This window comes from Triturus cristatus, chromosome 11 (assembly GCF_964204655.1).
Source record: "Triturus cristatus chromosome 11, aTriCri1.1, whole genome shotgun sequence".
In the NCBI taxonomy this organism is placed as follows: Eukaryota; Metazoa; Chordata; class Amphibia; order Caudata; family Salamandridae; genus Triturus; species Triturus cristatus.
The window spans coordinates 75,302,517-75,374,605 of NC_140594.1; the positions used below are offsets into that span (position 1 = coordinate 75,302,517).

General features: G+C 44.7%; 1 long non-coding RNA gene across 2 annotated transcripts; it reads right to left on the minus strand.

Moving 5' to 3' along the window:
• Positions 1-19,780: 19,780 nt before the first annotated feature.
• On the minus strand, positions 19,781-52,196 carry LOC146783259 (uncharacterized). 2 transcript variants are annotated; one of them, XR_014970889.1, is made up of 3 exons: positions 51,864-52,196; positions 35,775-35,969; positions 19,781-35,363 (listed from the first exon to the last, which is right to left on the minus strand). It is a non-coding gene; the product is annotated as an uncharacterized LOC146783259 (long non-coding RNA). The 2 variants fall into 2 exon arrangements; XR_014970888.1 differs by having other exon boundaries at positions 19,781-35,969.
• Between the last annotated feature and the right edge of the window lie 19,893 nt (positions 52,197-72,089).

Below are 72,089 nucleotides of genomic sequence, written 5' to 3' on the forward strand. Positions count from 1 at the left end.
CTAGCTGCCCTAGTGGTAGCGTAGGCTAAGCAGTCTTTGAGGCTAAACTCGTGAAGCGTGTTAAGCAGGCTGTTTTACCAAATGTAACCCCCCCTTTATACCAATGAAAGGTCACCACACAGATATATATTGAAAATATATATGTATTTATTTCTCAAAGTAACCCCTAGTCTCTTTATGAGCACAGGAGCACAAATCGTCAAACAAGATTACAGTAGAATACACAGAAGTTGCACTTTATATGGATAGGCCCTGGTGGCCGCTCAAACCATATACTAAAATAGTGGTATAAGTACCACGAACAGAAAAGGGAAAAGGCCTAGGGCCTCTAGAATCGCTGGGCCTACAAGGAGCTAACTTCAGTTAGTGACCAGGAGGTCCACGGGTTGCGTGTGCAGAGCAAATAGTCACACGCGTGCTCCCATAGGTTTTCAATGGGTGCGTAAAAGTTACAAAGTTACTGCAAAAAGGATCTTCCGGATGGACTATGAACTCAAGATTGGAAACACAGACACTAGAGATGATACTCTACACTTGGGCACCGGAGTGCCAGCTTTACCTCACCCACAGGAAGCGGGTGCATAGGCCTCGAAGTGCGTCGGGTTTCTTCTATCTGTTCAATGGAGCCTGTGGACAAAGATGCTGCAGGCGGTCGGTCCGGAAGGGATGCGGTGGATCCAAGAGTGGATCGGAGTTGTAGAAGACCTGTAAGCAGAGGGGACAGTGTTCATAGTCACTAGCCAGTGACCAGCGTGGCACCAGGTGGGTACCAGGCGATGTCGGGTGCAAACAGGAAGAAAGGTGTAGCTTGTCTCTGCAGCCACGTGGTCCCTGAAGGTCGACAACGTCCAGGAGTCGGTTCACGAGCTGTCCCACGCAGGCTCTCGCTGTCGGCGACTTGATCGAAGCAAACAAGCCTTGGCAAAAGCAATTGTTGTGGAAAACGAAATAAGCTGATGGTTCTGACCAGCAAGGTCAGAGGGACTGCTCCTTTGGAGGGGAGCAAGGGCCAGTCTGGAGCAACCAGACCAGCGATTTATTTCTTGAAGTTCGTCGCCAAGATGGCCACTAGCCAGCGGGCCAGCAACCGGTTAGGCGCGTCGAGTGGCAAAATGCAGAAGGGCCCCACGCAGATCGTGGAGATGCTGGAGGGCTCACCTTTGGTGCAGATGCTGCTCGAGGGTTGGGCTTTTCAGATCCCAAAGCACAACTTGGAGGGAGCCTCGGTTGTTGCACTTGCAGCTTGTCGTGGTCGTTTCAAGATGGCTGGCTCCACGTGTCTCGTTGCCTCCACGGGTCTCCTCTGTGGATCGGGCGGTGAGAGGTCTGGAGGTCCAGGTCTTGTCAGTCTCTGGGCTCGGGCTCCGGCGGGAGGCGGCGGCAAAGCAGACGTTGATTCGCTGGATGGTGCTTGCGTTAGCAAGGTGGTCACTCCCTGACCATAGGGGAGATTGGCTTCAGTCCTCTGTGCGGCAGAGCGTCGAAGTTCCCGTCTTCTTCTTAGTTTCAAGTTGATTCCAGGATGTCTGAAGTCTTAGGACACAGCTCCTACCTTTAAGCGGATTCTAGGGGCCGGACTACCTGCTAGGTCCCTCCCTAAGGGTGGGACCAGGAAGGGGGGTGGTTACACCCCCAATCCTTTGTCCAGCTCGCCCCAGGCCCGGGACTGGTGTGCCCCAGGACCGGATTTAACTGGCATATGCACCGAGGCTCCTTGTGAGCCACAGGCATGTCTGGTTTCTTTCAAGCCCTACCTGACCAATACACAAAATCCTGTCCTGGGTGGTGCACGCACCTCCCCTGGCAGGAAACCCTTTGTCCACACCTCCCAAGCTGGAAGGACTCCCAGCAGCAGGAGGGCAGACTTGTGTCTGTGGTGGCAGCATCCATTTTGTGGAGCTGAGGCTATGTCTGATTTTACCCGGGTTTCAGGTACTGTACATGTCGTGTCCCTCTAGAAGGGTGGAATGCTAACCCCGTCGCCAGAATTGGCGAGGGGTTAGTATTCCAATTCGTATGACACCTTACTCAACATGTTTTGATAAAGCCAAACCAAAGTTAGCATTTAACCGCGAGGTTCATAATGCACTTAAGAGTATATGGTATGACGATATCTGGAAACAGTAGAAGGAAGTGGTTCCGACCACTGCAGACAGGCTCAGCTCATGCCAGAGCACCATCTCACATGGAACCAAGCACTCTGCCTTCAGGATTGTTAAGGCCTGCCATAGGAGTGACTTATAGGTTACCAGGTGTCCCAATTAAGGTTAGGTATAGGTATACTACACCTAAGTAAGAGGTGGTTACACCAACTTACCCCAGCTGAGTGATCAGCCAGTTGTGTCAAATTTGTTAGGCCAGGCCAGGGGTGGCACAATACATGCTTCAGCCCCTGGTAGGCCTTAGATACACCCATGCCCTGGGTACCTAGTGTACACTGGTACAGGGGCTCACAGGGTGATCCACTTCCAATTGGTTATGCACCTAGGGTGCATAGTGTGAATTTAGTAGAGAGAACAGCAGGCTGGGGGTCTGATTGGCAGGCCCACAGCCTCAATATGTCAAAAACCAGTGAAGCAAAAAGCAAAAATTTGGGGTGACCATAGGATAGCAGACCCTACTCTCCTACAGTGGGCTTCCGTTATCGCCCTATGAATAATTATTACAATATTCTGAGAACTTTCTTGTACTCTCAGTTCTCCAATACTGTAGTGTTTTTTCAAGGAAGGACATGTAAAACTCCTAGGAGGTAATAAGCCAACTATCAAACTCACAAGTTTTCAACCTTGGAAGGAATGTTACAGAGTTGAGGGGAAATTAATATTTGAACCAACTCAAATTCACTAATTTTTATCAACAAGTAAACGAAGGATGAGAGGTGAAAGTGCAATGGGAATCAAATTAGAGGCAATTATTATGCCATTTGATCTCCCACGCTCCACTCCCTCACAGTTGTTGCATGTCTTTTGTGCACGTAACTCTGGTTGTAGTGCACAGAAACCCTATGTTGCTGTACATAGAGGAAGTATGTGGGTTATTTTGGTAATGTGCACTTACTTTTCACTACAGTATTGGGATTTCAAGATGATTTCATCCATTTGACACTCGTTTCTGAGACGTGATGATCTGCTCCTCATCTTTCTATCCTGGCAAGTATCTCAGACCTCTATCCTTCACAATAATTATCATTAAATTTAGTAGCAGGAAGCTCTGTTATTTATACTGCTTAGAAATTGAGTGTTGCAGGAAAATCAACTTACTTCTGTTAAGCCCCATTATATAGGTTATATGACGACACATATCTGACTCCTGATCACCGAAGATTGCACTACCGAGATATAGGAAGGGGGCGCAGGCTGCTAGGCGCTTCACTTCAGTGGCACTGCTCCTGGCCAAACGGTGATTGTCCTGTGTGTTGGTGGGTACCCATGTACCCAGTTGTGAGACTGGCTGCACGACCTGTCCTACTGGGATAGCTTTGTAATATTGTCCTAAAAATATTTGGGCACCCCTGCAACAATACTTGTTGAGCCATGACATTGAGAGAGACTAGAGAAATAGGATGGATCGTGAGGGTAGGAACGAATATACAATCGACCGTCAAATCAAGCGTGACTGGTATGGAAAGGCTGCATTGCTGATGGGGACATACTGACGTGTCTGGAGCACTTGGCCAGCTCTGTGTTCTACGGATCTTATTGCAATTGTGTGAGATGACCCAACCTGAGAGGAGGAGAGTTATTGATACAAACTACTCCACTCATTACTTACCAAAGTCCTCCACAACACAAGGCATAACTCATCCCCAGCAATTTGCTGCACTAACCCATGGTCATTCAGCAACGCTTGCCCATCCCATATCCACTTACACCACCCCAACAATGTTCTGTAATTTGCCATATACCTTGCAACATTACCGCATACACTCACCTACGGGCCTCTGCTCTACAACACTCTAGGCCCATCTGCTCTACAATACTCAACACCCCTCTTCTCGACAGCACTCAATGCCTCTTGCTTTTAGACACTCGACTTTCTGCCTCCTCCACTCTGCACTACGCCCCCTCCACCCTACTCTACGACACTTTACAAACCTCTACTCTGTGCCCCTCTATGGTACTTTTACGCCACTCCACTCTACTGCATTACATTCTACATCCCTCCACGACTCTCCACTCTCTGCCACGACACTCTACTCTCTGCCATGACGCTCCACTCTAGAACACTCTGCTCCACTCTATGCCACTGTTCGATACTCCATACAACTCCCTCCTTACCACTCCCCTCCACACAACTCTGATACACTACTCCGCTCTACATCACTCCACGCGACTCTGAAACACTATGCCACTCCACTCTACCCCACTCCACAAGACCGCATGACACTGCTCTCCACTCTATACCACTTAATGACACTCCATTCTACGACATTCTTCTCCACTCTACACTCATCAGTGCCACTAACTTTTAGCCAAGCTGAACAGCAGCCACGCTGGTGTACACCATGACTACACATCTGCAAAGTCGTTAGCTCTTACACAGGTGAGACCTATAGGCTTTGCCAATGCTTATTGTTTTTTCACTAATTCACATACATCATTCAAGATCTTCTTAGAGTGATACATCTCCATCTTGAAATCCTCATGCAGTAATACAGCCAGATCCCATCTTGGGGTACTACATCTCCATCATTAAGTGATCATCAACTTCCCGTTCTAAAGTTATTTTGTGATCATCCTTGAGTAATACAACTTCATTCTGAAGTCAGCACAAGATCTTTCTGTAATAATATAGCCTCATCCTGAAACACTCCTAGGATCATCCTGGAGTGAGAACAGCCTAATCCAGAAATCATCATGGATTTATCCTGGAGTAGTAAATAATCATCTCGTTATCCACTAAAGTAATCAGGAACTCAACCTGAAGTAATATAGCCTAATCCTGAAATCATCATGAGTTCATCCTATACGAGTAAAAAGATCATCACACGTTTTCCACTGAAGTAATCCTGGGCTACTTTCTATGATGACTTTAGAGTCATCTCATTTAAATATTTCGCACAATACACATACTTCAGGATGGCTCCCCCAAATAATTACAGGAATAGCTCAGCTGGGCTCCAAGAAACATGCAATCAAGTCTTGTAGGATTCTCTTTAACAGTTCACAAAACATTTAAGAGATGCTCAATGAGGGCATCATGGACTGCAACCAATTTATGACTGTAGACTTTGCAGTCCTAAACACTCATAAAACTGCTATGGCGTCACAAATTCAAACTTTGTGCCGGAGCTACACCACAGGGGCATTGTGGACTACTCTATTTCACCCATATCCCACTAACACTCTAAAACTTCTGATTAAGGTAGAGTAAACGATGTTCCAGCAGATAATGAGAGTAGGAAGAGACTTAGTAGCCATATAGCACTTGTAAGTCAAAGAATACATAAAAATGCAGGACAAAGTTTAATTACTCCAGATCCCTCTGTTATATAAACGCTACATATCATTGGGCTAATTGAACTTTCCAGTCTTCGTGTTCTTTGTAAAGAATATCTCTCACTTTCCAGTAAATACTCAGTTTTAAAGTAACTAAAAATTAAATATATTTAGCTACAGAATAAAAAATAATACCTTTTCCCTCTTATGGTACTTACCTGGACCAGAAAAAAGAATCCAACATCGGTTCATAATGATTAGTAAAAAATTTGTCACATGTAACATTATCAAGCCCCAGTTCGTTTGTAAAATGTATTGAACTTTAGAGTAAAGAATATATTCTACTTAACAGTTAAAATGCAGCATCAATGATCAAGCAAATATAAGGCAACCGTCGACTGAAAAATTTGAATCTGAAGTGGAATTAGGAAGCAACTTGATTCCGCGTTTCCCAAACAACCTGAAATTAGCTGAGCCACTCAGAACACCAACTGAAGATAGCAGCACTCTTCAATGAAAATGCTGACTGAAGGTAGCAGACCTCCGCTACAGACAAAATCCACAGGTCTGGTCTTCAATAAAACTGAATTAAGAGGTAGCGCTAAAGAGGCAAGGGGAAAGTATTGGTAAGTGTTGGCTCCATGTTCCCAATAAGATTTATTCATAACGTATACCCAAACCAGCTTCAAAACTAGCCGTCAAGTCCAAGTAATAGTGCAAGATAGTGACAGAACGTGTGCCCTAATCCTAGTCCGAACTTCTCTTGGGAGGGATTTCGAAGGGAGACTCATGCTGTACGTTTTTGATAGGTGAGTCTCAATAACATTAACAAAGATCCTAACACAAACAATGATATGAATATCCAACTTCTAACAGAAAGTCTTTCTTCTAGGCCGTCCAAGAGCCTGTTTTGAAAGGAAATGTCTGCGGATAGATTTTTAACATATAGGGGCAGAGATTGGAGAAGCTGGCTCCCACGATCACTCTTCCGGTCCATAATCCTTACAGTCCCCCTTTCCCTTTACAGGAGTCCAAAACAGTTTGAATCTCACATTCCACTTCGGACAATGTAGATATTGGAAGAGGATCACTGCTCAACCTCGTACCAGGAGTGACTGTTTTCAGTAGAGAACCATGAGATGCAGATAGTATTTTTAGAGAAGGGAGAATCAACATCACTTCCACTGCATTTATACATATTAGAACTTTATTGGGGCCAATAAACCGCTGTAAAATCTTTTTCTATGAAGAGGAACACTTTAGATTTTGGGACATAGGAAAGAGCCTTTAGTCAGTTTTTTAAATCTTTTTTATTTATTTATAAAGACCCTTAGTTCAATTTAAGGCCTAAGGGTTTTCCACTGTATAGTTAGACACTCTTTATCCTTTTATCCACTTAAGGATTGGTTACTTTCTTGTAACAGGGTCTGGTAACATTGTAAAGTAAAGAAGGATGTTCTCAATATAGAATAGAGAGAATTGCTGTAGTATTATGCGGCCAACAAAAGGTGTTCTACCTAAGAATATTGATCTGTAAAACAGTGACCTAAATAGTGTGGGTTAACTTCCTGTCAGTGAGGTTGATGAGCAGAAAACAATTCCACTTGATTTCCCAACAATGTACATAAATACGCCCACAAAGTGGATACAATTCGAGAACCTCTATTAGGCACCATCTTTTGAGGCAACCAATGTAATCTTAACTATGCGCTGTAAAAACAAGTGAGTTTTTGCCATCACAAGGCCCCTTATACGAATAAAATGAGTGATTTTCATGAATGTATCAGCAGCCACAAAACTGGTATTATAACTCTGATGTAGAGGCATGCCAGTAACTTAATCCATAGAGATGATCACCAAAGGTTGAGTAGATGTTTCTGTGATTTGTAAAAGTACTTTACTCTTTGACTTATCTCTTTTTGTTGGGCACCATCTGCACACGTTTCTACCTACTTCGCAACATCAGTTGACATCTTTTCCCACCAAAACACCATAATGACAACATTCGTTTGTAAAAGAGAAGACTGTACTTGAACTGAATCTTTAAAAAGAGAAATCCATATTCTCCAGTATTGTACCTTTTATAGATTTACATGGTTGAATCTTCCATGTCGTCATGGTGGGAGTCCCACTGTAACAGTAAAATAGCAGTGTTAATACCTAACATTCAAATGCCCACAAGCATTCACTAGCTTTAGCAACCTATTACCATTGTTATAAAACATCCAAACTCCGGCCCATCAGAGCGTAGACCATAGAATCTCCTTCCTCTGCAGGGCCACCATACCTCAGATATATTACCACACCTCGTGTGTTAGGGAGTCTCCCTGAGCTCTGTTCAGTCACAGTGTTTCTACTGTTGCCCTTTTGAACTCCAGCTAGCTGTTCATCTCTACACTTCACATTTCCTCTGATGTACTAGTCAGGAGTGTGAGTACCTATTTTTCTTCATAATGTCAGAGTCTAAAAAAGGTTTGTTTGTGCCCTGTAAGACTTGTGGAAAGTCCAGACTTTATTCTGAGGACCCACACAAAGAGTGTCTCTACTGTCTATACCCAGAGTACAAGCCCAGAGAATGCAAGTATGATTATACTTTTTCTTCAAAAACTGTCAAGGACCGTGAGGGTAGGCTGCTTTTCTGGCTACAAAGGAAAAAAGCAGCAAAGGACTCGGACTCTGAAGAGAAGCCCCATACCTCCTCCAAGAAGAGAAAAGAAGAAAGGTCTTCTTCATTCCTTAAGGACCCAAAAAAGTCCAAGTCTCAAAGTAAGGAGAGGGTTGAGGAGAAAAGAATGAAGAAAGATCAGCCGGTCCCTCCTCTTCGTCCAGCCAGAGGTAGATACTGCCCCTCCGTCGATGCCTCTTACTCCTTCCAGGGATTCTTCGGCTGACAGAAAACACTCGTCGACTAGCCCGTCGGCGAAGAAATCACGTCTATGACCTCTGGCTCCGCTTCAGCGGGCGCTCCGTCGACAGTTTCGTCTGAGACACTTACTATGACAACAGTCAAGGCGACGACAGCAGCCATGTCGACGACAGCAGTGGTGGTATCACCATTGTGGGCCACAGTTAGGCCATCTCCGTCGGTGACAGCTTCACCGTCGAAGGCTCAGCAAGTTCGTTCACCGTCGATGACTATTCTACCACCGCAGTCTCTTGTCCCATCAACGACTCTGTAGACGATACCGTTGAAGATCCCGTCGGAAAAAATTGGTTTGCTTCTAAAACCGAATCCTTCCCTTATGCAGGATTATTCAGAAGTTTTTCCTCTACCTCCTACTTGCATTCTAGATTTTCAGGAGTCTGAAGATGATGGGCTTTTCGGTCTTGTTTACAGTCCTTCGCAACTCCGAGTTAAGTGCCAGAGCTCAGAGGAGGAAGAGATGATGGATGATCCAGCCACTGTTTTGAAGGGGGACTATTCTTTTTCGGATAGGGGACGTCCTACTTCTCAATGTTTGGGCGCTTCCCAAGAACACTATTCTTATGAAGAGTAGGAAGACCAAACTCAAGAACATTCCATAAATATCCTGGTGTCAGATCTTTGGCTAATGCTGAATTATAGATTTCCTGAAGCAAATTCTGCTCCACCTCCCGTTCAGGTGGCCACTGCTCCTGCATTGTGGGTAGTACCTTTGTTGCAGAATAGCAAGGCTGTAGCGCCTCCTGTGCAAGTTCCTACGCAAAGTTAGGATGATGCAGACCAGCAGTTGGAAGAAGGGGAATTACAATTGGACCAGGATGTCCATGACGAGCGGGACGACTATGTGGCTCCGACTCCACCTTCTCCTACCCCGCCTCCAGCCGACTCTCCGCCTGGAGATATCAGCGGGTTTCCTGATCTTCTAAAGCACACCTCCAGGCGCTTTGACCTTCCCATGCCTGTCAAGCAGACTGAGTGTTTCCTATACGATTTTAAACCTACTATGCAACGCTTCTCTCAATACATTCCCATTGAAGACTTCTTATGTCAAGAAGGCCTGAAATTGATGAAAACGCCAGCTTCTATTCCTGCTGTGGTACGGAACTTAGACAAGAAATACAAGGCGCCTGGTGATTCTTCCGCATGCCCGATTGGACAGCCCCGGGCTGATACAGTCGTTATGCAGGCAGCTCAAAGAACCCTTACTCTCGGTGTACGGCTCCGCCTGACAAGCAAGGGCGCAGATTGGATAACATCAGCTAAAGGTTTGCCACTTTGGCAGCCACTGCCATAATGGCCTCCAATGCCTTGGCTATTCTTGGAAGGTATGACCCCCAGATGTGGTCCGACATCTCGGCTTTGCTGGAATTCCTTACTGAGGATAAAAAGAAAGAGGCACGGGAGGTGCTGTCAGAAGGAGACAAGGCCTCTTCCGAAATGATTGACGTGGCCATGGACGTTTTGTCAACGGGCTTCAGATAGATGGCAGCAGCAGTGGTATGTATTGAGACGGCAAGGGTGGCTAAAGGCTATGGCCTTTCGACAGGAATTTCAGGCACAAATTTTGGACATGCCATTCTACGGCGAATTTCTCTTTGGGAAACATGTAGATGAAGCATTGCAATCAATAAAAGTGGAAACAGAGAAAGCTAAATCTTTAGCTAACCTGCAACTAAAAAGATTTACTTCCTTCTGGGGCAGAGGTCAATATATTTCTCGGCCCCAGATTCAACAGCGTTTCCAGCTGTATTATCAAGAGGGCTTTCGTGCCCAGTACGCTTCTCAGCCCTTTTGGCAAACCTCAACACCTGCCTGTTCTAGACCATCAGCACGTCGACGCCCACCATCAGGAGGTAGGGCTCACGACTCTAGCAAGAGACAATGAGGATCCAATGGCCCCTGCTACCGTAGTCCCACTTATATTTGGCCTTGTTTACTCCAAATTCTTTGATCAATGGAAGCTTATATCTTCTGACAAGTGGGTGTTAGACGTATTTCGCCGCGGTCACACCATGGAATTTGTTCAACAGCCTCCGAATATGCCTCCACGAAGGACTTCTCTTAGTCATCTCCATAATCTCAAGAAGGAGATCCAGTTGCTCTTAACCAAGCAGGCAATCGAAGAAGTACCGCCAAATCAACATAATCTGGGGTTCTATCCCCACTTCTTCTTGATAATAAAAAAATACAGGAAAATGGAGGCAGATAATGGATTTAAGGTAATTGAACAAGTTCATCAAATCCCAACCTTTCAGAATGTTATCGCTCCAGGAAATTCTGGGGCAGATTTATGTTTGACTTGCGCCTCATTTACGCCGCCGTTGCGTCACTTTTGTGACGCAGCAGCAGCGCAAATCCTGCGCCATTGTGCGGGGTATTTACAACGTGACTCATCTGGGAGATGCGTCACGTTGTAAAGCCCTGCGCCACATGTAGGCGTTCCAGGGTAGGTGGGGGCGTTCCGGCGCAGGAACGCCTCCTAAAAGTGGCTGAGTGAAATCTACAAGATTTCACTCAGTCACTTTTGAGCCCATGCTGCGTCAAAACCCTGCGCCTGCTTGAAGCAGGCGTAAGGATTGACGCAGCATTGTGAAGATAGGGCCCCCCAGAGCATTGCTGGAGCTGCGTCGCGCTTGCGACGCAACTCCAGCAATGCGCCACTGTTACGGCACAGATGTGTGAACGCATCTGTGCCGTTTTTGCCCCATGGTGCGCTGCATTATAAATGCGGCGCATCCATGGTGGCGGAGCTGGGGCGCAAAATAACTGGCGCATCCCTGCTGATATGCAGGGATGCGTCAGTTATTATAAATATGCCCCTCTGTTTCTAATGGATACAGGGGACTATATGTCTTCGTTGGATCTTCTGGACGCATATTTTCACGTTCCCAATCACCCAAAACATTGTCGTTTTCAGAGGTTTAAAGTGGCAGGGTGCCATTATCAATTCAGAGCACTAACATTTGGGCTGAAGTCAGCTCCAAGAGTCTTCACCAAGTGCTTGGCTTCAGTGACGGCCTTTTCTACGGCAAGCCGGTCACCAGATATTCCCTTATCTGGACAACTGGTTGGACAAGGCCCCATCGCTTCAAGCCGCCAGAAGATCGACTGACGCCTGTGTGCGACTCTTTCGCTCCCTGGGGCTCAGAACAAACCGGGAGAAGTCCTGCCTGGCTCCCTCCAGGTCAATAGTATTTCTAGGAGCAACTCTGGACACTACCCTCTCGAAAGCTTTTCCCACAAAAGAAAGAATCTTACGACGGCAAAGGACAGTGAAGGGTTTGTCCGCAAACAAGTATGTTTCAGTAAGGACATACAAGTCAATGCTAGGGATGATGTCATCCTTTATCTCACTGATTCCAAACTGTCGCCTAAGGATGAGGCCTCTCCAGGAGGAGCGCGACGCTCAATGGAGGCAATATCCATGCTCATTCAAGGACGTCATATCAATCACTCCAAGGATGGTCTCAGCAATGTCCTGGTGGAGGGTCAGAGACAATCTTTCCCAAGGCCTCTCTTTCCTCACAACAAAACCAAAGTTGGTCATCACATTGAATGCTTCCAGGGACGGATGGGGGGCTCACCTGCAAGGATTGCAGCTCCCACGGAAGATGGTCGGTTTCAAGAAGTACAGTGTCACATAAATCTCTTGGAACTCAAGGCGGTCTTTTTAGGTCTCCAAACATTTCTGCCAAGAATCAGGAGGTCATCAATCCCGATTCGTACAGACAACACCACCACCATGTTCTATCTGCTGAAGCAAGGTGGGACACGGTCTCAGGCTCTCTCAATCCTGGCTCAGCAAATCTGGGAATGGTTGATAGCCCATGACATATCAAAACAGGTTCAGCATGTGCCAGGAGTCCAGAACGGTTGGGCTGATTCCCTCAGCAGGGACACAAGGCAGTGTCACGAGTGGGAAGTCAACAACAAACAGTTGCAAAGGGTTTTTCGCTGCTGGGGGTTTCCAACCCTAGATCTGTTCGCTACATCACTCAACAAAAAAAAGCAGATTCTTCGTCATCCAGTGCATTCCACTTCTCTTGGGAGGGAGCGTTCGCCTACGCATTCCCTCAGTTTCCTCTCATTCCAAAAGTTCTGCAAAAGATCAAACGGGAACCTTTGCCGTGTCATCCTGATAGCGCCGGTGTGGGCGTGACAGTACTGGTTCAAAGCTGTTTCGCCTATCAAGGTTTTTTCCAATTCTCTTTCAACCAAAAGAAAATCTTCTATGAGCCAGGGTCAAGTAGTTTACCCTCGAGTCCGCATGCTCAACTTGTCAGCTTGGCTCCTCATCACACAGAGTTCGGACAATTAGAGATTTCTGAGGAATGCCAGACAATACTGCAGAATGCTCGAGCTCCTTCAACAATAAGTTACTCGGCCAAGTGGAAAATATTCTGTATATGGTGTACCACAAGCTCTTTCAATCCCCTTTCTTCGCCACCTGAGGACTTCATGCCTTATCTCTTGCCAGAGCTTGTCTGGCGCATGCATCAATCAAAGTGCACTTAGCGGCTATCTCCAGGTACAGCCGACGTTCTGGTTCTTTGTCCCTGTGGTCTAATGGACAGATAACAGAGTTCATGAGAGCACTTTTCAGGGTCTATACTGCAGGAAGACCTCCTCCAGTGCTGTGGCAATTAAATACTGTCCTGTCGCAACTTATGAATTCATCGTTTGAACCTATTCACAAGTGTGACTTAAAGTATCTCTCGTGGAAGGTGTCTTTCCTGTTAGCCATCACATCAGCAAGAGGCATTAGCCTTCACAACAATAGAGCCTTACCTGCAATTCTTTTCAGACAAAGTAGTTCTTCGGACAAACCCATCTTTTATTCCCAAGGCGCCTACAGCATTTCATCTAAATGAGCCATGGGTTTTGCCCTCCTTTTTTGCAGCTCCTTCTTCGCCAGGAGAGAGGGCACTCCCTTCTCTGGACATTAAACAATGTCTAAAATTCTACTTGCAAAGGTCTCAACCTTTCAGGAAATCTACTCAGTTACTTGATGCCTTATCTGCCCCTAGGAAGGGTCAGGCTTTGACGCGGATGTCTATCGTTCGCTGGGTCTCATTGGCTATTCTCTTTGGTCATGAGAGGGCTGGCCGCTCTCTGGTTGCCAAAGCCACGGCGCGCTCAACATGCAAGGTGGCAGCTTCTTCCTCCCTGTTCACTGGAGTGTCCTTGCCTGATATCTGCAGGGCAGCGACGTGGGCAAACGCCCATACCTTCACAAAGCATTACTGCCTGGATGCCTGGCAGAAGGCGGATGTGGCAGTTGGACAAGCTACTTTACTACGTTTATTCGCATAAGGTATGATATTCTAAGTTTCTTCCCTACAATAGAAGTGTACTGTTATGATAGTATTTTATATGTTCTCGAATATTTTCCATTTTATATTTCAGCATTCATATGCATTATTGTGAGCTAATGTTAGATGCTCTTTTTAATTACCATAAGTGGTTAGTTTTTGGGTCGCATAGTGGGATGGTTCACCTTACCTGCTGCCTCTGACCCTCTGGTACTGCTTACTATTCCAATTCAAGCATGTGAATCTATAAATGATACAATACTGGAGAAAAAACAAGTTACTTACCTGTACACTGTGGTTCTCCAGTATTGATATCTTTACATGTGACCCTCCCTCCTCCCCTTATCAGGTTCACCTTCCTTACCATTTCATTACCTTGTGGCACTCGTGCTCAAAATCTGAGGTATGGTGGTGCTGCAAGGGAAGGAGATTCTATGGTCTACGCTCTGATTGGCCAGAGTTTGGATGTTTTATACCAATGGTAATAAGTTGCTAAACCTAGTGAATTCTTATGGGCATTTGACTGCTATTTTTCTGTTACCGTGTGACTCCCACCATGAGGACAGGGAAGATTCAAGATTGTGAATCTATAAAAGATATCAATACTGGAGAAGCACAGCGTACAGGTAAGTAACTTGTTTTTCACTTTTTTGATCAATACATTCCCTCATCCTCACTTGTGAAAGACATTATTGTTAAGGCATTAGGGGCCAGATGTATCCATATTGGATTTTGCGATTCCATAATAACGAATATTACAGATTCGCTATTATGGAATCGCAAAATGCAATGTATGTAGGTTTCGCAATAATAATTGCGATTCCTACATATTCCTTATTTGCGACTCACAAATTGCAAATAAGCAATGGCTTCCCATTCATTTATATGGGCCTATAGGCCCATAGGAATGAATGGGAATTGCATGCGCAATTAGTGAGTACCCAACAGGTACTCGCAAATTGCGCATGCAATTTCAAGGGTGCCAAATGGACACCCTGTTGCACCCCTGGAATGTTTGATACATCTGGCCCTTATTGTTGTATCTGAACACAAACATCATGATTTGGTAATGCAATAAAGCTATGTAGAGAAATGACTGGGAGCACAATTATATTTCTTCCTCTCTCAAATAATCTAAACATAACATCAGATTTCCTATTCTAACTTGCAGGTCTGTAGGTGAGGGCAACATCACATCCAGACAAGAAAGTGACCACCTGTGTAGGTTACTTTCCCTTGATTGATTTTAAGTCGGTGAGATTTTGATCATGCACATATACGGTGAAAGGTTCTTTGCCACTCACTAAGAAGGTAATGTCTCCATTCTTCAAATAGCATTTTATAGTTAGTAACTTATTTTATGGTATAGTGTAACCCAGCTAAATTAAATGTATTTGAAACTGAGCATGATGTGTAATTGTCCAGTAGAAGAAGGTCATTAGGTTCAAATGACCCCTGTAGCCATATCAACATCATTGGTAACAACATAAAAATGCCTTTGGTGTGCCGGTGTCTTAAAATGGATACAACCGTAAACTTCCTCTAACATCTGAAAAACCTTTTGTGTCTGTTTAAATGAGAAACATTTTCTAGTATTTTGACTAATAGGATGCACACTATTCTAGAAAAACCTTGTGTGAAACACCTACAAAAATTGTCAAACCGAAGAAAACAAAAAGATTAATTTCCAGTAGGAGTAGTTTTGCAGCTTGAAGAGTTTTCTGGATTCACATGCTCTGCATTATTCTGCCATCTAATAGTTGGGTCCGGAACTATCTGGTGTTTTTTTTCCGTAGGGCATTGTAGACTACTATTTGGTACAATGTCCATCCCTTGTGTGACGTCAGATGGCGCCCCGGAAGTTCTTGTGCGTGGTAGCAATCTTCGAATTCTTTTCTTACTTCTCTTTCCTACCTAAAATAGGGTATGTCTTCACTTAGTTCTTTGTTTTATTTTTACGTAATCTTTTCTCTCAGCTGTCTGCTTTCCTCCTCTGAGGGGAGGTGGGTGGGTCGCATGTGAATCCAGAAAACTTTTCAAGCTGAAAAACTACTCCTACTTGTACGTAACCATTTCTTTGGAACCTTTTCTTCCTTGGTGGAGGTTTCTTTGTTAGTTCTATACAATAGCTGTGGCGTACCACATTTAAAACCCAATTCCTATTGAAGTGGGTAATGCGCTATTCTGCTACCCACTGATGTTGTGTGGGGATCCTCTTTTCTGGACAAGTCACTTGGAGTTTGCTCCTCTCCCTCTTGAGGATTGTTGCTCTTCCTTTGCCACAAAAGGACTGCTTTGGTTGTTGCTGCCAGGATTGGTATCCGGACTGGTGGTTAGATGGCTGTCCGTTGAGTTGTGTTTGATGTTGTTGCTCTGTTGAGAAGCTCCCCCCCTTCCTGTGGGTTTTCTGAGATTAAATCCTCCTCTTTTGAAGATTTCCCTCTGTTGCAGGGCTCCCATAGTCCTGGCCGTCTCATTTTCCTTCTTTATTTGCTGAAGGGACTTCTGTACATCACTTCTAAACGGGGCATCTCCTATGAAGGGCTTAATGAAATGCTATTTGTACGCCATTGCGTTGCTGCCTCCTTTTCCGCCTCCACCCTCCCCCCATGTCCATTCTCTTACTTTCCCTCTCTGGAGGTGAGCCAGTGGTGGAATGAACGTTGCTCCTCCTTCTTGCTGTGGTAACAATGATGAAGTCCGCCACAGCGTTCCCTTTAATGTATTTAGTGTCTCTTGTAAAGAGCTTGTACTTCTTCTCGACCTTGGGTAGACTCCCTTTGCTGAGGAAGGCTCCTTGAAAGCCCCCTTTCCCTGGTCAAGAATGCTTGGCAGCATTAGAATGTTTTATGCATCTTTCAAAGATAGTGCTAATGTTTCAAGTCTCCTTTCTCCTCCTCTAAGGGGACCCCGAAAGTATCAGCTCCTCTCCCGATGAGGCCGTTGTCAAAGGCTGTCATCTGCTGGCAAAGCCTTCACGGGATAGCTACAGACCTCTTTTCCAGGGCCTTCAGTGTCAAGGTCATTCCACTCTTCCTCGCAAGTTCCCGTCGCTTCCTCCTGTTTTAGAACATCCGAGTCCCTCTTCGACGTCCTCTTGGTTCGATGATATCCTTTTCATCCTTAGCCTCTGCAGTAGTGGAGGGTGAAGCGGGAATCCTGAACTCTTTAATCGCCTTGAACTCCTTTCGTTGAAGGAGTGCTGCCATTTCTGCCTCGGGCATCTTTATCTTTTCCACCTCGAGGGCCCTTTCAGCGTCTGAAGCTCAGGGAGAACCTCTTTAGGGTGTGGTGGATTCTGCCTCTGGAGATATGGTCTTGTCCTTTGCAGCCACTCGTCCAGCACCTGTCATTGATGATTTGAACGGTTTCCCCTCGTCAGTATCCCTGGAATAGGATCTGTGGGTTTCTTTTGGCCGCAGCTGGCCCTCGGTCGTTGTTTTCTTCAAAGCCTGGGCTGCCTCTTGCGCCTTCTTTTCGAGCCCTTTGGTATCCGACTGGTGAGGGGTGTTTATTACCATGTCGTTTTTCTTCTCGACGTCCTTGGGCATCCTTTTCACAATACGTCTCCTATCGGCGTCCCCTTCTAGGAGCTCAACGTCTGACCCTCCGTGTGTTGATTCTGTGGTCACCCCATTCGTCTAAATCGCTTGAGTGGCCCAAGTCCCTCAACAATACCGTTTGTTTATGACCGACGATCATGGCTACGTAATGGTCCCCCCTGTTTTCGACGAGCCTTGAGAGTTTGACACTAATATCCACAGGCCTTGCAGTCCATATTCTTGTGATCCCTCGGCAGGCAGATGTTACAGACGACATGTGGATCACGTTACACAAATTTGTGGTGTCAATTAGGGCAAAATTTAAAATGGGTATTTTCCATGGACCCCTACCTTGCCTCATTTCAGTCCATCTGCTTAGTTGTTGCTACATCAGGATCCTCCGACGGGGAAAGGTGTCTGGAGGTCTTGCTCCCTCATTAGTGTCTTAATCGATGTAGGATTTATTTTCTCTTGAATTCCAAGATTTTTTCAGGGATTTCATCCAGAACTTAGGGGTCTCTGGCTTCCCTTCCCAACGGCGGAAAAAGAATCTGAAGATGGCTACCACGCACCGGAACACCCGGGGCACCATCTGATGTCACACAAAGGATGCACCTAGTACCAAATGGTGGTCGATGACGCCCCACGAAAAAAGAGACAATTCCAGACCCAACCACTAGATGGCAGATTAATGTTGCAAAACGTTGCATTTCCTTCACTGATTTGGGAGATAGCCAAGATAAAATAGTTTCTACCTTCTTCATATCTTTACATATAATGAATTCAAGAAACTCTTAGGAATTCCCCTTAAACTAACACCCATCAGCTTAGCAAATAACCAATGCTTGGTCGATAAAGACAGTTCAAACTTGATTGGATTGTTCTGTCAAAGAAACTGACTTAATTTATCATCCAAATAAATGATGGCATGCTGATCTAAAACTGGAAGTTATCATCAAATTTTTTTTTAACTTTTAAGGCAGCAGGGGCCAGTGCTCAAACTGAAATACATCACTTGATATTCAAACTACTTAAATGTGGTCTTGAATGCAGTCTTCCAAGAGTGATATGCTCCTCTCAAATCTAGTTCAGTGAACACTGTTGCTCATTTTGCTTGGAATCAATGCAATAAGATATCTATTCTTAATGATAATGGCTATTAGAGCTCAATATTCTATAATTGTACTTATATTACCATTTTTCTTGGGAATAAAAACTCAGGTCAAGTGAATGGAGAACTAAAAGATTTTATGAAACCATTTGCTAAATGTCCATCCAAATATTCTCCGTAAACTCACTTTTCTTTTCAGTTAAGGTGTGAATTCTGCAAAAGGGTAGCTTACCTCCAGGCAGCAAAACTTTTCAACGGGCATATTGTTGATGTGATGGTGGGGTTTCAGATCCCATTTTGACAAAAATGCTAGTATAATCGTGATATTGCAAGGCAATTAATATGATAATTAATTTCAACATTATCAATTTCAGCAAGCACATTTATTGTCAAAATCTTCTTTGAATTAAGTGAATCTACAGTCACAGGCGAAACATATCTCCCCAGTATTCCGATTGATTGTACGATTGTATCTTTTCAATTATGGTAGCTGTGGTAGGATCTCATACTGTGGAGCATCAATTAAATAAAACACTGTTGTTTCAGAATGCTGTTGAGAATTTAACATAACAAATGAAAGTGCACAATGCAACAGAAGTAGCTGTGGCTCCATCAAAAGCTCTCACTGGATATTCTTTTTCCTTTTTTGCAATTGGCCACTTTAATCTATTGGGCGTTTCGCCAGCCTGTACATATACCTAAAGCTCCATAGTTTATAAATGAATTAAATTGAATTGTATTTTACCGAAGCAATCACTGTAGATTCTTCCAACCTTGAGATTCCAGTATGTGTTGGAGCGATCTGCTTCTAAACCACTGTTTAATTAGGACCATCATACAGAAACGTGTCAGATTTCTTAGACTTCTTTCTCTTTCACATCTAATCATTGGTGGCTCTAACAGCACCAATTTATGTTGGTTCTGGTGAACTGGCGCAGGTTTTAGTTTTCTGAAATTTGATCAAATGCTCCGTTCTGCATCATGCAATCTTTATTAAAAGTAGTAAACTTAAGAATAATTCCTAGCTGTGTGTGGAACTGAGAGCACCTTCCATCAAAAAGCACAGTGTTCATCTGTCTTTATGATAAGCAACTTAAGTCGGTGGCTCAACTGTTTCCTGAAAACACCAATGATGAACCTTATAGAGCAATTTCAAGCCTTCATTGCAGCATCGAATGTGCAGCAAGGTGTATAAAAGTATAAACGGGAAAGAGGAAATGCAGTGCAAGAAATTTTATTATTTGTTGCAAAGGATGTGAGCCTTTCACAAGTAACAAGTCTCCAATTGTCTTTTGTACAGGAAACAAACCAAGTATCCCATTGTAGAACTTGTCTATTTCAGGGTAGCGAAGAAGGGCACACTTAATCCTATTCAGGGGTAGTGGTGTGGGCTAATAACCCTAGCTCGCTGGTTCGCAAAAACAACACACAATAAATGATTGTCTAGTTGGTGCTTTTTCTTGAAAAAAAGTTAAATAATTTTTATTTCACTCAAACACTACCAAATACTAAGAATTAGATTACAAATACCATCATATAGGTAGATGGAAATTCTTTTGGTGACAATCTCATATCACATTACACCCACAGCGGGTCCTGAACCCTATAACCACAATACAATACCCCCACCTCTACCAGCTGCATCATCACAATATCAGGGGGTGTCATTATCAATAAAGCAGGCCCACTCACTTTGTCAGGGTGTCACCACATTAGTAAAAGCAGCCACGGGTCATGATTAAATATTTTCTGGTTATTAGAAGAGTTCTACAATTGAATTTAAACAAAAAAAGATACAAGAAAAACAAAAACACATATTTGTTCACTATGGTCACATTAGACAAGGGTTGGCCACTTCAAAACAGTCTATTGCATAAAGTATAGTGGCTTGTATTCTAGTATATTACCAACTGTTGTAAAAGCCAAAGCCAGGAAAACCCAGATCCCACTCCACATGAGGAAATGTGGCTAATAAAGCATGTATAATGAATGCCCCTGTTTGTAAAGCTGCAATATGGAAATCTATTCATATCTTCCTAGATACTATTGTCTAGAAACGTATACTTACCCAAAGCAAAAAGGCAGAGTAGTATGGAACCCATTTTAAACAAAAAAGCCTAATTTCATTGATGGCTAAAATTAGTGTCTACAAAGAATATTTAATGTTTTTAGATATTTCTATCTCTGACCACTCTAGTAGGGGGAAGCACCTTCATCTTCAAGTGTGAGAAACAATATATCATTTTGTACAATATGGCTATGTGCTAAAGTTCAAATCTCGTCCTGTGGCACTTCTACCAGAGGAATTGTTGTAATTCCATCGGGTGGTCACCATTATTCTAGAAAAGCTAGTTGTGGAGAGCGTCCCCAAATCTCAGAAAGGAAAGGGAATGTATTCCTAGGACTTCCTTATTACAAAAAACTGACTAAAGGAATTCTGACCCATTTGGTACATGAAAACAAGTATGTGGATCAAATAGAAAATCAAGTTGAATTTTAACATCCCATCAAATACATCCCCCAGCTCCATCAAGACTGGATATATGCTATGGAGCAAGATACTCATTTCCATAACCTAGCTCCAAAGCACTAGACATCTTTAAGAATAAAAGGGAACAATAACCATTACCAGTGTAAAGTGTTACAGTGTGTGTTTCCTTGTGAGCAAGCCAGCTGAAATCCACTTCTGTTGCTGAAGACTGCGCAGATTGCAAGTTGAAGAGCACTCCTACTATAAGCACTAGAAAAACAAGGAAAGTGAATGAGAGAAGCACTAGAATGGATTTCACTCTCCGAATAAATTGGTCACAGTCTGGGGGTGGCACAGTGCATCCTCCATGGCAGGGGAATATACAGTTACAGACTGGAGGGAAGGATTAGAACATTTGTAATGCTTTTTTACCAGTTTTGGCAGCGGATGGTGCTGTGTTGTGGCCCCAGCAAACCAGAATACCAGACTGGAACCCCAAGACATCATCGCATTCCAGACCAGTCAGAAACAGAGGAAGTAAGAGGTGCTCCAAACCTCATGGTTTGGAGCACAATAAATATAAAATTGGGGACAGGGAAGAAAACCTAAACCGAAGAAACTTAAAAGGGAAAGAGCAAATGTGGGGATGAGCAAATGGGAAATAAAATGTATGAAATTGTGACCCAGGACAACTAAATACACTTTGCTAGGCCAAGACTCTTTTTTTCTGAATGGCCTTAAATACTGGCTCCACAGCGAATGCCCTGCAGGTCCTGTAACCAGGAAGTCAATCAGTTAGCAGTCCAGCATTCATGTTCCACTGTCCTATTCTCCATAATCTCCTGGCCCGGCTAGCCCTATGCCAGTTCACCTGTCAGCGTTATGCCTGAATCATTATAGGCTTTTTGGCCTTGGGCTAGATCGTAGGATCTTGTCAAAATGCACGCCAGTCAAACCGACCACTATCTGGAAGTAGTTAAGGACACCGCAAAACTGTTTCCTTTAAAGAGTAGACTTTCTTCTATTCATGTTACATGTTTTCTTTAAAGGACTCAGCATCCAACTGCTCATCAGTTGAAATCTCTACTGGGTTCAAAGGCAGTGTACATTTTCTGGTGCCACATACTTATTCCTGTATGAACCCACTTCGGCAGTGCCAATACTCAGAGAAGTGGAAAGACGCAACTCTTTCCGATGTGACGAGTCTTTTTCCTGGTGGAGTCATTCAAAGAACTTACTACAAGAGGTTCCTTACTATCAGATCTCAGCACTGATAATATTGACCTATTGAAATGGGAAGCACATATGGGTTATTTTCAAGCTATGGGAACATGGTTTTAAAACGATGTGTTGTGTCATGAATCTTTTGGATCTCAGTCCATCTTCTGAGGTTAGAAATACAGTGACAAAAGCGCTCAGCAGAGCCTTGCAAGAGGAAGTCACGGGTAATGTCAACAATTTTCCTTTAATACATCTTGTTGGAAAGTTTTGGAATCTTGCTCAACTTTGGAGGGGGGGGGGGAAGGAAAGGCTTTGGTAACTGAGCTGGATTTCATCTAACATGGTCATTTATATGGTCCTATGGAATGCAGTAACATTCTGAAGGAAAACAAGCATCCACTAACCAAAACTTCTTATGCATTCGAATATGAAGGATTCGGAAGCTAGTGCCTCTGGAAAAATGTTAACCCCACTATGTGCCAAGAAAGGGCAACAGTACCTATTTCTTCTGTACTTAGCTTAGCCAAGACTTCAGTTTCCTTCAATAAATCTCACAGCTATTGCTTACAGAAAGAGGCCTTCACAGCCCTCCTTTTTAGAGTCTCACTCGTCAAGGATTTCTGGAAGGAGTTTAAGCATTTTGCCCAGTTAGGAGACTGTTCTTTTTCTAGGAATTAACCATAGTTGCTTGTAAACTCAAGGGTCCTCTCTGTGCTGCTAGACACAGAGCCTACTTACAGAATTTAACTTGGAAGGTAGCCTTCCTAATAGCAATCACCCTGGCAGAGAGGGTCACAGAAATGTAAGATTTATGCGTTCAAGAACCATATAATGTTCCACCAGAACAAAGCAGTCAAGTCGACACACCCAGTAGTGTCAGATTTCCATGTTAACTAGAACATTACTTCACCTACATTATTTCAGAAAGCTTCTTCTCTGGCGGAAAGACATCTTCTTTCTTTGGATTTTAGAAGTCTTCACGTTTTTTCCTAGACAGGGCTAAATAACGGTGGAAAAAACATCTTTGTCTTCACTATGTGCTTACTAGAAAAGCATTAGCCACAAGAAAGCAATCAATTTCAAGATGGATAGTTTGGTGTATCCGTATCTCTAACCAAAAAGCTAACCAAACATTATGTGGTAACCATAGGACTCACTCATCTATGCAGTTAGGCTGCTTTCCTAAGGAGCATCCACAGTTTGGAAACCTGTAACACAGGCATATACAAGTTTACTCACATCTTCACAAAACATTATTGTGAATCTAACTCTTGGAAGGATGGTCAAGTACCTTAGACTTGCTTGAGGAAACTATTTCAGTAGAGCACCGCCTTCTTCCGGCTTACTCCTTTTCTCAGTGGATGGGCTGTTAGTGTATTCAGTGCTATTGACTTAAGGAAAATTTCCCGAGTTGAGGGAAGATCAAGTTACTTACCTTTGGTAATGCTCTTTCTAGTAGGGACTGTATAGTCCAGCTTCTTCACCATTTGAATATCCCTAGGCGTCCGGAAACGTTCAGCAGTACCACTGTGTTATGGTAAGTGGTGCTGTGTGGTTCCGATTGATCGTTCTGCTCCGGAAATGCTGAGCCTATATAAGCGCCACTCCTGCATGCAGACATCAGTTGTTTTTGAGTGTGCCCGTGCTCCCAGACACAGAGCCTCAAAAGCAAATGGGTATGGCTAGTGTGCAAATTCCTAGACTTGAGATCGTTTTAATGGATACAATCAAATCACTGATTGGTGAGGAATCGGTGGCTAGATAAAGTCTCTAACAGAAATAGTTTTACCAAACGTAAGTATCTTGTTCTTCTGACAGGGACTGCTAGCCGCAGATGTCCTACCTTTTGAATAGATATCAAGCAGTACCTCTTTGGAGGTGGGTCTGTGGCTGGACTCCAACCAGAAAGTTGTGCAGGACCGAGTGGGCAAAATGCCCCTCTCAGCAAACCAGACTGTCTAGACGATAGTGCTTCATGACAGTATGGAGGAATGCTTACGTAGCCACCTAAAAATGTCCTGGACAGGGACTTTGTGTGCCAACACACTGGTAGTGCTTTGGCCCTAATAGAATAAACATGCAGTCTTTCCGGAGGCTGCTTTTTGACTATTGCGTAGCAGATCTTAATGCAGAGCACATTCCAGCGGGAGATGGTTCTCTTCTGAACAGCCTTGCCTTTTTGCCGCTCCTGTAAATTCTGCGGAGCTGATCCTCCACCAGGGTTATTTGGTACGATTTATGTAAAGCTTAGCGCTCTCTTGGGGTCCAAGCAATGATGTCACTCCTCCTCCTCAAAGAGGTGAGGCAGAACACATAATGTTCTGATCAATATGCAGTGGCGTCACAACTATAGGCAAGAAAGATGCCAGTGTCGACAAAACCAACTTGTCAGGGAAGAAGGTAGTGTACAGCGAGTTGATATAAAGAGCTTGAAGCTCACTCATAATTGCCCTCATGTTCACTCGACGACCAATGTTTTGCGGACGAGAAGCCGCAAGGAGAAGCTGTGAAGCAGCTCGAAAAGAGTGCACATGAAAAATGTAAAACGGGCATGTCAAGACCCCACTGTGGCATGACAAAGGGAAAGAGGAAACAAATGTTGTAACCCTTTTGAAAAATGCATAACGAGATTTAAACAAAGAGGGTTGATCTGGCAACCAGAAAAAAACCAAAAGAGCCGAAAGGTACCCTTTATACCCCAAGTAAAGCCGTGCCGCGCTAGAACCAAAACAAATTACAAAATGTCAGATAATTCTGTATGGAGGGGGTCACGCTCCTGAGTGCCACACTAACCAACTGTGTCCCAACGACAGGCGTATGCTGTTTCGTTGAGGGACACCTTGCTGCTAAAATGACATCAACCACCTTTGAAGGACGGTCATATGTGGTCAGCTGTCGCTCTTCAATCTTCAAGCATGTAGATTGTAAAGGCATAGTACAGAACCCGAACTGTGCCCTGCTGTTTCGACAGCATATCTTCGCAAGAGACACCTTGGAGACTACTTACGCACAGAAGTGCAGACATTGCACTTTTTCATCAGAGGCCAATAGATCAAGCCAAGGATCTGAGGTGTAACTGCCACTTGAGATCAGCTGAGTTTGTCCATCTTGGAATTTTAAGAGCCTACATGGTGGTTCACCACCAGGGAAATCATTGGTGGTCCAGCGATTGTTGCAGTATCACATTGCTGTGGAGTTGTTCGTGATCACATGAACCAAACACCCCTTGATGGATGGAAGGCTTTCAAGGCCAAGCGGGTGACTCAGCCCCAGAATGTTGATATGGGGTTGGATCTTCGCTATTAACCAGAGGCCTCTGATCTCTCCCAGGTGGCCACCCCAAACCAGAAGTGGGCATCAGTCAGCTGTGTTATCTCTGGGTAAGGTAGGGTGAGGTTCTTCAGCTGATCCGTTTGTCATGCAGTAACCACCATTGTAGGTCTTTTGCAGTCTGCTCCAAGATCGGATGTGAATTAGTTGTCCCCTTCATGTTGCACCCACTGAGACTTCAAGTCCCACAGGAGAACTTGCATGAGGCCATCAAACCCAGCAGCCTCAGAATAGACCTCAATGAGATCCAGGACAGAGGTTGAAAGATCGGGCTTATAGCCTGAATTTCCTGGACTCTTTCCCGGGGAAAGGCACGATACCGGACCATGCCCAGAATGGCTATGATAGTTCCAAAATGGTTCTGATTAAGGAGAGCATCTGAAAAGGAGTAAGGTGTAACTTTCGAACATCGATAGTGAACTTCAAAGATGACCGGAGGATTGTTGTATTCTAGAGGTGATTGACTGCCTGGGGCTATCCCGCCATTAACAGCCAGCATTCGAAGTAGGGTAAGACTGGAACTCCTGGCCTTCAGGTGTGCCGCTACCACCCCCATCACTTTTGTGAACAACCGAGGGCCACTGGTGGGACCAAAGAAGAGCACAGCAAACTGCCATGAACCGCAGGTAGTGTAGGAACCGGCACGACGGGGCTATGGAAATAGGTGTCCTGCAGGTCCAATGCCATCATCCAGTCTCCAGGGCAGATAAGACCTGGGCAAGCATTTTAGATGTATCCTTCCAGAGAAAGATGTTGAGAGTGCAGATCAAATAAAAAAAGGGGGGGGGTCCTTCTCAGGCACCAGCAAGTAGCTCCAAATCAACATTCTGAAACCGAGGGCCATCTGCTTGGCATGGAGAGCCTTCATTAGATAGACTTCTAGCTGCACCTTCCTTACCGTAGAATTATCCACAGGCGTCAAGACTAAAGCCAGAATTGTTTTGTAAGCAGCAGGTGGCCTCATTAGACTCTACTTGGAGTTGTCATCTGCACCAAAAGTGACGTGCGCGGTGCCTATATAGGTGCACCCCTGTGTGCGGACAGTCGGAGCAGATCCAGAGAACAGCTCCCCCCAGTCACTTTTTGACAGATCTTTTTTCAACTCTTTTGTCGAAGACTTTTGAGACGATGTCTCCTGGTGTGACAGATGTCCACAAGGCAGGCTGGATTTAGGCTCTATGGCACCTGTCACTAACAGATGTTGGTGACGGACCCATACCCCATCTGCTACTGGTGTCTTAAGCGCGACCACAACACCAAGACCTTCTTTTATTGTTGTGCTATGCACCCCAAGGCCTCAAGCTCCTTGCCTCTCAATCCCAGTTGAGAGGAAGGTCCAGGGATTGGTCGCAGAGCCATAGATCTTCGTTGCAGTCAAAGTGACCCTACTCCGGCAAGTTCTACAAAAAGAAGCCGAAGAGGCCTTCGACTTCGCCCCGTCCGTTGAAGTAATCCAACAAGATGAGGTAGCATCAACACTCGAGGTCTGGCTCCACGGTTCAGCCTGCGCCTGGCATAGGCCGTCTCCACGCCTCCCCAAGTTACCGGAAGCCGGAGCAAACACCACCCAACTCTGCTAAGTTAATTAAACCGTGCACCTCATATTTGGGCGGCCCATCCCCAGTGGAGCACCTTCCGGGCCCCTCGGGTTAGAAAGGGGCCCCTACTTGTCTTCCGCCCGCTGGTTCGTCCTCGGCACTAGTAGGGTCCTGTGGATTCACAGATGGATCTAGACCAGCGCCGGCCAAGACACCTCGACCTTTCTCGGCGGCACCCCCATTCTCATCCCCTCCTCCAACACGAGCCGGTAGGGCATTTTCCGACACCGGCTGGAGCCATTCCCTCCAAGCCAGAGCCCTATTAATATGGGCTGGGAGTTGGGGAAGATTAGATAGGCCCACTGGACCCTTATGGATATCAATCCACATTGGATACTTGGTATGTGGAATTGGTGGAAGCCAGTGCACTGGACACCTACCCAGATACTGGCTTGGTCTCTCCTACCATGGCTCTGGAGGGGGTGCCTCAATTGTAGAAAGGAGGGCGGCCGAGGTCCTGGACCTCAACCTGCCCTCAATGGCAGTCAAGACTAAGGTTTTGACATCCTGCTTGGGGACTGGTCCATGCCCTACATTCCTGTGAACAGGACAATGTCCACCGACATCGCCCTGTCCCAAGGGAGCCCAATTTCCTCACCCAACACCCTACCCTAGAGAGCTTGGTGGTCCAAGCCTTCACCTCCCAAGTAAACCCTGGTGCATTCCCAACGACCCCACCAGATAGGAATCCAAGAGGCCGTACACCGTGGGCAAGAAAATGGTTTCTTCCAGCAACTTGGCACTGCCATTTGTTAACACCCTTGCCTTATGTGCCATTCTGCCCACTCACTCTGGGATTAAGTTGCACAGGTGCTGCCTATGGTCCCAGAGTAGACCTGGGCCATACTCTCTCATGCTATGACTGATGGGAGAGATGCAACTAAATTCTCAATCAGATGTGGGCTGGACACAACCAACTCATTAGGCAGAGCAGTTTCTTCGTCGGTGGCCTTACAACGCCACGCCTGGCTGAGCAGGACTAGTTTTTTAGGGGATTTCCAAGCTTTGCTAATGGACATGACTCGCGTCTCTTCAGAGACAAGGCGGACCCTGCACTACAGCATTTTAAAGATAGCAGAGGTACAGCCATGTCCTTGGACCTTTCCATGATCCCTCGCCAACCCCAGTCCGTCTTTCGCAGCCATGGAAGGAGTTTCCAACTGCGTCCCTACCTGCCCAGCCACCACGGCACGCAAGCTTTTCAGCCCTTGCGTGGCAGAGCATGCGGTGTCCATGACCCTGTGGGTCAGGCAGCCAGAGGTCATGCCAGTACACCCCCATCAGCTGCAGCCTCTTTAGGTTGCCTTCAGACCACCATGGGCAATCAGTGGGAGGCAGGATACACTACCACCTGCATGACTGGAGGTCGATAACATCTGACCGCTGGGTTCTCCAGTTTGTCCAGAGGGGCTATTCCCTCCCCTTGATGACCACCCCTCCACCCACTTGTGACGGACTAACGGGGGGCCATCTCTCCTTACTTCGCCAGGAAGTGGTGGCTCTCTTGGCCAAGCGAGCCATAGAGAGGGTGCCAACACCAGAAGTAGTTTGTGGCTGCTAATTCACACTACTTTCTGGTGACCAAGAAAGACAGAGGCTTTTGTCCTATTCTGGACCTGCACCCTTCAATTTCTTCCTGAAAATAGAGAAATTCAAAATACTCACACTCGCTCAAGTTCTATTTGCCCTTGATCTGGGGAACTGGATGATAGGGTTAGACCTGCTTGACGCATACTTCCACATTCCTAGCCCGCGGACGTTACCTGCGGTTCAAGGGGGGGCCCAAGCACTTTCTGTTTGCCATACACCTTTTTGGCCTTACCAGCTCCCCATAGATATTCATCAAGGTGATGGTTGCAGCTCATCTGCGGAGATCAGGAGTGCCCATCTTCCTCTATCTCGATTGGCTGTTGAAGGATGGCTTATCCCAGGAATTCAACTCCCACCTCCAAACTACGGCAGACCTCCTACACTTGCTGAGGTTAACTATCAGTGTGCCGACTCCCTCTCAGACGCTTTTTCATCAGAGCTGTTCTGGACCGGTGCAATTTTGGCATATTCTCCCAAATGGTGAGTCCAGGATATTCAGGCTTTGATACCGATTTTTCAGCCTCTATCCTCCGTTTCAGATTGTGGAGGGCACTGCAAAAGATCTACAGTTGTTAACAGACAGAGTTTGGGTCTGCAGCAGACCCTCTCTTCCTAACCCAACCAGATCTTACAGTAGAAACAGATGCTTCACTCCTCGTATGAGACAACCATCTGCGTAATGTGGAGATCAGAGGCCTCTGGCGGAATCCGGTCTCCACATCAAGCTGCTGGAGCTCCGAGTGATAGGGCTGGCATTAAAAGCCTTTCTACCTTCCATAGAGGGAAGGCTCGTACAGGTGTTTACGAACAACACCACTGCCATGTGGTACTGCAACAGTCAGTGCAGGGTGGGGTCCTGGCCATATCCCTGGTGGTTTAACATCTGCCAGGCTCTTCGAACACCACGGGGGACAAACTCAACAGCAGAAGCTGAAAGAATCATAAATGGCATCTCCATCCGGGGTGGTGCAAGGTCTCTTTTAGCAGTGGGGAGAGCTGTGGTGAGATTTGTTTGCCACCGCCGAGAACTTGCGATGCCAGCTGCTTTTCGCCCCTGAATTTCCAAAGGTGCTCCAATTTTGAGATGCTTCTCATCTCGAGTGGAGCTGAGGCTACTGGTACACCTTCCTGCTCACACCACTATTGGAATGGGTTAATACGATGTCAATGAATACCGTTAGTGCAGGCCCGACAACGGTAGTACCAGAACACCACAGGGGACAAACTCAACGGCAGAAGCTGAAAGAATCGTAAATTGCATCTCCATCCGGGGTGGTGCAAGGTAAGGTCTTTTAGCAGTGGGGAGAGCCTTGGTTAGATTTGTTTGCCACCGCCGAGAACTTGTGATGCCAGCGGCTTTTCGCGACCCGAATTTCCAAGGGGGCTCTAATTTTGAGATGCTTCTCATCTATAATATCAATGTATGTCATCACCTGTACTCACACAATGGCTCCAACACCGGGAACGATTAAACCAATGTAGGTCCCAATCCATGCACAAATGACAATACTGTTGCTAGTAAAAACAATGTTGATGAACGGTATGACTTCAGCAAACTTAACTGTATAAGCACCAGGAAGAACAATGTCAATGACTGCTAGGTCAACTGTATGCACAATAAGGATGTCAATAGAAATTATACCAGTGACTGCCATATTATTTTTACGAGTTCCAATGAACTTGTATCATTGCTGTTGGATTCACCCATGGTGACCTTCCTATCAACTCAGAGATACTTGGTTAGACAAGTCCGACGACCCACACCCAGGTCTATCAAATACAAGGTCACATGTACGGTCTCTTAACCTAAAGACAATCACGCGCCCAGGTAAAACCTTGATTGATCCCATAGATAGTTGCACCGCAAACAGGTCGGAGAAAATTGGCCCCAATAAAACACATTTGGTCAAGGGCTTGCGTTCCCCAATACCACAATGCTAGATACCACATGTAGATAGAAACACTCAACCAATCAGTACACAACATGCACACTACATGTAGTGATCACGTGCTCCTCAGAGGGGACATCTGGGGACTCTCTCTCCCCCATCCCCCACCCCAGGTCAAGAGCCATCTGTGTCTTTATCAAATGCCTGCAATTGTTCATTTACAACTGAGATGCTTTTTGGAATGTAAAAAATTGTTTTATTGCAACTCATGAACTGTACGTAACGGTGGTCAAAACGTTGTACATCCTAGAGACATGAAGCAGACGCACTGTCGAGGCTGTCCTAGCCGCAGCGTTTAATTCAACCAACTTGTTCCTGTTTTGCCAAGTGCCTTGTCTTTCATTTATTTATGGGAAACTCATATCCGAGCAACACCACTCCTGCCCAGAGTTCTCAAGATGATAATTAACAACTGGTCCCAAGTCATCCTTGTGGGTCCAGACTAGGCTCGGAGAGTTTGGTATTCGGAGCGGTTGAACATAGCCATCAGTCCTCTGTTGAAGATAGCAATCCGTCCTCCGATCAAGCTGCCCCTTCAGGGGCATCTTCGGTCACAGCAACAGGGAAAAGTTCTCTACCCGAACCTTACAACGCTACGCGTTCATGAGTGGAGATTGAGCACCAACAGCTGACAGCCTTCTAACTTCCACCCTAAGTTTGCAATGTTACCTTGGCAGATAGGTGTTCCTCCACCAAAATGGTGTATGCCTGCCATTGGTGCAAGTTAGTGACATGGTGCTCCCTCTCAGGTATTTGTTTATTTTTCTCTTGCCAAGCAGGGCTTTTCTTTGGGCACTTTTAAAAAGCTATTTTTCTGCCATTTCTGCGGTTGCCAGATCAGGCATTTCTGTTCAAATCTCCACAACATCTGCTAAGAGAGTTTGTGAGCTCCAGGCTTTGTCATCTAAGCTTAGGTACCTAGACATCTTCCCAGACAAGCTGGTCCTTCGCTCTAGGTCTTCCTAGAAGGTGGTCACTCCCTTTTGTGTAGGCCAATTCATTACCCTGCCTCCCTTTTTTGTTCTGCTGCATCCCTCTACATAAGAGGAGCAACTCCACTGACTGGACCCAAAAAGAGCAATATTGTTCTACCTCAACTACACTAAAGAGTTCCAGGTGAACGACCAACTCTTCATGGGGTATGTCAGAGCCAAGAAAGGAAAGGCTGTGCAGAAAAGGACAGTCTCCTGATGAATCGAAGTCTACCTTAAAATCTGTTATGCATTGGCCAAGAAGCAACCCCTGTAGGGTCTGCATGCTCCTTCCACCTGAGCAAAAGCTGTGCCCACTGCGTTAGCACGTGGCCCAGTCCTGGACACCTGCCAAAAGCAATGTGGGCTTCTCTGCACACGTTAACAATGCACTACTGCCTGGCCAATCAGATCCATCTGGACTGGAACGTTGCCCATTTGGTCCTGCAGGACTTTTTCGTCTGAATTTGTTTCGCAGACCCTCCTCCTGGGAGGTACTGCTTGGGTATCTATGCTAAGGTAAGGAATCTGCAGCTAGAAATCTATCAGATGAATAAGTTACTTGCCTTCTGTAACGCCTCGTCTGGTAGAGACTATCTAGCTGCAGATTCCTTGCCGACCCACCCATCCTCCCTGCTCTGCGAACATATTTCTAGGGATTTCCCCCTTTCAGGGTCCTAGTTTTACACATCAGTAGTCCGGGCACTTAGTGACTCCATACTCCTGTCGTGTAAAGTTGTGAAAAGAAACTGGTGCAGCTGGGGTGGTACCTATATAGGCACTGCGCATGTCAATTCTGTCACGGATAACGCCACGCGGAGCCGAATAAAGTCACCTACCTCCGCATTGGGGTACTGCTCACGAGAAATTTCCATATCCCGGCTGACACCTGGGGATAATTCTGAGGTAAGGAATCTGCAGATAGACAGTCTCTGCCAGATAAGGCGCTACCGAAGGCAAGTAACATGTACTTTCCACCCATGAAGGGGAGGCTGGTACAGGTGTTCTTACAACACAAATGGCATGTAGTACTATACCAAACAAGGAGGGCTGGGGTTATGAGTCCTTTGACAGGAGGCTATCTGATGTATTGTTGTTTGCTTTGCCAATACAATGGCAAGGCCTTACTCTGGGCACAGTTAAAGGATACCTTTCAGCTTTTTTGCAGTTGCCGAATAAGCCATCTTTGTTTAAGACTCCAGTTATGTGCTTTTCAAAAGGCTTACAACATTTGTTTCCTTCCTCTCCCTTTGTCATGCCCTATTGGGACTTTAACTTGGTCCTTATGTTTCTAATAGGCACTCCATTCAGGCTACTCCACAGCTGCCCTTTCCGGCTTTAAGATGGTGCTCCTAGTCACCATTACATCAGCTCGACGTGTGAGCCTTACACAACCTTCTTTCAAGACAAACTGGTTCTACAGACTTAAGCTCCCTTCTTACCAAACATTGTAACACAGTTCCACGTTGGTCAAAGAATTACCCTGTCGGCTTTCTATGCTCTGCCCCAACTTTTACAGGTGGAGGAAAGACTCCATTGCTTGGATCCAAAGAGAGAGCTGATCTTCTACATAGGTCTGGATGGTCAGGTTCGCAGAGAGGCATTTTCCCTATGCGGTCAAACAGGACTTTCTGGTTTGAGTCAAATTTCAGACCCACCTTCAAATAGGTACTGCGCACTGGTTACTTCTATTTTCAGTAGGGACAGGCTCAACTAACTGCAGCGTACAAGAGTGGTGCCTACTTAGGCTTTGCATGTCATTTCTGGAGTAAAACTGTATTGGTGCCCAGCCACACCACCTGTAGGCATACAGAGATACTTCTGAAGATTTTCCCGGATCCAGTCTGATGCTTGGGGAATATTCAAAGATGATGAATCTGCTGCCAGATAGATTCTCTACCAGAAAGATTGTTAGCAAGGAAAAGTAACTTGCTCTTTATGTCTACTTCCTTCTATGGAACTGTGATCGCTCAGTCATTCGTCATTCTCACATGGTTTGAGGACCCCCCCCACAAGAAACAAAAGAAGCACACACTCCGATGACAAAAGAGAAACCACGCTTATGATGGCTTTACCGCGATTTAACTCATTCATTACACTTCGGATGTGCAGACACCTTTGACAATCCTGAATACTTGCCTACATAACGCTTGCCATAAAGCCATCACAAGTTTTCGCTAGTTCATAATGCATGCTGAAAACGGATATTCCGCCTAATGAACTTATTGATGGATGAAGTATATTAGAAAGGCTGCAGGGATGGTGTTTTTACCCATTTATTGTTCTTAATCGGAGAAAAGTTCTTTACTTCTCAATGAATGATGGACAAGACTTCCATGTTTTTCTTCTGTTTTTAAGAATGATAATTGTTACAAGATTCTCTGCATTTTTAGTAACTGCACTCTAAACAAGTGTTGTGTTCTTTGTTCATTTTACTTTGAAGGCCACTCTCAGGCATGTAACTATGCTGTCCACAAAAAATAAACTTAGCCTGGAATATTTTTTAAAGGGATAGAGCTTCTCTTTCCAATTTTAAACATGCAAGTTACTTCATGTTGATTGCTTTGTTGGCTGTCTATTAAGAGAGACTTTTTCCTCTCGGCTAAAACAACGAAATGTGAATCTTTTGTTTGACATTGGTAGCTTTCGTTTCTTCCAGCTCCAGGACCACACTGGGGTCAAAATATTTTGCCTTTGTACTCCCTAAAAGCTGTACTTCATTTATAGTTCGGAATGGCCATTTTAAAACGGTCTGGTCGTTTTTGACCTATTAGTAGCTTCCTCCAGAATAGTAATAGGATTGGTTTTATCTAGTTTCACTAAATGACACTTTTCCCTCATTATTTTCAGCAAACGTCTTGTTCCTCTCATGCAATCGAATTATCCATTTTTCTCGCTTTTCAATAGCTTACCAAATGAGTTAAGTCTGTAAAATTTCTTTCATAGGCTGATTTAGTAACCTTACATGGTTTGCAAATAATCACGCCTTACGTATTTTAAAACTAGAGTGAACATATTTAATAATTTATTATAAGATGATCTTATTTATTTTGGGTCAGCCCTTGGGTTTTCGGGCATACTCTGTTTCACAGACCAAGGGGTGCCTTTATTCTACTGAATAGAAGGCCTTAGAGGCATGAGACACTGGTTCATTGTTGCCAAATTGCAGGTTTCGGAGCTATAGCTGCAATGTATTTAAAGAGATTATTAATAGGGAGCTACCAAATATGTTTACCCTTTAGCCAGAAAAGCCTTTGCCTACATACACTGCCTTAAAAAATGATTACGAAATTGCCATATGCAAGGATAGCTAAAGGATCAGCAGTAGCAAACTACAGCTTACTGAGAAGTTCTAACGTATATACAAACAACAATCCATTGTTCAAGCAGCTTTTCATTTCAGAAGTCTATTTAGGTGAACCCGCCCCCAAACAAAAGGAATTTTACTAATAAAAATTAGCAAGTTCCAAGTAACTCTATTGTAAAGAACAAAGCTACCTACTCAAGACGCACCTTGGAACTTGTACCACTCTGGTAGGTACTATCTGGAACTCACCACTGCAAAACTGACTAGCTCGGTTGTTGACCTTTTTTCACGTAGGGCTTTTATGAGAATGTTTGTGTTGGGAAAACGCAGACAGACCTGCATTGGTGACTCCCAAACCAACTACATCAGAGGCTCAGATTTAAGCTGAAGGACTGCTTTTGACAAATTACACCCTTAATGGAGGTCACTGGTTGCAGGGTGGGATTGTCCTTTCCAGTGAAACCAGCAGATCATTTGGGAAGGGGGGTGGGGTTAATTTAATGTTTTGACCTTAAAAATAAACTTACCCATTCAGTCACTCTCCCCCAGTGGTGCTGATTATGTAAGTGAGCTGTTGGAAATGCAGTCACCTGTAAAGATACTGACATAAATACGGAGTTAATTTGTGTGAAAGAGCAAATTGTGGACAAATGAAGATCAGATACTGTGACACTGCTAGGATGAAACTGGGGTACGTCACTGAGGCAGCAGTCAACCGTCACTGAAAAAAGCAATGAGGTTCTATTGAACACATTAGTTAGTTCCCACAATAAGATTTTACTTGGTTAGTCCAGAGGTGATATTGGAGCAAATAATGGTGAATCTTGAAGACAAAAAGATTGAAAATATGCAATCAGTTTATAGTAGACAATCTTTAATCACGAACAGGCAATTGAGAAAGTGTTTTTATTTAGCAATATAAAAATGGATCCAAGGTAATAGATAAGTAATTTGTTATAAGGACTGTGCTATTTTATTTCTCATACTCTTCTGAAAGTTTCAAATAACCTACCTTTCTGCATACAGCTGACACAAAACTTCAGATTGGAACAGTAATTTAATACTTCAATAGGGGATTTATGGGGTGAAGAAGAGGGTCATTCTTTCATAGCATATTTCGTAGACTGCTGTAGATATCTTCAAGGTGGTCATCTCCCTAGAGGTAATGCAGGAGGCCATATCGCCGACTGAAGCAAGGTGAGAACTCCTGAGATCAAGGGGAAAAAATATGTACTTTATTTTTTAAAAGAAGTGGGATTGTTCCATGGCAAATATTCCCACATTATATGGGAGTAGTTGTTTTAACATAAAACTGTACAAAATTGTAGTTTATGTTTGTGCGACACCTTCTACCATTAGTAGACCAGCCACTCTTTCCTGATTTGCCATTTTTCATTGAGCTGGGTTGCCAGTTGTGCAGGAGTAACAGTTGTTGATAGACAACCCAAGTTAAAAAAGAACCGTGCCGTTTCCGACGGAGGTAACCAAGTAAAACCTGAACCGTGACACTTCGAATCAGCCCAAAATGCTGCTTACTGCTTCACTCGTTCAGTTACTACCCCTTTCCCCTACAATATCACTGACAAAATACTGGCTTCCCTTATTACAACTTGTATGAATGAACTACACCAGATCTGAGAATGACATATTTGCTATAGGGCGTCTTAATTTTGGTGAAATATCTACCAGTGATGTGCACATTATATGGTAAAGTTTCAGCATTTATGATTCGGAAGCTCTTGCAAGGAAGACGGTGTATACCTGATAAGAAATAAGTGTGCCATTTTGGTGTTAGGAACAGCTTCCAAGTTGAATTATGCACCCAGTGATGTACCGCGAGATAAGTAGTCCTTTTTAAAGTAATAAATATCGAAAATTTTAACCGCTGCCTCAAACGTATGGAGGGTATATGTGTGTATGACAATTCTGTATTGTTCATCTTACCCATTGCCCTTATACGTGAACATTAAGGCCGCCAGACAAACGGCTGCAGGAAGTCGTTTCCAATATCTCAGTTCCCCAGACTTTAATGTGGGAATCTTGAACTGCAGCCTTTAAAGATGGTGCCAAGCACAACTGCACTAGATTTATAAACCTTTGTCTGAAAATGTGTTTTGTATTGGCAGAATAAATGAATTACCACTGCTGTGAAACTCATAGCTTTATACTCTGAGACACACTGTGTGTTTGAACAAAAAGAATCGAGTATTCAAATATTGTTGCTCTAGTGGTTCGTGCTACTACACTAACATATTTTCTTTCAACTGTTCCTAAGATGTGTTGGTGGTGCGGTGCTTGCATGTAGATGAAACCTCCAGTGGTTTAGTGACAGCTGCCTGCCCATGCATCTACTTGAATGGCCATTCCTAATAATAAAACGGTCTGCATCAGTAGATCACAGTGGATGCGATAAGCCCACACTACAGTCCTCAAAGGTGACATAACTTCAATCTGAGCCTTCTCTTTACTATAAGTGCCTATTCTTCCGTAAGGGATTTTTCCATAGAGACCTTCCAAAGAATGACGGTCTGGAATGAAAGGGCCCAGAGCCCCACGGGTTTTTTGCGATGTGTACAATTTCGCCTTAGATTACTTCTGTTGGCAGTTATCCTGTGGCAGATGTTGGGTGCAGACCACCTTGAATTCTCAGAGCTGGTGCACAGTAGCATTCTCCGATGTTTCCCCCTTTTCCTTCTTCATGAGGGAAATATTTGTTATCAGTTATCGTGAATTGTCTGCCTTGTCTTGTATTTACAGCCGATTTATATGTTACGTCTTACTTGTGTTACTCTACTGTAATCCACTACAAAAGCTATGCAGAGGCCAAGACATGGGCTTGTGTGGCAAGCAGAATTTGCAGTGGCCAAAGCAGAAGAATGTTTACTGATGGGGAAACTCGGCCGCTTGAAGATTTCACCTGAAATACTTTGGAAGCACCGTTGGTTCGTTAAACTCACGAGCCAGTGTTAACGTTACCCCGTGTGTTAAATAAGAAGCCACACGACCGGGACGGTCGCCCACGTCAGAGCAGGTAAACGACAAGGCCCGACTCGTGCAAGACAGCGTTACACCATGTAACAAACCAGGCGTGGTCAGTAGGCACAATGACACCCAGCTGGGCAGCCTCATGTTGCCGTTGTCTGTATGGATACAGCCTGCAGGCCATTCTCAGGATACTAATAAAACGTTCTGACGTGGCTCTGGAGTGTTGTTAGGCCGATACCTGTGGGTACAGGTGGGGTTTCTCGCCTTAACTGCTCTACAACGTCCACATGATAGAACTGCATATTTGCACTTCACTTCCAAGTCAAGCCTTCCATCGGGCGCTTACTTTCATTTGGGAGTGAACATGCAATAACCCCACGTTTGACACCGAGCTTCCATTGAAAGTATACATATTATGAGCTCCGCAGTCAGTTGCTAATACTCGCGAGGGCCAGAGGGCCTCCCTCGCTCCCCTGCGCTTCTGTGCTACAGCGCCCACTTCCAGGGGAGAAAGGCACAGCAGCGCCTGTAGCAGAGACCTCATTAAGGGAGCGCGTCCAGGGTGCCCCACGGCACCCACCATGCTGGCTAATAGGCAGCGTCCTCGCTGCTGCAGTGACAATATCGATCGCTGCCAATGTTTGCACTGCAAACACACACAGAAGGACCTATAGAATATTAACAGCAAAGGACGTGTTTTTTTCAAAATGGCACCCGAGTCCTTTACAGACACGTGAGCTCGATGTCCATGGCAATATTTGGGCAATTTATTTTTTATATCGTAAACCATAATCACTTACTCACTCATCTGCACTTCACCACACTGGATGAAGTAATTGTTGCTTTTCATTTGCATGTACCCTTTCCTGTTTCATTCATGACTCGAAAGCTGGAGAGGCAGTCCATGCCCCCAACCCCCCTTTTTACGCTTCTCTTTCGCCAACCTGACTGACTCGTCAGTTCTCAGGGTGGAGAGGAAAGGGGGCCTCGGGGTCACAACCCTGGCAATCTGCAAAGGATCTGTCGCTTCCAGCAGCTGTCCTAGCTCCCCACGGGGTCGGAAAGAAAATAAACAGGGGAGGGGGTTGGGGCGCAGAAGGCCTTTGAGGAGAAAAGGAAGGGATTTCTTTGCCTCGCCCTAAGAGGCCATTCCAGGCATAGCTGACACTCTAGAGACCCCTGTGAGATGCACAGTGCATGGAGCAGTGTGCTAAGGTAGGAAAGGAGATACGTTTCTTAGTGGACGTAAGCCCACCCAGTCTGGGTTGCGGCCATTTTAGATTGGGGGGGTGTCGAGGGAAGCCCCTTCTAAAAGAGGCTGATGTAAATAATTACAGTGAAGCTGATGCTGGGTCCCTAGCTTTCAGCCATTTGTACCATCTGATGGTAACATCATTCGTGGCAATGTACATGTTAGAAATATTTCAGGATTCTTGAGGCTGGTGCAGTGAGGACGTTCCATTTATGTTACCATGAATAGTGCTAATTGTCGAGTGCTATATGCTGGTTTGTTTCCACCTCTCTATGATTTTCCGCTTCTTAAACCCAAGTTTACGCTGTTTTCAATGGGTTTACACTGGTTTTAATTCAATCGGATACCCCTGCCCTCAAACACGTAAACTTGTTTTACTGGCATTGCATATTTTGATTGCCCGCTCCCAGATTCACCCATTTGTTTATAGGGAAAGGTTTGTATATTTGTGCGTCCCTTTTACGTAAATAAGACCCGTCTCACCTGTGCACGTGTTCGTGCCTTTGACACCCTTGCAGACGCCTATCCTTGGGAGTGCTGCAGTGGCGTGGGCTAGTGTTCGAGGCTTTGTTCGCAGACTTGTGGCCAAGCTTGGGGAACAGGAGCAAAAACCGTCCAAAGAATACATACGCACGTTTTACGACACATACGTGCTCCTTTTCAGGTTATTTTTTTAGTAACGAGGCTGTGTTGGTGTGCCCTTTTCAAGGCCATATATTGTAAATCCCATTCGTGTGTCTGTGTGGCAGCAGTAAACCATGCACACATCTCATATTTTGCTTAGCGAGGGAAAGGGGCGCGTGGAGTTAGGCTAAGTAATTGCATCTGCAAACGTTGTTTAAGACAAGTGGAGTGGGAAAACTTTGAAAAGAGCCCCTTGGATTTCAAAGCTCTTCGAACAAGCGATCTCTTTTCTGATTGGCTGAGGAGGGCGCCATTTTGTGAGATTTCCCGGAACGCAAGCGCAGTAAGGTAACGGGAGGCAAAGGCCGCGCCGCGTGCTGCTCCCGAGCAGCATACCCGAATTCGGGCGCTCTGACGTGTGTTCAACCCGGTGCACATGCCCCCTCCCCTCCACCGACTCTTAAAATGGATTCTGATCCAAGGCCTGGCCTGAGGCACGACCCCCGCCCACGCATGTACGCTGCTCTTTAAATCGCGAGCCACATGCTCACTCGGATCTCGAAATAAACTGTCGATCTGGCAGGTGGTGCCGCTGATTTATCGATCAAGACACCGGGGGCAGAGTGAAGGGCCTAATGTTCGGGCGTTGGGCGTGCGTTGTTTATTTGTGCAGGGCCTAGCGCTGCTCTCCCTTGCCCAAGCGTTTTCCAATCCTAGAGTGCACCACATTCCAAATGACTGCGGCATTATATTACACCCGTTTGTCGTTAACGCTTATTCACATATAGCCATTTGTGTCTTATACGATATGGTGCTTCTTGTCATTTGAAAAACACGTGTTAGCATGGAGTTTAGAGGGGGGAGGGGGTGTCAACGAACGTGCTTTTGTTGCCGATTATGTTGTTGATAGTAAAATAAGTAACACCGCTGCCAAACAAATGTTACCATTACACATATTTGGTAAGTATGTGGCACCAGGAACTGGATTTGATCGTACAGCTTCAGATATAAACATGTACATTGCAGACAAAATACGTAATAGGAAAATCCCCAGATTGAGTGGTTTGTCCCCTGCACCGTGATTGTTGTTGCTGCTGCACACAGGGCAGACTGACGCCCTTTCATTATTGCACTGCTAGCTTCACATGTGACAGTAGTGCAACAGAGAAAGAGTCTCAGACAGCCTGACATCGAAGCTCCGACCATTGCACGCACATTAAGCATCACATTCCATAAACGCATACATATGCATTTCCATTTAACGAAAGCAAACTAGACCCCTGTGAACATTTCTTTTATAGCATATTAGCACAACATATTAAGATCAGAAATCTGCGTTTTTCAATTCAAGTGTTTTGATGTGCGCGCTTCCATAGCTGGTGTCTTGAAAACCTGTGAAGGCTGAGAGTCCTGGGTTTGTGTTCATGCATCGAAGCAGCACAGCACTGCCTGTCGTTGATTAGAGCCCCCCGGGCTCAGGCTGCCGTTTAATCTCACCACCCTACCCTTTTCCTGGGCCTCGATGGTCCCAAACGAGACACTGAGACCACCTGAACACAGCAGTTGGAGGCCACCCACACGGCCATCCCCTGCTCCAGCCAGCTCCTCCCCTCTCCCGGCCTTTACAAAGAGGCACACAGGGCTGAACAGTACTGCTGTGGCCACCATTTTATCCCCTGCTTCTAGCTGCCAGAAATGGGCCTCTTTAAATTGCGCTATACAGCGTCGCAGTTCTTGATCATGGGCACGAATGGCGTTTTTGGTGCACAAATCCATATCTGTAATTAAAATGCGGCACGTAAAATGAATTGGTTTTTCATTTTAGAAAGGGAACCCAGTAGGTTTAAGTGAAGTAAGGCCACAGCAGAATTACAAGAGTTATTATGAAGAAACGCTAAGAGTTTAGACAGCTATGCATTTTTTTGCGTTTAAGATCTATCGCTGACCACTGCCGTGTTGTAAGCAGTCAGTTCCTAGAATATAAGCAACGTGCACTAAGTGCGTCAGTTTTCATCCGTGCTTGCCTCTGCTGTTGCGAATCGCCACCTTTTATTTCAGCACCATTTCTAAAATTATAGTATAGGCCTCAATAAAACTAAGTAGGCAGAAATAATAATATACATACATTTACACTATTTTCACTTTTTGGCTGACATTAAAATGCACACATTTACATTTTTAGGCTTCGAGCTTGCATTAAAAAGCAACACAAAAAATGGGGTCTCGAACCCACCTAACCCGTATCATTAAAAGTAAAGGAGATACGAGTGTGTGTAGATCCACAAACCACTGTAAATGTGACTCGATAACTAGTGATTTGGAGCAACCGTACCAATAAACACTTATTGAACAGTTCAACGGTCGATGTTACCACTGTGAAAGTGAAATTCGAGAAATGTTTGCCTCACCATTGCATGTCATAATAGCCATGAATTCTCTTCTTTGTGATTGTTGTACCTTACAGCGAATTCATTTCATTCGTGGTTTTTTTGTCAAATACCTTTTGTGTTCAAAACAAATACTCATGAAAAGCATATAAGGCACATTCCATGGATGCAGAACCACGCGGTGTGATGTGTTGTTTATGCCCATGTTTTAAGGAGATGCGTTCTGGGCTCTGATTTGAGCCACTTGAGGGCCTCTCTTAAGTCATGGCTCATCAAACCATGGCAATAAATAGCATATTGCACCCTGCACATCATCTCGACATACACACAATAAAAGGACACACAATTTCGCAACACCATATTTAACACTGTAGTATGTGCCTTAACAAGCCATGCTCAAAGCATTGCAGAAGTACCTGGCACCGATTGGTGCAGGATAAGAGAACATCTTAAAGTCGATAACCATTAAACCGATGTCTCCCCCCCCCCCCCCCCCCCCCCCCATCATCAGTGAGCATGCAAGCTTTCACGTCCACTGTGATTGGCTAAGCTCCTCTTCTGTTGCATTGCTGGAGGAAGATTACTCTCAACGAAAAGACCCTATAAGCAATATTGCACTACTACCCCAGCACAAAAGCAGAGGCAATACTGATAGGGTCTTGTCCTTAAGGTCACAAGCTGCAGAGGGAGGCAGGTTAATGAAGAAAGGCTCTTACCCGGGACCAGGAAATGTAGTCCCTGCCAACAGGTATGACTTCACCAGGCTTCACACAAACTTGTATAAAACAAATTATTTTGTATAACGCACATTTTTTTTAGAAAGCATACAAGCGACATCAAACTGAGGTGGCCTTTTCCCCCCATTTTAACTTTCATTTTAAACTATTTTAAAGCGTTAAGACCGGTTGATGGTCACATTTTAAATGAATAGATTTTTAAGCATCACTAATTAAAAGTCAGAAAAACACAACCACAACAGATCGTAAGAACATTGGAAAGTCAAATAGATGCACATTTCCGCAACACGGTAAATAATGGCGATTTGCTTTTAAACGTTATTACTAAAAATGAAAACGTAATTTCGCAAATAAAACAGGTGGTGTACGCTACACAGACCCCATGTTCATTGCGCCTACACAACTCAAGACTGAAAAATACACTAACACGTTAGTGAAAAATAGTTGAGCGCAGCTTACAACTCTGGGGCGCCATCCAGGAAGTACCTCTTCAGCAATCCTGAGCACGGAGGGCGATATCGTGGGCACTGCCCACTCCTATGGCTGAGCACTTCACGCTCCTTTCCCCTAGCCTTTCTAAAGAGGCATTACATGGAGGTGGACGGGAGACAATCCCCTAATTCATGAATTCGTAGCTAATTTATGCATTCCACATTGATCTGGGCCTGCCATAAAGATTCCTGACGTTCCACAGGGCGGTGTGAGACAGGCCTGGCCTGCTTTGAAGTTGGATCACTAAACCAGGAGAAAAGCGCACCCAACCCCGGGCATAAAAATAACTGATAACAGGCAAAGGCCGCCTTAATTGTTTTTAAATGGCACAATAAACACAAGTATTTACATTGCAGTTCACTCCCACGCTTGACTTCCAACAGGGGCTGCTCCCTGGTAGCAGATTGGGCGTGCGCTACTATATCGATTGTAACCTTTGCTTGGGTTTATGAAGAGTTAAACAGTCACCTTTCAACAAGGTGAAAAGCAAGGTACAAAAGGCCTCCACTTAGCTGCAGGATTTGTTTCATATCATGAGCAGCACCAAGAATGTTTCTATATAAAAAAACAACTTTGAAATCAAACATTTTCCAATTATAATAGCCAATTCCGTTAAAACCATATATAAAAAATCTACATAAGAAAAACGAGAGTATTACGGTTCTTTGTATAACAGGAGAAACAGAAGTGATGCCCCCCCCTGGGAATCCAGGAAAACCCTGTTGGGTTAGGTACATCAGGGTTCCAGGAGGCCTGGGTCCATGCCATACTTTCAGGAGCTCGACTCAAGACGTACCCCCATACAGTCACTTTTTTTATATATAGCTGCGAGTATGCAACAAATCTGGCATGGCTTTCTTGGACCTACACTGGACACTGCGCAAGCTACACCCGCCTACGTGTCTTTGGGAAGTTATTTTAGGAAACATGACAAAGGGACCATTTTGAAAGCCAAGGTTAGGGATCAGGCCTGGGAATATGCATATATAGCCCCCGCGGAGATTGTTTTCCGACTACATATGGATTCTGGAGGTGTGAACATCACACGGCTAAACAGGCATTTGTGATCATTTCCCCATTCCTTTTCTCCTATTACGTGTAAAGACTCGGATACCTCAGCTTACAGTTCACACAAACAGCCATTTTGTTACAAATGTATTCCAAGCGCAGGTAAAGCACAAATGTGTTCCAGGAAAGGAGCGCAGAGTTCTCCTGTGTAGCAGACCCACACATGCAAGTCCTGAGCCCGTGGACGCTTGAACATTTCCTCGACGATACTCCACCCACCACCAACCTGTTGTAGCCAAAGTACGAAGGGCAGGTGTGGAGGCTGGTAGGTGTACTAGAGATACAACTTTACAAATAAGTACAATTTCGAAGTGCAGAACTTTATTTCCAACACATGTACAGGACTCCTGGCTAAGAAATAAAGCAGAAATACAAATATTACGTTTTGTAATTAATTTGGATACAGAGCACAACATTAAAAGCCAGCTTGAGGGTTGGTTAAAACAAGTGGGTTCAAGGGATTTTACAGCACTAAAGCCAATATCCTGTTACCGTTTTTGAAATGACAGTTAAAAAAAAAGTTTTAGTTTAGTCACAGAAACAATATACAGGGTTGCAACACATCAGTGGCAGCACGTTTATATTAAAAGCGAGCAGATGGTGTTATAGTAGTATAGGCATATACAATCAGCAGCGTATAACCAAATGAGCACACAGTGATCTGAAATGGAACATTTTAAAGGGCTGCAGAAACATGTTACAATTTAAAAGGGCTGTGTGTGGCATTTCTATGACCCAAAGTGCCATGTGGCTATAGGAGCGTCATTCTGGAAACTCCTCGATCATGGGGCAGTGGGGGTCACGTAGGGCCCCGTCAGTACCAGTGAAGGGAAACACTTTTGGGGGGCATTCTTAGCGGCTCCCGCACTGGATGGGCCCCTTTTACCTGTAATTCTTCACATTCCACCCTGTCTGGCTAAGCATATCCAGCAAGCTAGTACAAATCCCCGCGAGAACCAGGGATTCCTGCACTGAGCAAGACCCAACCTGCCTCGGTGCACAAGGAGGCATCGTATCGTGCCTTCTGTGGCTGGTGCTCCAGGGCACTGGAGTGAGGGGTCTGAACACCTCACCATACCTGGGCACATGACAGCCGGGCTTGCATTGAAGGGCGTCTGCGATTGTCACTCACGCTAGGATCAGAGGTTATGCTTCTGCTAGTCTTTAATTATCAAGAACTTCCCGGCAACAAGGGGGGAAAAAAAAGACTTGATTTTCGAACTAACGTCAGACCCGCCCTTTAAATAAGACCTTGTTGTATGTAGTCTGTGTGCCAAGGGCCACGAGCCTATTAAAAAGAGGAGACTCTTCCGAGGTGAAACCACCAACTGAGTTCCCCGGGTGTACGGCGGAGATGGGGAGCTGTGGACAGAAGTAATCCTTCGCCAGCGTTTGGGATGTTTGGACGGCAAACTCCATGCAGTTCGAGGGGCACAATTACCGTTCAAACCACCTGGGCACCGCTCACTCCCCCTTCTACATTGAATCAGGGGCCCACCCATGGAAGGGCACACAGGAAGCAAGGGAGAACGATCTCCAGAGGGACTACACAAGCTAGAGCAGAAAGGAGGCGGTACATAATTACAAAACAATGGACACCAAGTACTTTCTTTAGTTGTTACCTACAGCGGTTCCGAAGACCTCCGTGGAAAACACCTCTAGAATTCCACCCATCTGATTCCGCTTCCCGGTGAAATTGGTTTTGGAGGGGGCACAGGGCCTGGCATCCCCCAGAGCACACATCTCAAGCCTAGCTTCACCACACATGAGGTTTTCTTTTAACAAGTTTATGCAACAACAGGATGAAAGTTATCCCAAGGCAGTCCCCTCCCCCTCCTCAGCCCGACCTGATTCCCTGCATTCCTCCGAACCCCTCCCCTCCCCCCGGCTGGAGACAAACCCTGGAATCTCCACTCGCACCCACACACATGCAAATGGTTTCCTTGCACAAATACGGCTGCTCGGAGCCTCGCTCTGACGGATTCTTTCCTGCACTTGGTTTAGGCTCGCCTCCTTTGCAAAGTTAAACCCTCTCAGCCTAGAGAGGGTATATAAAATAGACCGCAACTGATGACAAAGGGAAGAAAGTATGCAGCAGCTCCTAACCCTGTGACTGCCAGCTGGTGTTACTTTTTTTTTTTACACTTTCATGTTACTTTTAAAAGCGGAGAACGTATTTTTGGAAGGTCGGGGGCATCTGAATTTTGATTTTCGAACAGTTACATATGAAAGTAGTCGAACCGCACAACTGCTTCACATCACATTTTGGAAAGAAGAACCCAGTGCTAAAGTTGCCTGCCATTCTAAAAATAAACACACTGCAGCATAATTGTGAAGTGACACTACAGTCCGGTTTGGGATACCCTGGACACCATTTGACAGCGCTTGCCGTTCGTGGTGCTGCGAGGAATTTGCTCAAGATTGTTTTGTTTGCTTCAGGGCTGCATCCACGTTTGCCCAGTGCATGCCGGTTTATCTACAATTTAATAGAACTTACGTGATAGTGAAATGAGATGGCCCCGTTTAAGGGGCGGGGGCAATTGTGAAATCAGCAGGGGCAAGATTGTCTTGGCTGTCAGCAGGCTTTTCTTGAGGCTCCTTTGGATCGAATAGAACCCCATCCTGCCAAGGCCACACAGGTCCGGGACAGCCCACTGCCATAAATACCTCCTAGAGACGCAGGGAGGTGTGCCTTCGATGCCCCACCACTCCAGCTAGGGTAAAGGCACCTAGGCAGCCTTATTGTTTTAGGCTTCCTAATATGAGAGGACGTTGCTGACATCGGTGTAACGCCCCCGCCCACTCCTCCCCGCCATGTTCGTAGGCGATGACATGCGATCGCAACAGTTCTCATTTTCTCACCCGTCACACCTTTCCTGCCACCATGCCTAAAAATGCAAGCTCTGGCTTGGATCCGTGTATTTGCATTCCTGCCATTCCCTGCCGTCTTCCTGTTAAGTGATCGAGCATCGCTCTAGCGTGAGTGTCTCCCGTCGAAAAGCTGCCATCTGGGCGCCTTCTACGCCAGAGACGGTCACAAACAGGGACATGTGTCACCGAGGCTGCATCAGGACCCCAACCCAGGATTTCAGACACATGTAAGACACCCCTGCAGGCGGAGGAAGGAGACAACGGCTGCACAAAATATGTATTTGGGAGCATTGGGATTCCATGACCAAGCCAGTAATTGAAGCAAACATGTAAACCAGCGACCATCAAGGAAACCTAAGCGCGACCCTAACAGCTTTTTAGCGACCATTATCACATTTCTGGTAAATGGTTTTAGTAACTTGCAGATCAAAAACATATGCACATTTTGGTTTCATTCATAACTGGAATTCATTTTTAAAGCCCCAAGGAAGGAAAACATACTGTGCGAATCGGGCAGCCCAAAACCAGCGTTTCTATCTAGCACTTGGCTCTACAATAGCACTAGTAAATCATGGAAAAATACGGATGGCTGCCACGGTGTTTTGGAAGGCAAGCCACCCACACCTTCTGGATCAGTTCAATTAGCCTTGTAATTCGATCCTCCAGAAACAGGAAATAATAAGCATGTTGTAATAGCGCTGGAACCAAATGCTTTGACAATATTATTGCACTGCTTATTTGTGCACACAGTAGTGCAACACTGTCAGAGCAACTGGCGCCAGCAAAGTGCCACCAAGAGCCCTTGGGCAGCGCCGGGCCACGGGCCTTCCCTCTTTCGGTGTCTTGCGATATGTAAACACTGGGGCGCCTTTAAGCCCGTAATAGCTCACAACCCTGGCAGGGAAGTCCTGGTGCCAGAGAAAAAGTTAGTGCCAAGCAATCAATCGGTAGAAAGTGGAATATTGACTAACTTACAAACACTGCTACTGCTGCTCGAGCACATTTGGATAACATTAGACAGAGCAATGGGCACGCCCTCTACCTCAAGAAAAGACTGACACAAAATGCGTTTTCAAAGTGGAGAAAATCAACTTTAGGAGAAGCATTCTTTTTGCCTCTATGGTGGGCATGTATAACACATCACACCGTTATTCATTCATGAAACCGTAGCGTAAAGGAGCGGTAATGAATGGTCGTTAAATATAAAAAGAAATAAAATAATCTAGCGTACAAAATAAAGCTAAAATGCTTACCCCAGTAAGCCTAGGGGCTACATTAGAGGATGGGCCTAGCGTCTAAAGAAATCGACCCAAAATACCCTTTGTTTAATGGGGACTGTGCCATAAAAGGAAATGTTTTGAATCCATGCATGCACCCTCCGAGGCACACATTACATCTTGCGTTACCAGATTAAACACACCATTTCACACCCGAGGCATCTCTCCTCGGTGCCTGCCAATGATTCTGCCAGCCAATGCCCTTTTAATATTGCACTGCTCGACCACAGTTCCCAGTAGTACAACAGAAAAAGGGCTCTGGACAACAGTAGATCCATGCAGCTTTTCTTGGGAAGATTCCACATTTCACGTGATTCGTTAAACGTAGCAATAATACGCCCCACCCACTAGTAATTTTCACTACAAACAAGAAACAAATATGCCCAAGAGTCGAACATAGTGGGTTTAAAAATAATCAACGCGAGGCATCCGTGTTCAGTGCAACTGGGCTGACAATTTGAAACATTAGTTCAAAACGTGTATGGTTGGCAGATTAATTGATTTTTATAGTTTGCACGCACACTTATTAAAATCATACAGAACTCGAATTCATTTCTGTACAGAACAATTATAATTAAAAGACTAAACGTGCATTATAACAAGCGTTATTTAAAGCAGCTAACTGGAAACGTTTATGTGAATACACATCGTGGTCGTAAAGAAAACCAAAACAGTTTGGACTTGCTGCTACATTCAAACCATCCACACACAGTTAAGATGTCATTTTAAACATTAAAGAGCTATACCCAACCTTTACCTTCTATCGAAACGTGGCAGATACTTAGAACGTTTTGCTCAGTTTAACCGTGCAGCTAAAGAGCTCAATTTATTTCACAGTGAATAATTAGCAGCTTAAATGTGATTTCGAAAAAACACTTTCCATTTAATTAAACAAGTGCGTGATTTGTTATGCAAGAACAGTGGCAAAATAACAGAGAACACCATTAGTAGCAACGTGTGCATTTCAAATCTAGATGTTCAGAATAGTCGGATGTTTTCAAATATTCGATAGCACCATTTTGACAGTCTCGGAAGAAAGGGACTTTACGCGACGTTACGGTGCGTTTTTCTTTTCTAAAAAACTTCCAAAAGTGAACGTAAGGGCATGGCTATTTAGAAATTTGTTTTCTTTGCGGAGGGGGAACTGCTGAATAGTTAATGCGTCTCAACACAAGACCACATCTAAGATTGGCTGCAGCTACAGGAGCAAACAAAGATTTCACACAGCAGAACACTACATCTAAGCTTACACACATTACTTAACTCGGTCGGGCTGCACAACTTGTACTACAAGGTGTATTTGTATTAATTTAATAAAGCCAGTGTTTAAAAATAAAGAGGACGTATAGTTGAGGTGGGACGAGGCAAACAAATAAATGGAGAGCATCTATGCCAACACAATGCAAGTAAAAACAATAACAGTGTAGTCGATACTCCAAACTTAGCATTTTAAAATAAAAAACAATAATGGCACATTGTACCAATCGTAGAAAAGTGTGGAATGGCACCCAGAAAGCTGTACTTGATAGCACAATACATGTGTTCTCTTATATAGCTTGTAGATTATTGCTAAATTGAAAGCGATTTTCTCAACCCCTGTATTATGAATGAACGCTCATTGTAGAGGTGAACCTGCGTATACGTGCCTGCATGACATTTGAGGAGACGCTCCACACGTCCAGGCCCAGTGCTTGGGAAGAGTCCCAAAGAGACTGCATCTCCGTCATATGCTGGGGTGAGAGTGGGTGCTAGCTAGAGTGCAAGAGGAGCAGTTTTTGAATATATGCCCCAGGACGACTCACTCAACATGTCTCGTAATTCTTACTGGACACCAGTGTTGGCAACTACTTTCTTAAACGTGTATAGTTGAGAGCAGCTAGTATGACATTCAAGAGCCTCCATTCGGTCTCCCGTCATGCCTCAGTGTTAGCGTGACCGGTCGGACCCCTTGTATGTGCCATACGTCGCTTCTCGTATCGATCATGCACTGGTGAGCTCTCATCTCGGGAAGGCCACAGTGTTGGCAGCTGCTCTCTGGGTCTCTTCTCGGTGCTGGTGAAGTTCGTTTTCGGCTCACCGTTCGTTAGACGTGTTGAATGCGTGCCAGAGTCTGTTTTACTTAACTAGAGAATCTCACTACCCTACATTTTACTGACACTTCCGCTCAGAATTAACATAGATCCCCTTCCTGGAGCTGCTTTGGGTGTCAGCTCCTAGTTGCTGCCCCGATGGTCGTGCCTTTCTATAGCTGTGAGGCTTCTCATTAACTAGCTTGAAGAGAGTGATGCTCCCGTGCCAGTGTGAGGGAGACTGCCTCCACGAACAGGCCGCGGTCACCCCTTGTGATGGGCAGGCCCAGGTGAAGGCTCCTGGCGTAAAGGCCTCAGCAAGGCTCCACTGATGAACCGAACTGTATCGGTGAGCAGGTCTTATTAAACTGGCCTCGGCGATGGCAAGGGTCACATCATGGAGGGAACCGTCTCAAACAGGCCCCGGCCTCTTAAGCTCCCTTGATGGAGACTGCCGCAGAACTCCTGGAAGTTGTATATTGCAGCCAAGCCCCTTCTGGAGCCAGAGGCTGGGGGCCGCGGTGAGGAACTCCAAGCAGGGTGACTGGAGAAGGAGAGGCCTAGAGTTAAAGACGGAAGTGTACCCAGCACACCCGGGTTTTTTTTTATCCCGACACGTGATAGGAAACGGACATCAGCTCCAGGCCGCTCGCTCCAAAGGAAAAAAAAAGTGGCAAACCCTTCAAGCCCGGGGGAGGGGGCGCCTACATCTCTCTGCAGCCTGAAATTATTGAGGAACCCACCCCCCACGACCCCGCAGAGAGCTCCCGCCATTTCCCTTCAAACACTCGCATGCTCCCTGGGCGAATAAGGGAGTCAGTAGCAGGAGCTACTCTAGCCATAACGCTCGAGGCCCCCTCGAGGCCCCGAGGCACTTGGAGCGCGCTAGGGACCGCTGCCTAAAACAGACCTCGCAAGAGCCACCTCCAGCACAGACCGAGGGACAACGCGCAGCGCTTTAGAAGGGAGGGTCGCGTCACGCCCCAGAGCGAGGCTGAGCACGAGGGGCCAACTCTACGCGAGCTACTTCAGAACGAGGCTGGTGAGCGCGAGGGGCCACGCGCGGCATGAGCCTCGTCCGAGTGAGGCTGCGCGCGAAAGGCTGAATCGCGCTGAGGGATACCATTTCAAAGGGAAGCCAATGAGCGCGAGGGGCCACTAACAATTGGGAGAATCGCGTGCAGCTTGTTGGAAAGAGAGACCAGTGCGAAGCAAAGGGGCATCTAGAGTTCTGAATTTCATAGAAAGAACAACCGCCAGGCTTGTCAAGTGAAAGAGAGGGAGTACGAGGTTTATCCGCAAGGGGCGAGTACCCCTCCCAACCCGTAGTGTACGATACCTGACGGAAAGCGGGGGTGGGATTGCCCGTGACGCGCAGCTTCTTCCTATCCCCGGTCGAGGGGGCCGCTGTCTCTGCTCCGCGGGCCCGCTCAGTGCCTCCGCCGGTGTACTCCCACGGGAAAGGAGGGGGCTGCCTCCAGGCGCACACCTCATGGCCTCCCCGCTCCAGCCTCCATCTTTGACTAGTTGACATTCAGCTCCTGCTCGGCCGAGCGGCTCATTAGCATAGCCCAGCTGCCATTGGCCGCTCCTTGCGCTAGTCTTTGGCACCCGCATTTCAATTGGTTCCACGGGCAGAGGTTTGAAAATCTCACCGGGCTGCAGATTGGCCCTGACGTCACGCGAGGACGCCTCTTTTAACAATGAATGCACACATATTACCCCCCATTCACAAATCCGAGGGCCTCCCGCGAGCTTTACCCGCCTTTTCCCAGCCACAGCCCATTGACTCCCGTGCAGCTTCAAGGGGTCCTATGCTGAGGAACCCTGCTCACTCACTACTACTGTAACACCAGGGGGAGGGAGCGGGGTACGCGCATGCACCGTATTCTCTACACAAATGGTTCTGTTGCATTGTCGTGCACACACGTGACATAAATACGGAGTTTTATATATATATTTTGTCGTTTTCTTAACAGCAATAGTAAAGCCATGCCACGGGCTCATGCTGATTGATATATGGGGTGGCAATATGGGGACTTAGCTATTTCAGGAAGCACCATAAATACACGTACAAGAGTGGTAAGGGGAGAACCTGAGACATAATTTGGGGATCATCAAAGGGTGTGTCATCTCTCACGGAGTGTCATGCAGTCATCTACATGCGAGTTGATATCTTGGGAATCTTACATATGTTCACATAGCGAACATTCATGGGTCGCTGTAAAGACGGGTACTAGGTACTTGTTAATGTGGTCCTAGAAATACAATACAGGATAATTATACATATAAACAGCAGTTCTCCTTAACATCTAGGCACTGTTCCGGAGTTCGTGAACATATAAAAGAGGCAGTTTAAATTACCCAGACACACCATGCATATGGTAAGTCGTGTGTAGGTTTTCAGGGGAGTCGCATGCACCAGCGGCTGAACATAAATATCTCCTCAGAAGATGTAGTCAATATTTCCACTTGAGACCAACATCGGGGGAGGCGGAGGAAGTACCCCTTCTATATATAACACGCGCCAGAGCTTGCAAGCACATGTTGAGCCCGGAGAGCGCTACCACGGCTCAGACCGCGCTTAGATTAGAATCTTGTATTTTAGCGCAAACATTCACGCGTATCTTTTGGTGATATGTTTTACTCTCCAGTCTCACACCAATAGTATTTATTAATAAATATATGTATATATGCACATATTGTGAATTACGACCATTAAATAATGTATTTCTCGCCACGTCGCACATAGTTATAAAATGCCGAAAAAGAAAATAAAGTGTACCTGGTCATAACTTTATAGTATGCTTGTATGTTTAAGCTACAATTATAGATTTACATCGCAATTAAATAGCCTCACGTCCACTATTTTATCCTCGCTGTACCAGGTGAAATGTTAAATGACTTCAACATCCATATTTTCTATCCAACCATAACTAGACTTCGAACGTATACGCGGGCTGCACACGTTTATCTATATAATATACCTTTTCTGCTGCAGAACATTCTCTAACAGTCTTCGAAATACAACAACATACTCCGTTTATCTGCGGGCTTGATGGAGACATATATATTTGAGCGTTAACGCAGAATGTAAACACACACGAACATGGTTATGGGGAAGGATCTTAATGAAGCCCGAAGATGCAAAGGACACGTGCGCTGCTGTGCAAGAGTTCTGCAGACCCTCAGGGCCAGCGGCATAGGATACGGCGGCGGCTTATCCGGATTGCAATAAAAAAAGATGCATGTTTCAGCATCTCTGGAAAAAAAATCCGAAGTTTGGCTACGTACTTTTGGTTAACATTCATGTATTCATTCAAGTTTACACTACTTCATCCAGGTCGTGTTTACCCCAGCTGACCAAAGTTCTATAAACTCCGTTATCTGAAGGAATACAAAAAATGCATGCATATTTGAATTGTATTATGGTATCAGAAAAAAGTTTAGTAATATGTTATAGTTTTATATTTCTTTAAGTGTGGTCTTTTCATCAGTAAACCGCTGTGTGTGTGTGAGTGAAAGAGAGAGAGGGGGAGGGATAGAGGCAGTGAGCTGTGAAACCAGACATTCCTATCCAATGGAGCTTAAATAATGGTATTGTTCTCCGGAAAAGAGGTTGCCTTCTCCCCCAGTCTTCCCCTGATCTGCAGGGACCCGATTGTGCAGTTAATCAGCAAAAAAAAAACGTTTGATGTAAAGCAGGGCGTGAATTCAAAAGGACCATGAGGTGGGAGGGGAGAGGGACACTTGTGTCTGCTAAAATAAAATGCCTTTTCTGATTGCAAAATGGTAGCCACGTATAGCTGCAGTGGTCCCCGGGAAACAGCATAGCGCCTTCTGGCTCTCAGCGCTGCGCTCCCTTTGTGGTTTGACACGGTCCTTCTGGATAGTGAGGTGACTGTCTCCTAGAAAGAGGGGTGGTTGGCAGCTGGAGTGAAAGGTGAGCCTGCAGCGTTAGTTCGCATTTGTTTCTAGATCAAGTGAAATCCATACAACAGTTGCAGTCATTCTGCGGGAATTCCCACATTGTTTTTCTTGCCAGTATCCAAGATCACACAGTACACCGAGTGAAGGATGCGGCGTTCCCCAGGATACGGAGGCGTTGCTTTTGTAACTTGTCAACAATATTGCATGCCCAAGCCTCCGTGTATCCAGGTCCCCCCTCAAACTAGACTCTGCCCAAGGCCATCCCTTGCTCTTAGCTGGCAATAAATGTACATATATATTCTCTCCGCTTTAAGAGGACTTCTGTGAGCTGAACCCTGCCTCCGGAGTTCCTTCAAGAGCCCCTCGCAGCGCTCGCGCCCTCCAGATGGTACCCAGGGCTTACCTTCGAGGCAGATGTGCACTGCGCGTCCAGGCGCGGCCTCTGGAGAGATACATAGAGGGTGTCCGTCATTAGAAACGTCACCAACTCGCCGCCCAGGGTCCCGAAGCCCACTCTTGATCCGCACGTCTGCTTTGCAGCCCAAACTTTGCCCGAGGTCCCTGGAAGTCTTGGAGCACCGAGGAGGCGTCTCTGCTTCCAAGGACTTGTTTTGATACTAAACTTCTCCCCTCGGCCCCCTCGCCCCTCCTCTGCGCTCGCTATCTTCCCACAGCCCTTCTCTTTAATAATCTGCGCTCCTTCCCTGTGCCTCTCCCTATCGCCTCCTTCCTTCCCTCCCTCACCTCTCCTTTTCCCTTTCCTCAACACACCCACCACTACCCCACTCCCCTTTACTTAGACGAACATCTCCCGTTTTATTTTTAAGTGTATGATCTACGTTCAACAGGTCGATGTTTAGGAAATCTGGCGCAAAATGCCAAAGTAGTTTCAGAGTTGATTTTAAGAGGTCTTGTTTTTTTGGTGTAACTGTTCGTCTGATGTCATTGGGGGCGTGGCTTCAATGTTTTTACTTAAACGACATCTCGACCACAGACAGTCCAGGATCTGGGCTTACGTCTCATGGAAGCTGCTTGCACAGTGCGCATTAGTTAGTTGAAGGGACCACCTGTAACTGCCTTGTTTTAAATTAATTTTATTGGCATTTTATAACTAACACGTGATGATTCGTGAACGAGACACTTATGACAATTATCTCAAGAGTTCTTTTCAAACCACTTATAACCGTGCAATTTTGTAATGCCACGTCCAATTATGTACTGTATTCGGTCAGGCACACACACAAAGTATCCACGGGGGTCACACGAGCGATACAATCTTTTAGTAAACTTTTACCACCGCTCTTAAAGTGTAGCTCACTCACTTAAAACTTTACAAATGCCGAGCCAGATGGAATAATATGGCACATTCCTACCAGGGTTCATATATTATATATATTTAATACGCCCTCGTTGCATTACCTTCAACCGTGGACATACAAAAGTCAAAACGGCAAAATTTGCTTTTTGCGTTTCTATATAGCTGTATATTTACACACTCGCGTGTTTATAAGCATTCTACGTGAAATTGATACGCATGATGGTTTGATCATTTATAAACATTACCCTCTAAACCATTTTTTTACATACCATTTCATTTTCAGAGGTTTATGAAAAAACTTTGCAGTGCATCTAAATGTCTGAGGTAGAAAGTGAATTATTATTACATATGCTCAGTTTCCATATTCTAATATTTTAAACTACTTCAATACATCACATCTATACGCATCCAAGTGTGTGTAACTATTGTCCTACTCCACCAACTGAACAATAATGCCAGGAGCATGTTGTCGCCTGAACTTTTTTCAAAGCCATCTGTATTATAAATAAGGAACAATGCTAGAAAGAAGAGAAAATATAAGTTATACACAAGCAAAGCCAACCAAGTTCCTTTAACAGCATAAATGGTGCCAGGAAAAACTTTTTTACAAAAACAGAAATAAGCCCAGCGCTATTAAGAAATCCGCTATTCTTCCCTAATTTCTGACAAAATATTCATTTGGTGCGAGCGAGAAGAACTCGTGCGAGTTGATCAGTGAAAAGCCCTCAGATGTTTATTGTTTTCACAGTTATGGCAGGCAGAAGGGACTAGCACAGCCCAAAGTGGTTGTAAGACAGGGGGCCTTGCAGTATTGATCACTTTTGACCACGTTTTCTTGTAATTTACAATTCATCTACTGTTACAAGGCAGCAAAAACCTTAATTAGGACATACAACAATCGCATCTTAAGACGCTCTGTAGGAGTGGGTCTTTTTGGACAGAAATATACATTTAAAACACAACAAAGCCCATTTGTTTGAGACTCAGCAGAGCAGACATTTTGAGAGAACGTAGAATGCCCGTAGTTTAGTGGAACTGAGGAGTTTATAAATGGCGCCTGAGAGTCAACATCCCACCCCGGGCCCTGCTTCCCCCCTTCACCTGTTTCTGTGTTTAGCTTTTGGTAATCAGGATATTTTGCACCGAGTGTAATATCCCCCCACCCCCATTTCCTTCCTAAACTCTACATTCTGTACCTCCACCCCACACGCCCCCTCCCCCACCCCCACCACACACGCTGCTGAAGGGCCTGCCATGGTATTGATTAACCCTTTCAGTGCTAAAGATTGGGTTTCTCCTTTTCCAAAAGGCTAAGTTTGCCATCTGAGAGGAAAGAAAGGGGCATTGTTGTTGTGCTCAAGTGCCCCCTCCCAGACACGCAGGCCTGGCTTGGGGTGTAAACTTCAAACACCCCTCGCAAAGCAGAGCACACCAGTTGTTGAAATGACAAACTAGGCCTGCCTGATTGAATGACAGTGGGCGAGGCAGTGGCAGATTTCCCTTCCAATCGATACCCGAGATGCAGGCGTGAATTGTGCTGAAAAGCACGTCCACGCCGTGGCTGGGAGAGCGAATCTGCAGTGTTTTAAAGGCCCCTTCCAGCTCCACCCACACAAGACGGGGGCCACGGTCTGCTCTGTCTAAAGCCCTGAAAGAGTTAATGGTCCCCGGCAGCATTGATAAGTCGTGATGGCCTCCGAGCTTTAAATGGATTTCTGGCCCGTGGGAGGTGGAGAGTTTCTGCCTCTCTCCACCGCCTTTGAATCCTACCCCCCTAGCTGGGAGTTTGGCCCTAATTGCATACATGGCATTCCTTCTGGGTGGGTGGTATCACCTTTTACAACCCCCCCCCTTCCTCAGGGAAGGCCTGTAAAAAACCTTTCATGTTCCCGAACAAAATCAATAGGCCGGACTGGTCTGTGTGCCATAAAAATTAGAACCAAATGAGCGCCACACCATGGTGCAGTGTACAGGTCGGAGCAGGCTCCTGCTAACGCCAGCAGTGCAAACAGGATCTCTTTATTATTTTATTGTTGTTTGACTGTGATTCCCATCCTTGTTAAGGCGACCCCCCCTCCAGAGAGAAGAAACAACTGAGAAAAAAACTTCACTTGGGACTTTCTTCACAAACTAAGGGGACACTTGGAAAGAAAAGGAAAACCTTCATTAAACGTTCTGGAGCATTTGCCAGGCATCAGATCGTTTGTGATTTTTATACTGACGTTGTAGACCCGAACGTCAGCTTCAAGTTGGTTTTAATAATGGCAGGGACGCCCCTCTCGCCCTTCCAGAGCTGCAGCTATCTTTGTGTTATATACAAATGTTCTGATTCACGGTGCAGACTCCTGCTGGTGCTCACGTATCTCCTTCACTGTAGTTGAAATGTAATTATTTCCACATTTTGATGTGGGTGTTTTTCAGAATGAAAATTAGGCTAGACTTGTGAATCATTTCAGTGTTTTTGAGTCCTTAGTTTGCCCCTTTCCTTATTATTGTTGATGTTCACATTCCATATTTCTTCTCCAATCAATTACAGTTCAAGGTATGGTGAAAATCTGTGGATTCCAATTTGTCAGACAAGTTCTAAACTGCCTCAAGCAGTGCAAATGATAGTCATTTATTGATTCGTAACAAATAATACACAATCCCAGTTTGTTCGTGCTCTCGCCACAGACGTGTATTTTTTTTACAGCTGAGAAAACATGGTTTTAAAACACAGTGTGTGGTGATTTCATGAAGCTATGAGACCTAATTTCAATTCAACAAAATAAAACGAAATAAAAAGTAAAACTAAACCACTTTAATTGGTGATCTGAATTATGTAGATTCTTCCCACTCCAGTAGCTATCCACGTCCTGTCTAAAATAATCTTATTTGATAAACATTCTGACCTGCTGCTACCTATTTTGGGTGTATTGTTAGTTTTTCACTTTTTGCGTCCTGTTTGTTTTTCACTTTTTGCTATGCAAGCCTCTAGGCTGAAATGCTACTTCAGTTAATTGTGCCTCAAAACAACTACTGCTTGTTGCACTTACGAATCATTTAACACATGACACATAAACAGGGCGTTTCTTTATGGTATATTTTTTCGTAGATGCATCGTGGGGAGAAAAGTGCCTAACTTGGAGAGAAATAATAAATAAGGAATTTAGGGGGAATGACATTTACCTAAACAATTGTTCTACAAGACTCACTTGAATTATAAACAGAAATATATTTTGGTTTTGCTGCAGAATCCTACATACAATTAGTTTTCTTATAGAATTCAAATACACCCTCTCCTCTTCAACCATAATATTTTTCCGATTTAGTAGCAACGTTTTGAATCTCCTAAAAAAAATAGTTAGATAATGGATAATCGTTTGGGTAGTTGCAAAAGAAGAGATCATTTTTTCTATCAAAAATTGCTGTTGTTTGTCACTGTTTCCAGCAATGTGGTGGTGGAGATAAAAATACATGTTTTTGGTTAGTATACCTTTCTGTTTGCTCTCACTGATAAAGAAATGCAGCTGCAAAAAAACTAACAATGACATTTTCACACTAAAGGATATGCAAGTTGACTGTAGGGACACTTGGGACAAAACACAACGAACACAAAATCAGCACGGGAAAGTTGGTGGTGGGGGGGGTTGGCAGTCTCAGCAACATTTCCAGACTGTACACTGATCCCAGGTGTGATGGGAGTTGTGTTCTTGCCATATGTGAACCTGAACTGTTTCTCTTTCGCACTAGTGCATTTATTTTCTCACTTCACTTGCTATTTGCATTTACTGTGTGCAGGGACAACACCCTAGGGGTATTCTGAGACATGTTTGTAACACACATTTTCAAAACAGGAGTCAGTGAAAAATCCTGAAAACAAGGTAATTTCACAGACTTTAAAGAACACCTTTGTGCTACCAACGTAACTCTTTGTAAAGTTGCCATTTTCTGCCCTCAAAATCCTTCACTGATGAAACCTCACTTCACCTCGAGCACTACCAGCAACAGTCAAATAAAGTGCGGAAAATACCCAAGTTATCAGTGGAATAGCACAGCCCTTAAAGTACTGTCAGTGGAAGTTTAGCAAATATATCTTTTGCGTTTCCCACATGCACAATTGCCTCTGTAGGAAGTTAGCTGTTTATTCTTGTTATGTGGTTGCGAAATGTGAATGTTTTTATTCCCTTTGTTAATATTCAGTTTTCATTTCTTTAATTGCACTTCGTATGAGATGGAACTAATTTCCATATGTGTCTGTTAAATGTATACTAATGTCAGCACTGGCTCATGTAATTAGGTTAAAAGAGGCTTAGCGCCTATGAAAATGTGTACACAAAACATACCAGTAATGAGATATGTTATACCGTAGAAAGCCCCTTTCTCCATCCAAGGCACTATTATCTATGATGAATATGGGGTAAAATAAAAATGATTTCACATAACACAAAACCACTGGGTAGGTGCAGTATAGTGCACAGCTGGTTCTTTCAGTAGCAAAAACAGTCATTCTAGGACATGTGCAAACCTATTAAGAGCTGAAAATGACTGCCCTGCCTCTTGATTAACCAGTGAGACTAGGCATATATAATCAGCTGCCAGCCTCCAAGTCCAGTACTTTCCATAATGCAGACAGTGACATGGTGTGACCTGGAATCAAAGCTGGTGACACTCTTAAAACCAGTTGAACTCCTTTAGATTTCCAGCTTTGCTTTATACAATCGCTCCATTCGTGCAGAGAAGTGTTAAATTAAACCCATCCTTTTTGTGACAACAAGGTGGCATTGTGTGATGAGCAGAATCTGCAGATTGTCTGATGAAAGAGCATTACTTTTATTTCACCGTTTCCAAACGAGGTGAGCTTGTTGTCCCTGTGGTTAGAGTGCAGTACAATACAGAAAATCCAACCTTCCTGTTTTCAACTTGTCATCTATCCTGGGTCCCATTGTTCCGTCTTGCTAAACTATACTTTTATATGCACAGGATCACACTGCGTTTAGTGGGGTCGCCGCGATGCATTGCATATGAAAATACGGTTCTGGAATAGGAACAATTACCGATGAGAATCAGCACAGCCGCATATCAGTCACAGGTGACCTGGAAGCTATCTAGAGCTGGTCCCAACACTGTCTTCGCCTCTCTTATCTAACATTTACCCCATAGGCTATCATTTAAAACTACAAAAAGACGGAAATGTTTTTCCAGGTTGTTTGTTTCAACTTAAGAGCATCCTATGATAAGCATTCTGTTTAGCTGCACGCTTGCACCGAGCAGGTAGTGTGTGTGTTGCTCCCGGTATGTCCTGGCTGCCCACTGAGAGGGTGTCAGTTTAAGTTCCCTATTTAGAAGATGTCGGGCTGTGAACCAGGGATGCAGCACACTATAAATCTCTGCCCCTTCTTTCACCTGCCGCTGTTCTTCACCATTTCTCCTTCCAGCTGTTTGTAAAGCATCACTTTAGAATCTCAAATGTAGAACTGAATCCGTCCTGACACACAGGCATTGCCAAGGTGCACACAATGATCTCCCAGCACAGCAGCTGTTTGTGATGACAAACACACCCCAGGAGCCTGACTCCCATCAAAGGTGACACGTCACAGCCTCCACCTCACCTGCCCATCCTCACACCTCCCTCAGCACTAGAAGGATTCAAAACATCAGGTTGATGTTATTTCTTCCAACTTCAGGATGCTTTTCGACAACTGAAGGTCATATGACACATGACAGTGAAGAGAAAAGAATGACAAGGGAATTTACAGCCTTGCAATAGGCACAATTGATAATGTGTGTTGCCTCATGTATGTCTCCTTCACCCAAGGAGCCAATCCGAGTTTCATTTCACTGTTGACAAAAAAGATTCCTTTTGATGAATAATCGTGGAGGACAGTAAAGGTGCCCCTCCCTCCTGTTCTTGTCCTTCTTCCATGTGTCTTATTCATTGTCTTGTTCTGGGTGAGGTTTCGGAATATCAAGGGTTAATTACAGTTAACATGTCTTACAAGCATTCGGCTATTTCTGATTCATACTGTTCTAGCAAAGAGTTCATGCTGACTAGCAGCTGACTAACAGCTCAGAGGCATCGCACTGACTCTTAACTTTTAAGTTCGCATGAGTAAAACGTTATCTTCACCAACTCGCCACCTCACCACTAACGTTTCTTTTATATTCCCTTTACGAGGATAGAATTAAAATAAGACACATCTAAAAGTATTTGTGTTTTTATTTGTCCCAACGAAAATGTGCCTGTTTTTCTACATCAGTCAAGACCAATCTATTCCACTCTACTTCAGGACACTCCACTGCAGTCCACTCTGTGACTGCCATATCAAACTTTGCATTAAACAGAACTCCATTCCTACTGCTAGATGTTCACCTTGTGGCACATAACAATTTCAAATGATGTGACCTCGATATGCAAAAGTTTACTGTGAGTGCCACCTTCAACTCTTCTAATCCAAAGTACGCAGTTTTTAAGCACATCTTGGGTCCTTTTTCAGTTCATTTGTATTGTCTGCTTTTCATGAGATACGACTGGATGGATTGATTTTAAATGCCTTTCAAGTGATCTTTACATTAATCAGACCATATTTCAGATAAACACTGCTGCGAATCTCATTTATCAATTTTATTCTGAAAGTATGTTGCTAAGGGTTCATGTAATGCTGACAGCATACAGCATGATTACTTATTTATTTAAAACAACTGCTTGCTTGCCAACCTAGTTTTTATGTAAAGTCAAACAAGAGATATGTTTTAAATTACAGATAGATGTTGATTCAGTCTATGATTGTTGTGCTTGTTTCATGGCCACCAATCGATGAAACAAGTTATACGAAAACGCCTAACTTGATCTTTTCACAAACTGGTTCCCTTTTATGTCGCTATAGCCTCCAATACAGTTGTGCCAACTGTGTGTTTGTAATCATGCCTACTCGTGCAATCACAGGCATTGCGTTTTCCTAGTTTACCTCCCATCAAGCCACGTTCTACTGTTGATGTTCATGTCCATCTGCCCTGGCTGCACACTTGTCCCTTTTTTTTCTCTACTCCATAGCCCATAGCAAAATAACCACACATCTTTGTAGTTATGCTAACGTTTAATGCTCAAAAGCAAATATTCTCCTTCCCTCCTCAACACACATCTTTCCAACAGTAAGTAGCTGATTTCCTTTCTACCTCTCGGTACTAAGCGGCACCGCTGTGCCTTTTGTTGTTTTCCTCAAATATAAATAATACAGTTCTGTTCACCCACTGCTTCCTATCATATTCCCCTTTGACAGCATCCCACCGTCCTCCTTGTCTAGAAGGTTTGATTAGTGTGGCAGTCAAATGTGTCTAGTTCCCTTCATCCTTTTAACAGACTTTACCACCCCACTTCATCTGCACAAGATGGACCATTACAACATCTTTTTAATCCGCCTTCCCCACAAATTTTTACCCTGAACCAATATTCAGATTCAACACGAGGACCCAATGTGATCACCTCAGCCCCCCCTCACCCCTATTAGATACTAGTCTAACTCATGCTCAGTATACAGCAGGGTTCTGTAGAAACTTCCCATTCTTGTTTAATAATCTACCCATAACCTAACCTTCACTCATCCCACGTGTACCCCAAACTGTCTCATAGTACACCCCGCAGGAGTACCATGACCCTCAAAGCCAGCACCTTTCACTGTCATAAAGCCCTCCTGTGCCCCATAAAGGTTCTTGTCCTTTTCAGAGCCTCTCCCACTCTGCTGTCTTCAGAGTCCTCCGAGAACCACCTCCTCCCATTTGAATATCCCCAACAGTTTCCACAGCTCTTAGTAAAAGTGTGCAAGGCTCCAATACATAAGGTCACTTTTCATGCGTATCTCAGAAAGATGCCCATGGTAGCACTTTGACATCTTTCCACCTTCTTCTAAAGAAGTCTATTCCTTGGGCTTCTTACGATTACAGGATAGCGTCTAGTCCTGACTTGAAACATGCTGCACTCTGTACAAGACTCAAGATTTTAAATAAGAACAAGACTTCCAGTTTATCTGTTCAATTACTTGTTTAGTAGCTACAGTTCACTTCAAAACAGACTGCTTAAATAGGCGTATTCACATAATGTACGAAGATGAATCTTATTACACGTAGCAGAATGCACAGAAATGAAAAACACAAACACAGCCATACTATACAAATATTCAATAACCCACTTTAAAATCATACTTGCCTCCAAATGAGGTGTTAGCATAAATCAAATAGTTACTTCATTTCAGCTCACAGATCTAAATACTGAATTTCTTCTTGTACTTCTTAGTTAAACGTTTCTATTTATTAAAATCATTTTACTGGTCGGCCATGCAGACATTAAATCAGAATATCACAAGCAGACGTTGGTCTGACATAAATATTGTGTCGTAAATACTGTTTACAAAAGTATTGTGTCGTAAATACTGTTTACAAAAGTATCGCCCATTCAGTATCGGTGTTAACAAAAGCATATCTCCATCCAATCGCACCATATTTCTGTAAACAATACTAGGGCATGATCTTTGTAAGACAATATCTTTGACAACAATAGTCTGAAAAACAACCATGATGCTCGATTTCTTGTGCTCTGGAGCTTGGCACACCAATACAGTGTTCATCACAAGGTAACAGTGGATTCAAGTGGAGGTGTCTGGCTCCTGTCCACAAGATGGTGCAACTGAGGCTTTTTGGTACTTCTGCTTTGCCTTAATTTGTCCTCTTGAGGGATACTTGCTGTACTCATCCTCTTGCCAGTGCTCACTGCGGGGTTGATAGCTGAGAAGTGTGAGGTAAAAAACAATGTAGTTGTTCTATACTTATGGGAAAATAATTGTGCTTAGATGCTCATAAAGGCAGAAAAATGTTTTTACTGATTTCTGCAAGAGTTGCACTATCCCATCCAGGGTGGTGTCCCTCTATGCGCACAGCGTTGTGGGGTAACAAAGTTACCAATTTTCGTTCTGGTTAAACCAAAGTTCATTTATTCATGATTAGAAATTAGAAATTCATTGTTCCGTGTAACAAATTATCACATGTTGTGTCAACAAAGGTGCTGGTGGATATCCTCTATGCATTTCGGGTAAAACCCTTCATCAGGAGGAATCCTGTAAACAAAAACAGGAGATAATGTTGCATGTCCCCTCATAGGATTTAACTTCCACTTACAAATTAAAGCGTTAACAAAGTTAAATAAGTGAAAACATGTACCATCCAAGATATCAAGCTTCAAAAAGTGCACGAAAGTATATCAAGAAACGCTGTTAAGGAGAACTACAAAGGCGTATTAGAAATTGCACCCAAGCTATCCGGTGTCTTTTTTGAAAATTTCCGGCGTGTGAATCGTGCTGTGAAATAGATACGGTGATAGCGGCGTGTTAAATAGATACGTGAATGTTATATGAAATATGCGTGCCGAGATCAAGTGAGATAGTCCAACACGTGTACAAAGTAAAGCATGCAGTGTTAGCAACATAAGCCATAAGATAGAACCACGCACCAAAGTCGATTGAGATCGTGACAGTTACCTCAGTTCACCCGTTCGAATGAGCATGTCCAAACTGCTCTGATCCGAAAAACCGTTAGTAAGCGTGTAGCCATGTTAAGTATGCGGATAGTGAACAAAGAAAGAAGACTCTAATAGTGGCGGCCATCTTAGAATAGGAAACATATAAATTGTCAGAACATGACAAAAAGCAATAAACAATGACTCGACAAGAAAACCGAGTTAGTACAATGTAACCAAGGCGAAATACATAAAAGTTGAAATAATAAGTTGTGGTCACCAATGTAAGATAAAAGCTAAAAAACGGTGTTGGAAAAAATTAAATAAATAAAGTTGTAAAGAATCAAATCAAAAAGAAACATGGATGGAAAATACATGTAAGCAGAAAGGTTGAAGATGGGTAAAGAAACAGTGGAGAAAAAACAATAACATTTTAAACATGAAAGATGTATATGAGCTTTTGGGCATTCTTGTAGGCAACAATTCAAAGTCAAATAAAGCAACTCAGTTCGAGACGATCATTCAGTCCAAGGGGTACCATGGAGTTCATTTTGTAAATCCAAAAGGTCTCTCTTTGAATCAGAAATTTTCTGTTGTCACAACCTTCCCTTAGCGGAACTGTTTCACACACTAGGAAACGTAATTGACTGACGTTGTGTTTGTGTTCATTGAAGTGTACTGCTACTGTCGAATTGAGGTTGTTGTTGCGGATGTTGCTTTTGTGTTCGTTTAATCGAGTTTTCATTTTCCTTTCGGTTTTGCCAATATAAGGCAAGCCGCATGGGCACTTCAACATGTAAACAACATTTTTGGAATCACAAGTTGCAGAAACGAAAAGTTTTATGTTGTGACCTTTAGTTGGATGTTGTATGTTCGTGCCTGTTATTGTTTTTTCTCCACTGTTTCTTTACCCATCTTCAACCTTTCTGCTTACATGTATTTTCCATCCATGTTTCTTTTTGATTTGATTCTTTACAACTTTATTTATTTAATTTTTTCCAACACCGTTTTTTAGCTTTTATCTTACATTGGTGACCACAACTTATTATTTCAACTTTTATGTATTTCGCCTTGGTTACATTGTACTAACTCGGTTTTCTTGTCGAGTCATTGTTTATTGCTTTTTGTCATGTTCTGACAATTTATATGTTTCCTATTCTAAGATGGCCGCCACTATTAGAGTCTTCTTTCTTTGTTCACTATCCGCATACTTAACATGGCTACACGCTTACTAACGGTTTTTCGGATCAGAGCAGTTTGGACATGCTCATTCGAACGGGTGAACTGAGGTAACTGTCACGATCTCAATCGACTTTGGTGCGTGGTTCTATCTTATGGCTTATGTTGCTAACACTGCATGCTTTACTTTGTACACGTGTTGGACTATCTCACTTGATCTCGGCACGCATATTTCATATAACATTCACGTATCTATTTAACACGCCGCTATCACCGTATCTATTTCACAGCACGATTCACACGCCAGAAATTTTCAAAAAAGACACCGGATAGCTTGGGTGCAATTTCTAATACGCCTTTGTAGTTCTCCTTAACAGCGTTTCTTGATATACTTTCGTGCACTTTTTGAAGCTTGATATCTTGGATGGTACATGTTTTCACTTATTTAACTTTGTTAACGCTTTAATTTGTAAGTGGAAGTTAAATCCTATGAGGGGACATGCAACATTATCTCCTGTTTTTGTTTACAGGATTCCTCCTGATGAAGGGTTTTACCCGAAATGCATAGAGGATATCCACCAGCACCTTTGTTGACACAACATGTGATAATTTGTTACACGGAACAATGAATTTCTAATTTCTAATCATGAATAAATGAACTTTGGTTTAACCAGAACGAAAATTGGTAACTTTGTTACCCCACAACGCTGTGCGCATAGAGGGACACCACCCTGGATGGGATAGTGCAACTCTTGTTATTTCTTCGACCTTGGTTTAGGGGTCGCTCCTCTAGCAGCACGCCACTACTTGTTAAAATTCAACATACTCAGAGATTAAACGGGAGTGCGCGATATTTCAACACTTGTTTACTGATTTCTGCAAATTGATGTAAAAAAAACTCTCTAGGATTAGGAGGCATCCAAGATGATGGATATTGAAAGTTAAGAAACAAACAAAAAGGATGTTCTTGCTGGACTTGAATGTGTGTTTTGAATGTATTGAATGAAGAACAAGATGGCATTCAGGCTAATATGGTTAACCGGGGTAAATAGCTAATTCGATATGATAGAATGCTTAAACTGGAAAGTTGATTGAGCACAACTATCCTACTCTTGGATGTCAACTGCTAGTCAGTGATAATATTAGGGCAGGAAAAGAGAAAAACGAGGTCATAAGTAAGAGAAATTATTGAGAACATTCTAGCCTAAGACCGTGTGGCTAATACCACACATGAAAGGGAAATTTGGGTCTTTCTCTCTGTGTTGAGTGGCATACTTTCCACCCATGCGAACCAAGTGGTGAAGTGCTACAAGGAAGGAGAAACGGAGAGAAACACATCTTAAAGAAAAGAAAGATATAGAAACTCAGAAACACGTACTTGGGTCTACTGGTTTACTTACAAGGGTGTTAGTGGCATAAAACCAGCAAACCCGGTGAATTTTATATAGCGGAAACTAGACCCGAAGATATCAGGTATCAGAGCGCTTTACATGAGCACCAGTTTCGTTACAGATAGACACCTTCATTTTTATTTTTTTTGTTAGACACGGAGAGATTAAGTGATTTTCCCAGAATCACAGGATGTTGAGCATTGTTGCTGAGACTCGAACCCGATTCCCCAGCTTCGAGGTCAACCGCTCTAGCTGTAAGGTTACATCCTCTCCCCAGGGGAGAGGACAACAAGACAACATCCTAGTGATACCTGGGCATATTAACACTTCCCCACCACAGTTCTTTATGTTTGGTTTTGGAACCATTTGTGTATTATAGCCACATGAAAGTCATCATTCACAAATCCAGTAAGCCTCCAAAGCCTTATATCTGACCATCCCTCAACAGAGTGGTGTCAGAAGTGGGATTTGAGGTAATGGAGGCCTTTGTCTCAAATTTTGCAGATGGCAAAAACAGCTAGAGAGAGATTTGGAGAAGTTTAGGGTTATGGCCACAGAAATTAGACTGTAATTTCAAAACGTTTTACAACCTCAAGCTATGTAGTAGCCATTGAAAAACTAGCCAATGTACAGCTTTACCCTTTGTCGCCCTTCAGAAGTATACAGACGGTGAAGATCCTAACTTTTTCTTTAATAACTTTGAAAGGATGGCCCAGTCTGCAGCATGGCCCTAGGAACAGTGGGGACAATATATGGGTCCTTTATTAACTGGTGAGCTCCAAACAGCTTATCAAGGAGTCAATCCACGAAGAACAACCCCCTACACTGACATTAAAAGAGCATACTAGAAAGACTGGGAGTAGATGAAGAGACCTACAGAATCACATTACAGAAAATAAAGGAGGGACTCCGTGAAACACCCCGGGTGACTTAACTGATAGATGGTTGTAACCCAAGACAGCAACTAAAGACGACATACCGGAAAAGATATAGGTGGAACAGTTTCTGAACTCTCTCCATCCCGCTATCCAGACATGAGTGGAACAACATAGCAACCTCACGTTAGAAACTGCTGTTGAGATAGCTGGGACTTATGCGAGAGCTCACCAATAGAATGTGTTATTGAGAAGACAGTTGCACCAAGGGAAAAGGGATACCAAAAGAAAAGGTAAAAATAAGCAATAGGTGCGAAGATAGCACTGAGAACCTGTGACACCCTCATTGTCATTGTGACACACCCGGTATTGATTTGAGGAAGGAGCACGGATTGTTCTGGGCATGAGAATTGAGTGCTGTGCCCTTATCAAGGAGGCATTGTCGTTTACCTCAGACGTACCGTATATTAAGGATTTACTTGGAAATACTACATTTATGTTACTGGTTCTTCTAGAAACGGATTCTCATCGATATAGACAACGGACCGACTGTGATTTGAGATTCACTCTCAAGCATGCCCTGACGAAGTTCAATTTGTTGAACGAAACGCGTTGGCTGAGATGCTCTCTATATATGTTGGATAACTTCAATAAAGACTATTCCTATGGAAAGAAAATTTACCACTTGGTGTGACTTTAACTGACTTTTTGGTAGTGCACTGCTCCAATCATTTTCAAATTTTGTCTATCTGCTCGGCAGTTTGTGTTCCTTAACGGCGGACACAGGAGCATTTCTGTGCACAACTACTACAATCATATTATTATTCATACTTTATGGGAACACAACAAAGAGGTGCGGCATTTGGAGTCCGCCGTTAGTTCTTGTCCTTTTAGACACCCTCATTGTCACCGGTCCCCAGCACTATCATGCTGGTGGATGGGGTCACATAGCTAGGTTTTGTCCACAGAAACCCGGGCCCATAGAGATAGGGATCTCAAAACCTGTCCTTTACATGAAGCATGATCAGAAACGTCATTATTACTGTTCCCTAAAGGTCAACAATAATCCTGTAAATGCTCTCCTGGATACCGGATGCCAACAGACCATTATGAGACCACAGGTCTTGAAAGGGGAGAACCCAGCTCAGAAGGGAACCATAACTATACAATGTGTTCATGGTTATAAAAAGGAACATCTCCTTATACAAATGGACATAGGGAAAAATGGACAGCCTCCTGTATCGATTACAGTAGTCCTGATTCCCAAGTTACCAGAACCTTTAATTATTGGGCATCGATTATTCCAGGTTGGAGCAGTAGCGTAACACAATTTGAGATGGCCCCCCTGCAAGGTGGGGCCCCCTGCAGCTCTGGGCCCTCCCGCACCACAGGGGGTGCAGGGGCCTGTGTTACGCTCCTGGGTTGGAGTCCCTGGTGCAGGACACTTGGAAGAAAAACAAATTGTGGTGGGGAGAGGCCCCTTTTTAAAACACAGACACGAATGAATGGTCTACTCCTAAATAAGAGTAAAAAGCAAAAACGGCGAGTAGAGAAAAAGGGTATGCCCAGTTTCCCCACTTGTAAGGGTGAGGTTCTATAGGAATCCAATAGGAACTTCAAGGCAGCTCAGAGGGAGGATCCCCTGTCTTGGGAGGCTTGGGCTAAAGCGACAGAGGAAAAAAATCTTTATAAGGTAGGCCCCCAGTGGGAGCGTGGCTAGGCGCTGATATAGCTGGAAGCGGGCTGCAGAGCTCTGCCCGGAGTTTGCCCCATCCGACAAAATCATGTGTCCCAGCCCCACTCAAAACTGGCTGGAGTAGTGGGAGAGACATTCCGGAGTATTTCCCCTCCAAACTCGGGGGGCCACATTCCGCGAATAAGCAGGGCTTAGCAAAGTACAACAGTGAGATGCCGCAAACAAAATGACTCCCACCCTGAACAACGAGTACTGAAGATGGGAGCCCGCGAGGAGTGAGCCTCACGGGATCAGCTATTCGCTGGGCAGCGCGGGAGTCAGGCTTCTGGCGGCCTCGCCCCGAGGGTTCGTAACTGATTCAGGAAGTACCTGTTGTGTCCAGAGGTGGGGTGCCGGCGGAGTATGAGAGCGGAAGAGAGCGGCCCTGATAGCAGTGACGCGGCCGTGGGCTGTAGAGGTGACGTCGCAGCTCGAGCAAAGAAGGTAGGCTGCGGGGGAAGCCCAGTGCAGCCACGCTCTCGAGTCTTAGGCAGCACAGCGCCTGACAGGTGTGGCAGCGGAGGCATTTAGCCTGTACAGGGCCGAGAGCCCTAGTAAACGTCTACACAAAAGAGAGAGGTACAAATAGAAGGCCTGTTACAGGGCTGCCAGCGCTGCAAGCTTGCCAGTAGTTCGGCGGAGAGACGCCCTCAGTAATCACGGTGGGGGCAGCCCAACAACTGGAACACTAACCCAAGAATGAGAGGAGGGCTCTGGGGAGCCACAGTGCGGACAGCGGGCTGAGGGAATACCCCCTGCAAGACGTGGACACTGATTGAAGAGGGGCTAGAGGACAACACCTTGAACCCCACGACTGGCACGTCAGGCAACAAATGCATGGGGCATCTCCATAGAAGCAACGAAAGGGGCGAATGGTGAGCAGGCCCACCGGGAGCACGCAGCACAGCCCTGGGATAAGGAAACTAGTGGAGTCCCTGCGGTTACCATAACTGTCTGAAAGCGGACGACGGTTGGGGGAGAGGAACCAAGAGGAATAGGCCAAGAAGGGCCCACGAAGAGTCCAGAGCACCAGCGGTGGGAGGGATAGGCCAGACCTGGAGATGCACCAAATATAGAGGGCGATGGAGGGCGGACGAAGAAGTGACCTGTGGTTCTAATCTGAACTAACAGGCATTCTGAGAAGCCTCCAGAATCACAGTTACTTTCAGGGCACTGGAGCCTGCTGATGAAAGCGGCTAAAAGAGGTGAGAAAGTCCAGTAATCTTAGGCGATCAGAGGGAGAAACTGTGTAACAAACCCCAGTAAAACAGAGGAGAGCCGGGGACGGCGAGGGATAGCCGCCTGCCCACCCCCCCCCCCCTTGTGAAGCCTAACCCGCGGAGAGAAATGGTCGCCTACAAATATGGGGAAAGTACCAAAGCAAAGGGGGCACAGCACCCTTAACATGGGAGGAGGAAGCGCCCAGACAGATGAGGACGAGGACTGTCTAGAATTGGTGAAGAAGGATGCTCCTATCACACGTCCTACGCTGACAGATATAATAGAGGCCATCACAGCCTCCCGCGAAGCGTTAGAAACAAAAATCGACGCCATTGGCACAAACTTAAACCTACTGAAAGATGACCACCATCGAGTAGCAGAGAGGGTAACGAATACGGAATGGACAATTTATGATCTTCCCATAAAGGTGAC